The 72,089-nt window shown below is 42.7% G+C and overlaps 1 protein-coding gene and 1 long non-coding RNA gene across 2 annotated transcripts; both read right to left on the reverse strand.

Moving 5' to 3' along the window:
* Positions 1–21,689: 21,689 nt before the first annotated feature.
* Positions 21,690–23,133, reverse strand: LOC125540373. The gene is made up of 4 exons (XR_007297279.1): positions 22,607–23,133; positions 22,452–22,504; positions 22,203–22,342; positions 21,690–22,106 (listed from the first exon to the last, which is right to left on the reverse strand). It is a non-coding gene; the product is annotated as an uncharacterized LOC125540373 (long non-coding RNA).
* Positions 23,134–23,663: 530 nt separating this feature from the next.
* LOC125540372 (serine/threonine-protein kinase STY8-like) lies at positions 23,664–29,748 on the reverse strand. Its single transcript, XM_048703985.1, has 16 exons — positions 29,145–29,748; positions 28,904–29,018; positions 28,701–28,786; positions 28,419–28,514; positions 27,862–27,934; positions 27,633–27,743; positions 26,912–26,959; positions 26,642–26,775; positions 26,321–26,428; positions 26,161–26,234; positions 25,267–25,442; positions 25,069–25,164; positions 24,593–24,673; positions 24,453–24,503; positions 24,195–24,335; positions 23,664–24,061 (listed from the first exon to the last, which is right to left on the reverse strand). The coding sequence occupies exons 1-16, from the start codon at positions 29,363–29,365 to the stop codon at positions 23,993–23,995; spliced, it is 1,680 nt and encodes a 559-aa protein (XP_048559942.1). The 5' UTR covers positions 29,366–29,748; the 3' UTR covers positions 23,664–23,992.
* Positions 29,749–72,089: the final 42,341 nt, after the last annotated feature.

Consider the following 72,089-nt stretch of genomic DNA (forward strand, 5'->3'; position numbering starts at 1 on the left):
CCTATGTTGACCCTGATGTCGTCGCCGTCCCCGCCGCGGCCGCCCTGTGTAGCAATTCAGGTGGTCGCATCAAATCACAATCACCTCATTTGCTAGCTCCTGGTCGTTTTCATTTCCAAGCTAGCTACCCAACCCAACGACAAGAATATGCTTTCAACTTTGCGATCCATTGATCTAGCTAGCTCCACCACTCGAATCGGTCCAAGCGAGTGGTGGGCAGGCCATCACGCGCCCCTCCATCATAAAATTCCATATTCCACGAAACATGTGGCAGGAATATATTTTCACCACGGCCGACGGCTGTGCAGCGCAGGAGGTCCGCAACCACGAGCCACCGCCCTCTTTTGTCAATCAATCGTTTATATATAATGTAGCCAAAGGAAGTACATGATGACAAACATGCTAGTACTGCAATTACACGCGCCGGTCCACGTTCAGAATGAACGAATATAGCCACTTACAAATCACCAAGAGTCAATTGATGTTGGCGGAAATAGTCACTTTATTGCTACAGCTTCAACGAAGTAACGCAAAAACAAACTTGGGTTTGTCGTGCACATACACTACTTACCGTGTTGGATATGAAGTTGACACCGACTAGGCTCGCCAACGTGGCATGGGTCCCACTATCAGCGGCCATGCGACGGATATTTTCCAAAAACCCCGTTGGGTTATTTATTTTTTTAAAAAGCCCCTGCCGTGGCACAAAACCCCTCGATTCCAAATCGACGCCTCCAAATTCTTAAACCGCGTTCCCCAATTCCAAAGCACGGCGGCGACGGTCCCCTGCATTGAGCACGACTGCTTATGTGCAGAATGGTGGCGATCCGTTGACTTCAGGTTAGCTCACGTGATCGCTATCTCTCTCGTATAGCCATCTCTGACCCGTCTCTCTCACCCATCTCTCACCTCTGTGTTTGTAGATGGGTGGCACCAGCGTATTGAGGATGATCGATAGCATGGCAAAGTGGAGGAGGACGATGAGCCCTCTATGAAAGATTATGTCGGTCTTGTACCGAGGCAAGAATCAGGTAAATCCATCTCACCTTTCAAATATGCAGCGTGTTGGATTTTAGGATTGATGGGATTTTAATCCGGGACGATGAGCTGGCGATTGTGGCCGCTTGCATGCCGCGACACACTCTCGATGTGAGTTCTAATGGGCCAGATCAGAAGCTGGGTTTGTGCGGGCACTTCAGGGCGCCAGTTTGGCATGTATGCAGTGAAGGAGTGGACAATGGCTGGAGTTTTTTTCTCCTGCTACTATGAGGTAAAGGCTGTCTTACACTCTGTTTCCTCTGGTACATTTCCAATTCCTTCCTTTCTTCCTCCATTTATCTTGTTTCCTCATAATTGATGATTCATTTTCATGTTTAGGCCCTTTTTCCGGCAGAAAGAATAAAACAAAGGATTCCATGTTCTATCGCATTCATTAGTCATTAGTAGCAATATTAGAGTGATTTTCTCGGAAATTTCGAGATTATCCGGTCAAAATAATGGTATGATGAGCGCAAAAAATCTCACTCATCTCAGGGGCCGGGCAAGGCCTGGGACGTAGGGCGCCGCTGGCCAGAACGAGTGTTAACGTGTGTTTTAATTCCTTATACCATGAGAGTATTGTAGTCACTTCTTACCATATGGTGGACTTTGGGGTTGCTCAAACGTCATCTGTAACATGATGATTATAAGGACAACTTACAGACTCATCAGAAAGTTTGACAAGGGACTGGATAGCTCGAGAGTGGATTTGCTCCTACGACGATGGAGAGATATTCTTAGGGCCCTCTCAGTGTGACGGCATCCATCCTCGTCTGGCCAGACACAGATAACTATGTCACGGGGATGCCGGAACATTTCAACGAGAAAGAACAAAACCGATAACAAGGAGAACGGTATAATGAGCATGTGTATGACTCAAGAGTGTACTGATACATCTCACCTCGGGTTTGGTGAAGTATCGCGAAGCAAATGAAATAGCACATCATAACCAAATGTTCACTCGAATGTCATCCATGTACTCATAGCGATTGATATGGGCGTCCACGGTTCCTCTATCGGTCATTGAACAAAGGGGTTTTGTCCATGTCTATGTTTTACCGAACCTACAGGGTCACAAGCTTAAGGTAATCACGCCCTGCTGAGGGTTAGTAGGATGGGAGTGATGAGGATTTATTTGTGAAATAGTTTTGTTAATATTCGAAATAGTTTCGAGAGGAAAAGAAAGCGTTTCGGGGTCACAGGAAGGGTTTCAGAGTTTATCGGGAATACTGGGTATTTTTGGTAAATAATATATAGGTGAAAAAGGTTTCCGGTGATGTTAAATTAATAATAAAAGGCTCTAGTAGTTATTAGTAGGCTTTTATATTTAATGTAATATCAACAGACCTTAAAAGGCCAAGTGCCAAGGAGAATTGGGCCACATACGCCCAATAGGGAGGCGCCCTCTTTTTCCTTGTGGGGAGGCCGAATTGGAGATGGGGAAGGACTCCTCCTCCCCTCCAAGGGCGATGCAACGGGGAACTGCTTTCCCCCTTTGTGTGGCGCCCCTCCTCTCCCCTCCAACCTATATATACTAGAGGCTTTTACACCTTTTAGATACACAAGTTTTTGGAGCCTCTTCTAGTTCTCTAGTTCTAGTTCTAGTTAATCCTAGTTGATCAATTAGAGCTTGGCCTAGATTCTCTAATCATCATATTTTGAAGATAGTGGAGTTCTAATCTCCTCCGTCTAATTCTCCGGCGATGATTAGCTCTGGACAGCGAAGCGCTGCCAGATCGTGAAGACCGTACGCTTGCAACTCGTAGAGAGGTCGTGCTTTTGGTCTTCCGTTCGAAGGACCGTTCATGGGAGGTTTGCGGGATCATTCATCAATGGTATGAGGGGCTCCAAGTAACGATCTACACCGACTCGTCTTCTTCTGCTGCAACTCGAACCGTTAATGCATCTTCATATTGTTCATGGGTGATTGTAGGGTGATTTTTTTCTACTACGTTTCCGAACATGATCGTACATTGAATTGCGGCTGTCCGAGATAGCCAAGTGATATGTCTCCAACGTATCTATAATTTTTGATTGTTCCATGTTGTTTTATTATCAATCTTGAATGTTTTATAATTATTTTATAGTCATTTTATATCATTTTTTGGTACTAACCTATTCACATACTCTTAATTGCCAGTTGCTGTTTTTTCCATGTTTTTTACATCGCAGAAAATCAATATCAAACGGAGTCCAAATGCCACGAAACTTTACGGAGATTTTTTTTGGATCAGAAGAAAGATGTTGAGCCCTGGTTGCACCTGGGGGAGTCCCGAGGAGGTGAAAACCCACCAGGGCGCGCCCTGATGGGTTGTGCCCACCTCGGGTGCCCCCCGAACTGAAGGAAATATGCCCTAGAGGCAATAATAAAGTTATTATTTATTTCCTTATATCATGATAAATGTTTATTATTCATGCTAGAATTGTATTAACCGGAAACATAATACATGTGTGAATACATAGACAAACAGAGTGTCACTAGTATGCCTCTACTTGACTAGCTCGTTAATCAAAGATGGTTATGTTTCCTAGCCATAGACAAAGAGTTGTTATTTGATCAATGGGATCACATCATTAGTTGAATGATCTGATTGACATGACCCATTCCATTAGCTTAGCACCCGATCGTTTAGTATGTTGCTATTGCTTTCTTCATGACTTATACATGTTCCTATGACTATGAGATTATGCAACTCCCATTTGCCGGAGGAACACTTTGGGTGCTACCAAACGTCACAACGTAACTGGGTGATTATAAAGGAGCATTACAGGTGTCTCCAAAGGTAGATGTTGGGTTGGCGTATTTCGAGATTAGGATTTGTCACTCCGATTGTCGGAGAGGTATCTCTGGGCCCTCTCGGTAATGCACATCACATAAGCCTTGCAAGCATTGCAACTAATATTTAGTTGTGAGATGATTATTACGGACGAGTAAAGAGACTTGCGTGACGAGATTGAACTAGGTATTGGATTACGACGATCGAATTCTCGGGCAAGTAACATACGATTGACAAAGGGAAACAACTTATGTTGTTATGCCGGTCTGGACCGGATAAAGATCTTCCGAGAATATGTAGGAGCCAATATGGGCATCCAGGTCCCGCTATTGGTTATTGACCGGAGACATGTCTCGGTCATGTCTACATTTTTCTCGAACCCGTAGGGTCCGCACGCTTAAGGTCACGATGACAGTTTTATTATGAGTTTATGCATTTTGATGTACCGAAGTTTGTTCGGAGTCCCGGATGTGATCACGGACATGAGAGGAGTCTCGATGGTCGAGACATAAGATTGATATATTGGAAGCCTATGTTTGGATAGGAAGTGTTCGGGTGAAATCGGATTTTACCGAGTAGGGAGTTTACCGGAACCCCCCGGGAGCTTATATGGGCCTTAGTGGGCTTTAGTGGAAAAGAGAAGGGGCAGCCCAAGATGGGCTGCGTGCCTCCCCCCTCCCCTAGTCCTATTAGGACAAGGAGAGGTGGCCGGCCCCCCTCTCTCTTTTCCCCCCTCAGCGAATCCTATTCCAACTAGGATTGGGGGGGGGGGAATCCTACTTCCAGAGGGAGTAGGACTCCTCCTGCGCCCACCTCCTGGCCAGCCGCACCCCTCCCCTTGGCTCCTTTATATACGGAGGCAGGGGGCACCCTAGAACACACAATTGATCCTCGTGATCGTTCCTTAGCCGTGTGCGGTGCCCCCTGCCACCATATTCCACCTCGGTCATATCGTTGTAGTGCTTAGGCGAAGCCCTGTGTCGGTAGAATATCATCATCGTCACCACGCCGTTGTGCTGACGGAACTCATCCCCGAAGCTTTGCTGGATCGGAGCCCGGGGATCGTCATCGAGTTGTACGTGTGCTAAGAACTCGGAGGTGCCGGAGTAACGGTGCTTGGATCGGTCGGATCGGGAAGAAGACGTACGACTACTTCCTCTACGTTGTGTCAACGCTTCCGTTGCGATCTACAAGGGTACGTAGATAACACTCTCCCCTCTCGTTTCTATGCATCACCATGATCTTGCGTGTGCGTAGGAAAATTTTGAAATTACTACGTTCCCCAACAGTGGTATCAGAGCCTAGGTTTTATGGTTTGATGTTATATGCACGAGTAGAACACAAGTGAGTTGTGGGCGATATAAGTCATACTGCCTACCAGCATGTCATACTTTGGTTCGGCGGTATTGTTGGACGAGACGACCCGGACCAACATTACGCGTACGCTTACGCGAGACCGGTTCTCCCGACGTGCTTTGCACATAGGTGGCTTGCGGGCGACTGTCTCTCCAACTTTAGTTGAACCGAGTGTGGCTACGCCCGGTCCTTGCGAAGGTTAAAACGGAGTCAAATTGACAAACTATCATTGTGGTTTTGATGCGTAGGTGAGATTGGTTCTTGCTTAAGCCCGTAGCAGCCACGTAAAACTTGCAACAACAAAGTAGAGGACGTCTAACTTGTTTTTGCAGGGCATGTTGTGATGTGATATGGTCAAGACATGATGTTGAATTTATTGTATGAGATGATCATGTTTTGTAACCGAGTTATCGGCAACTGGCAGGAGCCATATGGTTGTCGCTTTATTGTATGCAATGCAATCGCGCTGTAATGCTTTACTTTATCACTAAGCGGTAGCGATAGTCGTGGAATCATAAGATGGGCGAGACGACAACGATTCTACGATGGAGATCAAGGTGTCGCGCCGGTGACGATGGTGATCATGACGGTGCTTCGGAGATAGAGATCACAGGCACAAGATGATGATGGCCATATCATATCACATATATTGATTGCATGTGATGTTTATCCTTTATGCATCTTATCTTGCTTTGATTGACGGTAGCATTATAAGATGATCTCTCACTAAATTATCAAGAAGTGTTCTCCCTGAGTATGCACCGTTGAGAAAGTTCTTCGTGCTGAGACACCACGTGATGATCGGGTGTGATAGGCTCTACGTTCAAATACAACGGGTGCAAAACAGTTGCACACGCGGAATACTCAGGTTATACTTGACGAGCCAAGCATATACAGATATGGCCTCGGAACACGGACACCGAAAGGTCGAGCGTGAATCATATAGTAGATATGATCAACATAGTGATGTTCACCAATGAAACTACTCCATCTCACGTGATGATCGGACATGGTTTAGTTGATTTGGATCACGTAATCACTTAGAAGATTAGAGGGATGTCTATCTAAGTGGGAGTTCTTTAGTAATATGATTAATTGAACCTAAAATTATCATGAACTTAGTACCTGATAGTATCTTGCTTGTTTATGTTTGATTGTAGATAGATGGCCCGTGCTGTTGTTCCGTTGAATTTTAATGCGTTCCTTGAGAAAGCAAAGTTGAAAGATGATGGTAGCAATTACATGGACTGGGTCCGTAACTTGAGGATTATCCTCATTGCTGCATAGAAAAATTACGTCCTGGAAGCACCACTGGGTGCCAGGCCTGCTGCTGGAAGCACCCGATGTTATGAACGTCTGGTAGAGCAAAGCTGATGACTACTCGATAGTTCAATGTGCCATGCTTTACGGCTTAGAATCGGGACTTCAACGACGTTTTGAACGTCATGGAGCATATGAGATGTTTCTGGAGTTGAAGTTAATATTTCAAGCAAATGCCCGGATTGAGAGATATGAAGTCTCCAATAAGTTCTATAGCTGCAAGATGGAGGAGAACAGTTCTGTCAGTGAGCATATACTCAAAATGTCTGGGTATAATAATCACTTGATTCAATTGGGAGTTAATCTTCCAGATGATTGCGTCATTGACAGAATTCTCCAATCACTACCACCAAGCTACAAGAGCTTCGTGATGAACTATAATATGCAAGGGATGAATAAGACTATTCCCGAGCTCTTCGCAATGCTGAAAGCTGCGGAGGTAGAAATCAAGAAGGAGCATCAAGTGTTGATGGTCAACAAGACCACTAGTTTCAAGAAAAAGGGCAAAGGGAAGAAGAAGGGGAACTTCAAAAAGAACAGCAAACAAGTTGCTACTCAAGAGAAGAAGCCCAAACCTGGACCTAAGCCTGAAACAGAGTGCTTCTACTGCAAGCAGACTGGTCACTGGAAGCGGAACTGCCCCAAGTATTTGGCAGATAAGAAGGATGGCAAGGTGAACAAAGGTATATGTGGTATACATGTTATTGATGTGTACCTTACTAATGCTCGCAGTAGCACCTGGGTATTTGATACTGGTTCTGTTGCTAATATTTGCAACTCGAAATAGGGACTACGGATTAAGCGAAGATTGGCTAAGGACGAGGTGACGATGCGCGTGGGAAATGGTTCCAAAGTCGATGTGATCGCAGTCGGCACGCTACCTCTACATCTACCTTTGGGATTAGTATTAGACCTAAATAATTGTTATTTGGTGCCAGCGTTAAGCATGAACATTATATCTGGATCTTGTTTGATGCGAGACGGTTATTCATTTAAATCTGAGAATAATGGTTGTTCTATTTATATGAGTAATATCTTTTATGGTCATGCACCCTTAAAGAGTGGTCTATTCTTATTAAATCTCGATAGTAAAGACACACATATTCATAGTGTTGAAGCAAAAGGATGCAGAGTTGATAATGATAGCGCAACTTATTTGTGGCACTGCCGTTTGGGTCATATCGGTGTAAAGCGCATGAAGAAACTCCATACTGATGGGCTTTTGGAACCACTTGATTATGAATCGCTTGGTACTCGCGAACCGTGCCTTATGGGTAAGATGACAAAAACACCGTTCTCCGGTACTATGGAGAGAGCAAACAGATTTGTTGGAAATCATACATACAGATGTATGTGGTCCGATGAATGTTGAGGCTCGTGGCAGATATCGTTATTTTCTCACCTTCACAGATGACTTAAGCAGATATGGGTATATCTACTTAATGAAACACAAGTCTGAAACGTTTGAAAAGTTCAAAGAATTTCAGAGTGAAGTTGAAAATCATCGTAACAAGAAAATAAAATTCCTGCAATCTGATCGTGGAGGAGAATATTTGAGTTACGAGTTTGGTGTACATTTGAAACAATGTGGAATAGTTTTGCAACTCACGCCACCCGGAACACCACAGCGTAATGGTGTGTCCGAACGTCGTAATCGTACTTTACTAGATATGGTGTGATCTATGATGTCTCTTACTGATTTACCGCTATCGTTTTGAGGATACGCACTAGAGACGGCCACATTCATGTTAAATAGGGCACCATCAAAATCCGTTGAGACGACGCCTTATGAACTGTGGTTTGGCAAGAAACCAAAGTTGTCGTTTTTGAAAGTTTGGGGCTGCGATGCTTATGTGAAAAAGCTTCAACCTGATAAGCTCGAACCCAAATCGGAGAAATGTCTCTTCATAGGATATCCAAAGGAAACTATTGGATACACCTTCTATCACAAATCCGAAGGCAAGACTTTTGTTGCTAAATTCGGAAACTTTCTGGAGAAGGAGTTTCTCTAGAAAGAAGTGAGTGGGAGGAAAGTAAAACTTGACGAGGTAACTGTACCTGCTCCCTTATTGGAAAGTAGTACATCACAGAAACCTGTTTCTGTGACACCTACACCAATTAGTGAGGAAGCTAATGATAATGATCATGAAACTTCAGAACAAGATACTACTGAACCTCATAGATCAACCAGAGTAAGATCCGCGCCAGAGTGGTACGATAATCCTGTTCTGGAAGTCATGCTACTAGATCATGATGAACCTATGAACTATGAAGAAGCGATGGTGAGCCCAGATTCCGCAAAATGGCTTGAAGCCATGAAATCTGAGATGGGATCCATGTATGAAAACAAAGTATGGACTTTGGTTGACTTGCCTAGTGATCGGCAAGCAATTGAGAATAAATGGATCTTCAAGAAGAAGACTGACGATGATGGTAATATTACTGTCTACAAAGCTCGACTTGTCGTAAAAGGTTTTCAGCAAGTTCAAGGGATTGACTACGATGAGACCTTCTCACCCGTAGCGATGCTTAAGTCTGTCCGAATCATGTTAGCAATTGCCGCATTTTATGATTATGAAATTTGGCAAATGGATGTGAAAACTGCATTCCTGAATGGATTTCTGCAAGAAGAGTTGTATATGATGCAGCCGGAAGGTTTTGTCGATCCAAAGGGAGCTAACATAGTGTGCAAGCTCCAGCGATCCATTTATGGACTGGTGCAAGCCTCTCGGTGTTGGAATAAACGCTTTGATAGTGTGATCAAAGCATTTGGTTTTATACAGACTTTTGGAGAAGCCTGTATTTACAAGAAAGTGAGTGGGAGCTCTATAGCATTTCTGATATTATATGTAGATGACATATTACTAATCGGAAATGATATAGAATTTCTGGATAGCATAAAAGGATACTTGAATAAAAGTTTTTCAATGAAAGACCTCGGTGAAGCTGCCTACATATTGGGCATCAAGATCTATAGAGACAGATCGAGACGCTTAATTGGACTTTCACAAAGCACATACCTTGACAAAGTTTTGAAAAAGTTCAAAATGGATCAAGCAAAGAAAGGATTCTTGCCTGTGTTACAAGGTGTGAAATTGAGTAAGACTCAAAGTCCGACCAATGCAGAAGATAGAGAGAAAATGAAAGATGTTCCCTATGCTTCAGCCATAGGCTTTATCATGTATGCAATGCTGTGTACCAGACCTGATGTGTGTCTTGCTATAAGTCTAGCAGGGAGGTACCAAAGTAATCCAGGAGTGGATCACTGGACAGCGGTCAAGAACATCCTGAAATACCTGAAAAGGACTAAGGATATGTTTCTCATATATGGAGGTGACAAAGAGCTCATCGTAAATGGTTAAGTTGATGCAAGCTTTGACACTGATCCGGACGATTCTAAATCGCAAACCGGATACGTGTTTACATTAAACGGCGGAGCTGTTAGTTGGTGCAACTCTAAACAAAGCGTTGTGGCGGGATCTACATGTGAAGCGGAGTACATAGCTGCTTCGGAAGCAGCAACCGAAGGATTCTGGATGAAGGAGTTCATATCCGATCTAGGTGTCATACCTAGTGCATCGGGTCCAATGAAAATCTTTTGTGACAATACTAGTGCAATTGCCTTGGCAAAGGAATCCAGATTTCACAAGAGAACCAACCACATCAAGAGACGCTTCAATTCCATCCGGGATCTAGTCCAGGTGGGAGACATAGAGATTTGCAAGATACATACAGATCTGAATGTAGCAGACCCGTTGACTAAGCCTCTTCCACGAGCAAAACATGATCAGCACCAAAGCTCCATGGGTGTTAGAATCATTACTGTGTAATCTAGATTATTGACTCTAGTGCAAGTGGGAGACTGAAGGAAATATGCCCTAGAGGCAATAATAATGTTATTATTTTATTTCCTTATATCATGATAAATGTTTATTATTCATGCTAGAATTGTATTATCCGGAAACATAATACTTGTGTGAATATATAGACAAACCAAACGTCACTAGTATGCCTCTACTTGACTAGCTCGTTAATTCGAAGATGGTTATGTTTCCTAACCATAGACATGTGTTGTCATTTGATTAATGGGATCACATCATTAGGAGAATGATGTGATTGACATGACCCATTCCATTAGCTTAGCACCCGATCGTTTAGTATGTTGCTATTGCTTTCTTCATGACTTATACATGTTCCTATGACTATGAGATTATGCAACTCCCGTTTACTGGAGGAACACTTTGTGTGCTACCAAACGTCACAACGTAACTGGGTGATTATAAAGGAGCTCTACAGGTGTCTCCAAAGGTGAATGTTGGGTTGGCGTATTTCAAGATTAGGATTTGTCACTCCGATCGTCGGAGAGGTATCTCTGGGGCCCTCTCGGTAATGCACATCACTTAAGCCTTGCAAGCATTGCAACTAATGAGTTAGTTGCGGATGATGTATTACGGAACGAGTAAAGAGACTTGCCGGTAACGAGATTGAACTAGGTATTGGATACCGACGATCGAATCTCGGGCAAGTAACATACCGATGACAAAGGGAACAACGTATGTTGTTATGCGGTCTGACCGATAAAGATCTTCGTAGAATATGTAGGAGCCAATATGGGCATCCAGGTCCCGCTATTGGTTATTGACTGGAGACGTGTCTCGGTCATGTCTACATTGTTCTCGAACCCGTAGGGTCCGCACGCTTAAGGTTTCGATGACAGTTATATTATGAGTTTATGAGTTTTGATGTACCGAAGTTAGTTCGGAGTCCCGGATGTGATCACGGACATGACGAGGAGTCTCGAAATGGTCGAGACATAAAGATTGATATATTGGACGGCTATATTCGGACACCGGAAGTGTTCCGGGTGATTTCGGAGAAAACCGGAGAGCCGGAGGGTTACCAGACCCCCCCCCCCCCGGAGAAGTAATGGGGCATATGGGCCTTAGTGGAGAGAGAGAGGGGCAGCCAAAGGTGGGCCGCGCGCCTCCTCCCCCTGGTCCAAATTGGACTAGGAGAGGGGGGCGGTGCCCCCCTTTCCTTCTCCCTCCCCACTTCTTTCCCCCTCCTAGTAGGAGTAGGCTCCTACTAGGAGGAGGACTCCTGGCGCGCCAATAGGGGCCGGCCGGCCTCCTCCCCTTGATCCTTTATATACGGGGGCCGGGGGCACCCCTAGACACAAGTTGATCCACGTGATCATATTCTTAGCCATGTGCGGTGCCCCCTTCCACCATAATCCTCGATAATATTGTAGCGGTGCTTAGGCGAAGCCCTGCGATGGTAGTACATCAAGATCGTCACCACGCCGTCGTGCTGACGGAACTCTTCCCCGACACTTTGCTGGATCGGAGTCCGGGGATCGTCATCGAGCTGAACGTGTGCTAGAACTCGGAGGTGCCGTAGTTTCGGTGCTTGATCGGTCGGGCCGTGAAGACGTACGACTACATCAACCGCGTTGTGCTAACGCTTCCATTGTCGGTCTACAAGGGTACGTAGATCACACTCTCCCCTCTCGTTGCTATGCATCACCATGATCTTGCGTGTGCGTAGGAATTTTTTTGAAATTACTACGTTCCCCAACAAATCGATCCAGAAATCGTACCAAGGTTAGAGAATGATTTGGTGCAATGTCTTGTCAGTTTCGAGTTGGTGTTCCCACCATCCTTCTTCAACATCATGACACACATCCTAGTTCACCTATGTGAAGAGATTAACGTTTTGGGTCCTGTATTTCTACACAATATGTTCCCCTTTGAGAGGTTCATGGGAGTCTTAAAGAAATATGTTCATAACCGTGCTAGGCCAGAAGGAAGCATCTCCAAGGGCCATGAAAATGAGGAGGTCATTGAGTTTTGTATTGACTTTATTCCTGACCTTAAGCCGATTGGTGTTCCTGAATCGCGGCATAAGGGCAGACTGGATAGAAAAGACACGCTAGGAGGGGAACAAATAATATGTATGGACGAACATTCTCTCACTGAAGCACACTACACAGTTCTACAGAATTCCGCCTTGGTGGCTCCGTATATGTATGAACACAAGAATTTGCTACGCTCCAAACACCCGGAGCGGTCTGATGACTCGATTACACGTGAACAAATCAGGAGTTCGCCAGCTGGTTGCAAACACGTACCATGCATGACGCCTCTATTGAAGATGACCTGTACTTGCTGTCCCAGTTACCATCTTCGAATATAATGACTTTCAAAGGGTACGAGATAAATGGTACTCCATCCGTCCTTTAAAGAGTGTACTTCCAACTTTCTTGGAAAGTCAAACTTTTTAATATTTGACCATGTTTATATAACAATACATCAATATTTATGCCATCAAATTAGTAGCATTAGATTCGTAATAAAATATACTTTCATCATATACCTATTTGATTTCACAAACATTGATATATTTTTGCACAAACTTGGTCAAACTTTGAGATAGTTTGACCCTCCAATAAAGTTGGAAGTACACTCTTTAAAGGATGAAGGGAGTAATACATTTTACACGATCGCCCAAGATAAGAAGAGCACCAACGAAAACAGTGGTGTCCTCTTTGATGCAGAAACCAAGAAGGAAAAGGAAACATATTATGGTTATATACAGGACATATGGGAACTTGACTATCGACGTGGTTTGAAGGTCCCTTTGTTTCGGTGCAAATGGGTTAATATGAAACGAGGCGGGGTAACGGAAGACCCGCAGTACGGAATGACAACAGTGGATCTCAACAATCTTGCGTATGTAGACGAACCATTCGTCCTAGCCAATGATGTGGCACAGGTTTTCTATGTGAAGGACATGTCTACCAAGCCGAGAAAAAGAAAAGATAAGGAAGCGAATGCATCGTACGATGAGCCAAAGCGGCACATAGTTCTTTCTGGGAAGAGAAACATCGTGGGAGTGGATGACAAGACAGACATGTCAGAAGATTATGAAAAGTTTGATGAAATTGCTCCATTCACAATGAATATTGACCCGAGCATCCAGTTAAATGATGAAGATTTTCCATGGCTACGGCGCAAAGGGACACACGCGAAGAAAAAGTTTCACACCCAAAGATCTGGGATGTGATTGGCTTCACTATCATCACTTTCTTATGTGTTTCACACCCAGGAGGGAATCTCTGTAATAGTTAGGGTAGCTAGTTATGTGTTTTGGCATTTGAAACGCGAAGAAATTTTATGTGCAAGCAAATTCTTTCATGCATTTACTGATTTTTTCAGCTAAATGACCCTGAAATTGAAAAGCATTTCAAATGGACTCAGAAAAGGTTAAAAGTTGGCATGGTATCATAATTTCACCCACATAGCATGTGCAAAAAAGTAGAGAGGGTTACCGCAAAAACTGGATGCACTTCGTGTACAAAATGGACAATCTTTTTCGAAGTATCAGGGTTTCGGACGAAAACTCATCCGTTACAAAGGCATTTCATTTTTTAAATAACCTAAGTATTACCAAATTGAATATAATGATAAAACACACTAATATTAAACATAAGAAAAAGAATCACTGAAAAATCTATTTTCAAAGTTAAGTTATTCACAAACTAGTGATTCACACAAATTTCAAATAATTCAAAATTTAAACTATTCAAATTTGTAAACTATTGGTACTAACAAAAAGTTTGTAATTTTTTGTACCTAAAGCAAAAATATTCACAAAGAAACTCTAAATACAGCAAAAAACAACTCAAAAATAAATAAAACAAAAATAAATAAAGCAAAAAAAATATGAAAAAAGCCCACCTACTGGGCCACAGCGGCCTGCATACGACTAGAAACCCAAATTCTAGTTGGGCCATGATGCAGACCTGCTAGCCCAGTAGGCCCAACAGGGCATCGCAGCAGACGTAGGCCCAGAAGGTCTGCTTAAGAGAGGAGCTCGAGACAGCAGCGACGGCGGGGCTTATAAGCAGGTGCGAGTGCCCCTCGGCTAGCGAGGTGGGACTAAACTTTTGCGCCCCTCGCCTGGTAGCGCACACCCTTTAGTACCGGATCGTGTCTCCAACCGGTGCTAAAGGGGGGCCTTTAGTACCGGTTGGCGCCACAACCCGGTACTAAAGGGGGTGCGATTCCCGCCGCTTCGCCTGGCCAAAACAGACCTTTAGTACCGGTTGGTGGCTCCAACCGGTACTAAAGGTGGGTTCTATATAAGAAAACACTTCAAAAAAAATGTCAGTTTCTCATCTCTCCCTGCTTCTTTCTCCTCTACCCCGTCGCCGTCCCCGTCCCCGTCCCTGTCGTCCCCGTCGCCGCGCCCCGTCCTCCCGTCGTCCCTGCCTGGCCCGTCCCCATCCCCGTCGTCCCCGCCCCGTCCCCGTCGCCGTCTCCGTCCCCGTCCCCGTCGCCACCCACCGTCGTCGCGCCTCGCCGGTGAGCTCCTGCCCCGGCCGCCAACCACACACACACACACACATTGTTATAGAATTGTTAGCAATCTTTCTATTTTTTTAGTTATAGAATTATTAGAAATGTTAGTTTTAGATATAGAAATGTTAGTTATATAGAAATATTAGAAATGTTAGTTATATAGAAATGTTTTTTAGTTATAGAAATATTAGAAATGTTAGTTTTGGTTATAAAATTTAGAATTTGCATATATGAAATCACAATCCATCATTTAAAAAATGTTACTTTACTTTTGCGGCATATAGTATTTGTTGTCGACGATGCCCGGCCCACATCCTCGTCGTCGACCCGTTCACGACGATGTCCTGCTTCAGAGGACCCATGTGCTACCTTCAGGGGCACGACGCTTGGTGAGGAACCCGACCCCGGGTCCCGTCGTCGACCCTCATCTCCTTTGGTGGCGTTCACGTGGGCCACTTTCGATGCGGAGGGAGCCAGCCCCGACGGAGGTGGTACGTCGCCATGTCAGGGAGGAGGACGAGCACGTCCATCGCTACATGGCTGCTATGGACGTCAGGTTCTCCAATACCTGGCAGGTTCTTTTGGGAGATCACCCGAGCTATGATCCAGTGATGGTTCCTTCTCTTTGGGTGTCCACCGCCCGCACCTCAGGAACCGCGAGTGGCCTAGATTACTCTGTAGTATTCGATCTTTATTAGCTTGCTAGCTAGCTAGCTAGTGATGTATTTGATATTATATCTATTATTCGAGATGATGTATTCGATATTATATCTATTATTCGAGACGATGTATTCGAGACTATATCTATTATTCGAGACGACGTATTCGAGATTATATTCGATGATGCTTATTATGTACTATGATTGATTCAGTTTTTCCTTATTAATTGATTGCATCCATGCATTGTAATTTGAATATATTTGTTTTGGATTAGTTAAACAAAACCTATGGCGGACAATACCGGCAGAGAGGGAGAAGAGGCCCTGTTCAATATCATACGCAATCCTCGTGTGCCAGATGATGATCAGAATGAAGAAGATTATGACGGCTCCGAATATCTAAACAACACCGGGGAGGGTGATATGATATTCGATCGCGACGACCGAATTGATGAAGTCATGAACTATGAACATGATGAAGAAAATGTTGATCTTGAAACAACAAAGACCGGCGAGGTACATATATTTATATAAGCAGGCATTTGGTGATCATCACATGTTTTAAATGACTTGAAGATATATTAACGAATCGATCTTTCTTCTTTCAGCCATCCGGATCGAGCAAATCTTCAGGCAACAGGAAACGAGGCCCGAACAAAAAGTTGAAGGAGGGCGTAAAGTACAATATCGAGGCCATCAAACCTAATGGCGAACCATTAGCGCCTAAGAAGATTGCGGACAAGTTCATTCGTCAGTGCGGAGTTCTTGTGAAGGACCAACTCCTGATCTCCCTTCAAGAATGGAGAGAGCCAGCAAAGCCACGTCCAGGAGTTACTTTTGTCGACGACAGACAAAAACTTTTGATTTGGGAAACGCTCATGGAACATTTCACCCTACCAGATCATTTCACAGATGCAGATGTGGAGGAAGTCAAGGATGTTGCTCTTAGGAAGATGGCGGTTGCATTCAGGAACCACAAGATTCGTGAATGGGCCAAGTACGTCAAGGGAGGAAGGAAGACTCCAATATTTGAGGGAACACTAGAGAAGCAAAGTGCTCATTGGGACGATTTCATGAAATTCAAGGATTCGAAATTATCCAAGGAACGGTCAAGAATAAACAAGGCCAATGCCGCAAAAAAGGATAAGTTTCATAAGCTGGGGCCATGTGGCTATGCGGTGGGAATGCCTAAGTGGGATAAGTCTGAGAAAGAGATGCTGGATGCAGGTGTCACTCCAGAAACATTGAGCTGGCCCCCCAGGTGCAGGACTTGGTTCTATGCGCATGGGGGGAGTTAGACCCGAAGACAGGCAAAGTTTCGAAGAAGGCATGTCTGGACGGAACCGAAGATAAGCTACTTGTTGTAATAGAAGAGGCTCGATCGGGGGTGTTCGAGCCCAACAGAGAGAACGACGAGCTTACGCGTGCCCTGGGAAATCCTGAACACCCGGGAAGAACACGAGGCATGGGCGCTATTCCGTGGTATGAGGGTTTTCGGACTAGAACACCGACTACAGAACCCGTGCGAGAAAGAAGATTGCGGAGGACAAGAAGAGGAAGATGGAGGAGGAGCAGAGGAAGCTAGACTATGAACGCCTTCAAGTCTTAGAATCAGCGCACGCGGACTTGGCAGCCAAATTCCAACGGCAGCAGGAGCAGATCGACTCACTTAGCCAGCAAAGGGGGTCTCAGCAGCTAGCGGATGATCCACCATTGGATAGCACCGTCCCATCCATGCCGAGAAGCAGCATGGGTTCCGTCCCGGGCGACGCATTGCTGGATAGCTACCCAGTGGATGACATCATGGAGAACACTAACTGCGAGCTACACTTCAAAATGAAGAACATATCCATGAAGGTGGCGGACGCCCTTGCTTTTACAAATCCCCCGAGGCAACCTTTCATTGCAACCCGATTCCAACGGGCTATGCTCGTGTCTTGGTTGATGAGGTGGTGGACCAATATTCGGGGCTAGAGCTTGACATTCCTGGAGGTGACGATGAGCACACACTGGGAGAGGCCAACGATCGTATCATCCTATGGAGAAAGGATTGCTTCATCTTTTGAAGGCCACCAACACCGGGCCATCCGACTCCTCGTCGAAGTCCGTCACCGAGTCAGCAGACTCCCGCTCCTCAAAGTCCACCAACGCGTCAGGCCACTCCTCCAAGTCCGGCACAGCTTCAGGCCACTCCTCCTCCTCCAAGTCCGGCAAAGCGTTAGGCCACTCCTCCTCCAAGTCCGGCACAGCTTCAGGCCACTCCTCCTCCAAGTCCGGCACAGCTTCAGGCCACTCCTCCTCCTCCAACTCAGCCACGTCAGCCGTCTTCGCCGCCTCAGCTATGGTGCGTAGCGGTACAAGTCGAGGTAGTACTGGAGGTACAGGCGGAGGCAAGCGATTTCAATATGGTCCAAGCCTCGCGCCTCTTCCGCAGAGGCCTTACAACAGGTCTGAGGAGGAAAACGTAGCCATATCGAAGGCCGAGGTGGAAGCCCATTTTGCATCGAAACCGCCATCGCCGCCAAGGGAGAAAGTGCCTGTGGAAAAGATTGACCACTTCATTCGTATGGCTAGAGCACCAGCTCCCAAGCCTGTTGACACAGACTATGAGCGCCACATCAAGAAGTTAAATCGAGCACGTCTACAGAAAGAGGCGAGCTCGAGCTCGAGCAAATCAGCTGGCAAAAGGAGCGGTAAAACCGTTCCCCAGCTGGGAGAACATGCGGCGCAATCAATCCCCCCGCTTGTTGTGCCAACAAGACATGAGAGTAGGCGCGCCCAATATTATTGTGGGCAAACCGTTAACGTTCCCGGGGTGGGCGATGTGGTAATAACCGAGGAGCATATTGCGCAGGCTGAAACGATCGGGATCACTGTTGGACAACTCCTCGATATGGAGCCCATGTCTCCGACTAGAGAGGAGGAAATAAAACGAAAATATGTCCGGGGCCAACCTTTGGTCGAGCCAGACGAGGTGAATAAGCTCCCAACGAGAATGTATGAATTGCATCAATGGTACATGGACATTACCAAGATTTCCAATCGAGAGTCCCTCATGGTGAATTTCAAGAAGGATCATTACTACCATGAGAAAGTTGTGACCATTGAGTATTCAGAACTATTTCAGCTATAAAATCAAGACGCACTCGACAAATCTATCGTCAGTTGCTATTGTCTGTAAGTGATTTCTTTCTGTAATTTAAGTCTCAAGCTAGCTGTAGTGATCATTTTGATCAATCATTACCTGTAATTATCCTCACTATATTCTTTTCTGTGGTATTATGCAGGATGTAGATTTATGAAATGAAAAAAGGTGGACGCTATGGCATTGGGTTCGTTGACCCAAATACCATTAATGAATACACATGGAAAATAAATTCATATTACGAAAAAAGTGTAGAGGAAAGCATGCTAGAGTTCTTCAAGCACCTCAAATACAATGAAGATAAACTACTTCCTTACAACTTTGAGTGAGTCACACTGTCTTGTACTACAAATTCTGTTTTCGCCTACTAGGTAGCTACATGTTTTTGCTTACATATGTCCGCTTAATTAAGACATGCAAACGTGTGTGCATGCAGATTTTACTAGATCTTGTTAATCATTAAAGTTGATGAAGAAACAGTTGAAGTACTAGACTCACTACTTAAGAAAGCAAGTGACTACACCATCGTGAAGGGGATAGTCAACAGGTAATTTCAATCATTGTTAACTATATCTCGGCCTATTTAATTAGTTCGTCATTTCCTGATAACAACTATTTAATAACCCATTTATTCATTTTCTTTGTCGGCGGGCAGGGCTTCGGCAAAGTTTATCAGGGTCACTCCAGGCCCATGGAAACAAAATCTGAAATGGTATCGACCCTAGGTAAGTAATTAAGTAGTACTAGCTAGCTGCCATCTCTTTAATTATCATGCTTGATTAATTATTATCTGATCAAATTCCATTCTCGTAAAGGCCCTGAAGCAGGCGCCGGGAAATAATCTGTGTGCATACTACGTTTGCGAGAACATTCGCATGATGGCGTCCGAAAGGAGCAAATCTCAAAGACAGGAGTGGGTACGTTTGTCAGAACACTATTCACAATTTTTACACCATTATCGATATCTAGTCACACAACTAATACACATGCATATTGATCTCCTTCTTAACAGTTCAAAGAGGTGCGGGAGAAGCTCCTAACAGAGGACCGCATAGAAGCAATTCAAGAGGAAATAGCGGAATTTTTGCTCGACCAGGTCATAGATCCCAAAGGAGAATATATTACCCGCTACCGCCCCCATGAACCACTTCCAATTGTTATCGTGCTCCGAAGGCACCAATTAGACTAATGCCACTGGCTCCGAAAACACCAATTAGGAGAAATTGTATATATATATATATTATGATCAGTTCTACTAGAAATTCTATTTATATATATGCATAATGTGTACAATATGTAGTATCGTAAAATACTAGCAAACGAAAAAGAATTAAATGGAAAACACAAAATTAAATGAAAAAGAAATCATAAACCCGCCCCCCCAACCTTTTAATAGCGGTTGGTGACACCAACCGGTACTAAAGGGTTCCCTGCCCCCGAAGCTGGCTCGTGCCACGTGGTTACCCTTTAGCACCGGGTCGTGCTGAACCGGTACTAAAGGGGGGGGGGGCTTTAGTGCCTACACTTTAGCGCCGCTTACCAAACCGGCACTAAAGGGCCTTACGAACCGGTGCTATTGCTCGGTTCTGCACTAGTGTACACACTAAAATATGTCTATATACATCCGTATATGCTAGTCAACTTGAAATCTCTAAAAAGACAAATATTTAGGAACAAAGAGAGTACTTGGTATTGACACTAGCTCCAACCTAAAAACCCATGAAAGTGTCCTTCAGGGCATATCATGGTTTTGCATAAAAGATATTCTTAAGAGTTCACCCTACCTTAATTTTTTTTCGTCCTCCGCCTCTGCCTGATCCAAAGAGTGAGAATACTTTGCTAACCTATCGACATATGTGCGCAGATCTACCGTCAAAAGTAAATTTACAATTGAAAGCTAGTAATGATCTAGTTTGTTTTAGGGTAAGTAATGATCTAGGTAGTGGACCCAGTTAGGTTATGTATTTTGTGGGTCGGGCCTCGTCCCCCGCTTGGGCCGAGCGAGTCGTCCTTGGTCTTCTTCTAGTGTGCTTGTTGGGTATTATTCCCGTGACACATAGCCAGTGATTTGTCGACGCGTAGTGCATCCTTGTCCTTTTTTGTAAACCGGGCTAACCATTTTTCAGTACGCACGGTACATTTTTTGCATACCTCAGAAACATTTTTTATGTATACATTTAACATTTTTCAAATGCACGATTAACCTTTTTCAAATTTGTATGTAAAGTGATTTTTTTACTACATATATATTTAGAATGTTTCGAAATATAAGCAAAAGTACAAACAATAAAGCAAAAATATGAAATAAAACGGATGGAAAACAAGTGCATAAGGCTTGTGGTCCGCACTGGGCTGGCCCATTCTGGCGGCTGCTTAAGGCGAGACATAAATAATATATATACAAAAAATAAAGATTTTGATGAAATTCCTTTTTTTTGTGGTACTTTAGTTGATTTTACTGTTTGTCCTGTAGTTTAATTCAGTTTTAATTTCGATGTATTGTGTAATGTGAATACAATAAAATTAATTGTGTAAAATGAAATATAAATAAAATGAAAAAGGAGTCTTCATGTCCTGTTATTGAGGACCTCGTTTAAAAACATATGCCGTCTAGGAGCTTTACCAGGACTCATTAGAAAAACACTTAAATCCAGAAGTAACCATTTAAAAAAATCAATTCTGGGAAAAAGGAGCAATATCGTATTTGTCATGCTACTGCTTCGTGTTAAGCGAGCAAGACATAGTCGCACCCCTTCCAATCCAAAAAAAAAAGTTGCACCCCTCCTGTTGTGGCTATTATCTGCCAAAAAAAATTAGAAATGTACAATAACCAAATATGCCAACTGGGCAAAGAGATCCATTATCAGAGATTATTAGGTACGGGCTACCAATTAGCAATGCCAACTGGGCTCAGTCTAGACCCTACAGAGGATTTTTCCTCCATTCCTACTGCTATCGAATTGTTATCAATTCCTACAAAAAATCTGATGCCAAAGAAACTGCAAAAAACATGTTAAATTATCAGATTCCAGACAAGAAAAATATATTGAATAATACCGAAAAGGAAAATGTGATGGCATTTTCATCTGTTCTTTCTTACAAGGCCAACTCATCATTGTACATGAACCAGAATGCAAAGGGTACATAACTATTAGCCAGTTGCAAACCAAAAACCATGCAACACATAAAACTATATCACCTCTAGGTTATGTTGCACGAGCATGCATGCGACAACCTAACCCAGTTCTCCCTGCGTGTATTTTAGGAGACCGAGCACAAAATTCAATATACATGACATATATACAGGGAACAGTCGACGCACACACGATTATTCAAGGCGACAATGTGAAAAATAGAGGACCAGGCCATAAAGGCCTGGGTGTTGCCGACGTGATTTAACTATCTTTGGTTTGCAATGTCGATGAACTCCTTTGGAGCTGGAGGAGGCCTGCAGGCAAAAAAAACAACAGAAGAATACTTCACTTTATTTGTCAGATTCCATCTTTTCATGAGCCTTGTGGCCTACAAATTCCAGCAAATATACCTGAATAGGCTACAATATATCTTCCAGTTCCGCGGTGATCTTGGAGAAAACAGGCACATATGTAGGTTTTCGCTCCAACACCGTTGAATCAATTTAGACAATCTCGGATGCACGCTCAAGGGGATGACCAAGCGAAGTCCCTGGTTAACAAGGAACAATGCCCACTTTTCACACGTGTACGCTCACTATTGACTGCTCACTGCGCAATACCAAAACTGTAATTTAACTTTGTTGTTGCTGAATACGTACCTGTGTCTTACTGACAGTGCAACTTGCAATGGTGTTGGATTTTCGTGCAGGACCTGTATAGCAGGACCAAGCAAGGGTATTACCTTTAACCAAAGTACTCGTGATGTTTGAAAAACTCAGTAAGACTAAAAGTTGGAGAGAGCACCAAGGTTTACCTTAATAAAGTTGCTTTGTGATCGCAAGGCTTATGGTTTATCACCTGCCAGGACAAGGAATTCTAATAAGCACATTGCATAGGCCCAATACCTCTCAGTTGCATAGAACCTGTCTTCTGAGCTTTGACGGAGGTTCAAGCAGAGATAGCACACAGAAATATGCATTTCTTCATAAACTTGCTGTGAAGATGTCGATGAGTAATAAAAAAATGAAGGAAAACAATGCCGTTGGTTACCAAGTTATAGCACATAGTTTCTGCACGAGGTTCAGGGATTTAGTCGTGTGTATATGCATGTTGCGACAATAAAAGAGTAGTCGAGCTAATATAGGGCATTTGATATTTTCTAGAAAGGGGAAAGGACACTTAAAGGATAATGGGCAAACCGACAACCCACCGTGCTCCTCCCTGCATCTAGAAAGCACTGGAATAGGAGCATGCCAGCGAGACCTTTTTTTATATATTTTTTAGATCTACCTTTTTTCTCTTGGAAAGGAAATAACCAATATGCCAATTGGGCCAAGAGATCCTTACCTGAGATGAAGTATTTTGACAACAAATGAGCCTAGCCCAACCCCATACGGGGTTTTTTTCCTTTGATTTCTGCCGCCAGTGAGAGTTGTTATTGTTTCCTGCAAAAATATAGGATATTAGATATTTTCTAGAAAGGCGAAAGGATGCTAAAGGACAGTGAACAAACTGACACAACACACCATGCTCCTCTGTGCTCCTCCCTGCCATCTAGAAAGCACTGGAATAGGAGCATAACAGCAAGATCTTTTTTCCTCTTTTTTCTTTTTTGAGATCGACCTTTTTTTATCTTGGAATGGAAATAGTAAATATGTCAATTGGGCCAAGAGATCCATTACCCGAGAGCCGAGATGGGTGATAATTACTGGGCCAAGCGCAACCACATTCAGGATCATTTTCCCCCTCGATTCCTGTGGCCACCGAATTGTTATTGTTTCCTGCAAAAATATGATGCCAAACGAAGCTGCAAAAACGTGTTAATTTATCGCGTTCCAGACAAGAACGTATGTTAAATAATAACCAAAATGGAACATGTGATAATGGCATTTTCATCTCATGTTCCTTACAAGACGAACTCATAATCGTACATGACCCAAAATTCAAACACACCGAACTATAAGCCACTCGCAAAACAAATAACCACATAAAACATAAAACTATATCACTCAGGTTATGTAGCACGGGTGTGCTAACTTAACCCAGTTCGTCCTGTGAGCATTTTAGGGGGAATCAAAACAACCGAGCACAAAAATTTATGTACATGACATATATACAGGAGACGATGTGCGCATGTCGCACTTTTTAGTGCGTGGCAATGTCAAAAGAGGGTCCAGCTTCATGAGCAGGCGCCTTCTTTCTATCGCTGTGTTTTCATCTGTATCTTTTGTTTGGTATGTCGATGGCCTCCTTTGGAGCTGGAGGCGGCCTGCAGAAACATGCTGCTTTTCATCAGTCGGAGGAACCCGTCAAATATTAACCAGAATAACTTCACTTCATTTAGTTTTAAAATTCCATCTTCTTATGAGCCTTAAGGCTAACATATCCAGCAGCAACCTAACCTGAATAGGCTGCAAGATATCTTCAAGTTCCGCGGTGATCTCAGAGAAAACAGGTCGTGTATTGGGGTTTTCGCCCCAGCACCGTTGAATCAATTTAGATATTCTTGGATGCACGCCCGAGGGAATCACCAAGCGAAGTCCCTGACAAACAAGGAGCAATGCTCACTTCTCATACTTGCACGTCCAGTCACCCGCTATTGACAGCTGATGCACAATACCGAAACTGTAATTTAACTTCGTTGGCATCAAATGTCGTACCTGCCTTACTGACAGTGCCGCTTGCAATGGTGTCAGGTTCTCATACGGGACCTGTATAGCAGGACCAAGCAAGGTTAACAAAGTACCGATGTTCGATGAACTCAATAAGACTTAAAGCTTCAGAGAACACCAAGTTTTACCTTTGAAGTGACCAACTCCCATAGAACAATAGCGAAGCTGAAGACATCTGCCTTGTGATCATAAGGCTTATGGTTTATCACCTGGCAGGACAACAACTTCTAATAAGTATACATCGGGTAGGCACATAACTCAGTTGCAAAAAACCTGTCCTCTGAGCTCTGACTAAAGCTCAAGCAGAGATATTACACAAAAATATTCATTTCCGCATAAACTTGCTGGGAAGATGTGGATGAGTAATAAATAACGAAGGTCTGGCTTTATTTACAAAGTCAGGCGCATGCCTTTTCTCTAAAAATAAATAACAAAGGAAAAACAAGGCTATTTGTTACGAAGTTATAGCACATAGTGTCTGCATTTAGTCTTGGTATACGTGTGTTGCAACAGCAAAAGAGTGGTCGAGCAAATATAGGATATTGGATATTTTCTAGAAAGGGGAAAGGATGCCAAAGGACAAATGAACAAACCGACAACACACCTCAGGTGCCATCCATCTGTAGGTGCCAGTTTCAGCAGTCATATCTCCCTCTTGCGATCGTTGACGAGAGACACCAAAATCTGCAATCTTCACGACCTGTTTCAAAAGAACAAATTATCATTTTACTAATATTTAATTGACAAGTACATGGATTTATAACAATATGCATACTTGACCCTAAAAAAACAATATGCCTACTTGACCATCACCAATTAATAAATTGGCAGACTTCAAGTCTCTATGGATGATGTTATTCTGGTGCAAATAATCCATCCCTTTTGAGATGCCGATAGCAATCCTAAGAATGAAGGAAAGCTCCAAGGTTTTATTATGCTTGTGCAGGAAGTCATACAGATTACCTCCAGCCATGTACTCTGAAAACAAACACACAATACAAGAGCAAATTATCAGTTAACAGGAAATTACAAACTGATTCATGATAAATAAATAAACTCTACACAGACTTCTTTTTAAGGGGAGACAGAGGTCTCCTATTTCCACTATGAGAAACCTGAGAAGTAGGAGTTTCTATAAACAAACAGATAAAACATAAGCAGCTGATTAGTGCAGGGATCCCCAACAGTGATCTATATGCACGCACAAGATGAAGACGTAGAAGAATGCAGAGATGAAAGTGATCTATAGGCATGATAGGCTGACTGAAGGATGGGCCGAGACCTGTCGATCTGATAGAAACAGAGCAACAAGATTCCACCAATCAGACATCTCTTGTATTCTGTCGACTTGTACTATGTTGCAGCATGATGTAGATACTCTTTACGTATGGGTGTAATAAGCAAAATATCACAACTTCCCTCTAGACATATCTGCTCTTGAAGTCCCTACCAAAATGCATAGAAGACAGGAGTTATCCCCTGTCTTTAGAGCTCAGCTTTTCTTTCTTTCGCTTTTTTCTAAATCAAGCTTATCAAATGTGTTATCAATAGCTATTTAAGCATCACCTCCAATTTTTAGTCACCAATGTTAATCATAGTGTAAATGTGCCATGGATAACAGAACTTTCATGTGAATCTGCAACAACAAGGATATTGATTGCTATTCATTCCACAACAAGCAATATTAGTATCTTACCTGTTACAATGAGATACTTTCGCTGCTTTGTGCATGCCCCATAAAAGCGAACAACATTTTCATGATTAACGCTCCTGTACATGACTATATTGTGTTAGCATCTTCTGGAATTAAATGGTTCAGTGAAGTCGATTAAGTGCCACGGAAATAAGAAACATACCTTAAAATCATTATTTCTTGCAAAAACTCCACTTTTGAATTATCGTTAACATGTTCAGCTCTAAGGTACTTTATTGCAACATCCACATCAAGGTAAGTTCCTCGATATCTGAAAAATGAAAAACACTGGTTACTGAGCTGTCCTGAAGTTTCCACAAATCATAATACAGCTGATTTCACTATGTTTGTTGGCAGTGTCCCTTGTGAACCTATTTCATCTGTAAATATGCAAGGAAAAGGCATGCAGCCCACAGTAGCAGAGTAGCAGTTAAGTGGTGGCTGTCTTTCCTCTATTTCTAAGCAAGTGTTATGTAGTTCTTACAAGTCTCCAGAAGATCCGGACGCAATCTTTTCTTCAATCTGCAACAGATCCCTGTCAAATTCAGATTCTCCAATCTTTTCTTGCAGCTCTGATATTCTCTCCGAGGCGGAGCTTGTTAGATTAGATAATGAGGGCTGTGTACCACAAGGAAGTTAACGTTGTTAGCAAAAGGTTGAATTACCAGCACCTATGTATAAGTGACCAGGCAGACACCTAAGAATGTGAAGTATTCACGTACGTAATGTAACTAAAAAAGAAGAGAAATCGTACATTACGTTTTGCTGTCTCCTTGAGCTGCTGCAGCAAACCATCTGTCTCCTGCATATAGCGCCAGGCAATATTTTACTCAAGGAAATATTTGAAAGCAACTATGTGTAATATAATCTACAGATGCTTCACTACTCACAAGAATCTACAGGGCACATTGATAACAAATTGCTAAGTGTAGCGATTGTATCTGTCTTCAAGTCTGTAAAGTCAAAATGACTTCGGTTACTTCATCTTACGAAGTCAAAATGGCTCCAAATTCATGGGTAAATGTCAAAATACAGCCCTAGGTTTTATAACTTCGTTATAAGCTAAATACCTACTGCATACTTGTATGAACTAAGATGGTGCCCATGGTATATTTCATTGACAGTAACTAGGGGAAACACATAAACTGGTTTTCCTTTTTGCCAACTGGCACTGTTATGTAAACAATTATTATGTGTCTTTCAGGATCTTCTCTTACAAGAATCGGAAGTTTCCAAGGGCAAGTTATGCAGTTCCAGAGATGTGTTCACAAACAGACTAGCAATATAAACGGAATGACTGCACATATGACTGTTATCACCAAGAATTTGTGAGGAGCTCTGTGGATCAAGATCTCCTTGGATCTGACTCCACACAAGCGACATGATGTAAAGCTGATGCGATTAATCGTAATGCTATCATAATTAATCGGTCACACGTATAGATGTGCTCCAGTATAACCATGCTCTAAGTTCACCTCTGTTTCCCAGCCATCAACAACAAAGACATCCAAACACAATCCATCTGTTGTTGAGAACACATGAGCTTCACGAATGTTCAATCCAAGATCCGACAGCAGCGTAGATAGCTACAAAATAATAATTGGATTTTTTTTATTAAAGTTGGTATAAGTAGTATGAAAGGCAGATATGGGAATCTAAATAGAAAACTCATAGCAGATGGATTGAGACTCCCAAAGCCTTTACCTGACTAAGGAGCTTTGGCTTGTCATTAGAAGAAAAAATAATTTCATGAAGAAGGGGAATTTCTGTATCCCGCCTGTGAAAAATTTCATTGGCAACTGAGGATCAAAGTTCATTGCTCATGCAGGTTTATGAAAAGGAAGCACAAAATAAGCTACTTGCCAAACTATTATGAGATATCATAGGTAAGTAGTACGCACAAAAGCATGGAGAAAAGATATGTTATGCGATTTGGAACAATTATGCCAAACTGCACGAAGATAGCTTGCCCATCACCACTCTCCTAGATAGTCTTATATATGGTTCAATATATCATTCCAGATTGAAAATGAAAACATGCTAGAACCTTTCTATCAAGTTATGAGAAGCATTGGGCCACATGGTTGCTTTTTGAATTAAAAAATTCAGCGACATCACGAGCTACCAGAAAAGTTATCAGCATCTTTTTGGAAAATCAACCAGGTTTTACAAATCAGAATGAAAGCATGATTATATTTCAGGGAGACAGTGGGTAAACAAGCATTTCAACTGAATTTCAGAAGTTGGAGGTCGAGAAAGACCTTGCAGAAATGGCCTCGAAGTCGTCCACACCTTTTCTTCGCCCCAAGCTGAGGTCTTCCATGAGCCGCTCGTCAAATCCTTTTAATCCGCCGTTGCTGTTCATCAACGTATACAGACCTTGTCTTAGCAAGCAAGATTGTTTAAATTAAGCTCAACTAACTTTGTCTGGTGCCAAAATGAAGACAAGAGATGATCGCGTATTTTCCCTGTAACTTAAAATGATGATCAAGCAAGCCAGAGAGCATTGGAGAGTGGTTGGGTTGGGTGGGGTTAACCTATACCTCAGATTGGAAGCCAGAGAGCCCCCACAATTACCGTTTTGATTCGGAGCAGACTCGGCATCGGACGGTTTGTCGTCATGAAGGTACTGCCCATGGAGACAGAGCATGTATATAGCAGAGTAAGTGAGACAGCAAACATCTTCTTTCAGAAACACACAGCGACAGTGTGTTGAATGGATGGATGGATGGATGGATGGATTTACCCGTAGGAATCGTGCGTGGAAGACGGGGCGGTTGTCGGGGTCGGCGCACTCGGCGAGGATCCGGCGGTGCAGCAGCACGTCCTCCGCCTTGTTCACGTCGAGGTCGATGTAGTAGCTGCACCGTACCCAGCGGACACAGGCAGACAGACAGACAGACAGAGAGCATGGTCAGAGAAACTGAAAACGCGGCGTAGGCAGCAAGGTTTGATCTTTGATGTGGACGGCGGGCGGGGTGACAGACCTGGCCGGGAGGCGCTCGTAGTGGTCCTCGAGCACGCGGTCGAAGAAGGGGTCGGAGAGGGCCTCCTGGTTGCCGACGGCCCGCAGGCGGTCGTAGATCTCCCTCCTGACGTCGGACAGCTGCACCCCGCCGCCGCCGCCGCCGCCGTGGGCGGACGCGGCGGCGGCGGCGGGCGGCCAGCAGCTCTCGCCCGCGCCCTCCCCGTCGCTGCCGTCGGCCATCCGCCTGCCCGCGCGCGGGGCCCTACGCGGCGGCCATCGCGGCGCCCTTTATGGGAGCGGGAGGTGGCGAGAGCGAGGGACGGACGGGGTGGATGGTGACGAACTGACGACGACGTACGGCAGTGGGTTGGGCTTGGCTGGGGTGTGGTGGCGGGCGGGGGGAATCCGAGGGGCGGCTCTCTTGGCGGTTGCGGTTGCGGCCGGCCAGAATCTTCTAGAGGGCGGCGCCGGCCGGGTATTTATACACTGAGGCGAGGGGCAGTCCCGTACTTTGGCCTGGTGTGTCTCTCCTCCGCGACGCCCACCGGCTGGCCGGCGACGAGGAGCCGGAACGAGCCCAGGAATGGCGGAAAAGGAGGCCGGACGGATCCTCTGCGGGAGGGGAGGCGGCCGACGCGTGGCGCTGGGGCCCGCGGGTCCTTATCCGGTTCGAATACATGGGCCCACCCGCTGTTCCGGGAGTAGAGGAGGCAGACGAGACTGGGCTATCCGCTCCGCTGGCCGGCAGTGAGAGAGGGGTATACTCCTACTGGTAGTCGAGATTCCGTGGCAGATTCCAAGCCCTTTGACCTCATCCACGGGTAAATTTTCTTGGTAGTCGAGATTCCGTGCACGTTGCTCCGATCCGACGTGCCAAGTGCCAACCACGTCGCTCTCGCCCCCGTACCAACTCTTGTGTTCTTGCCAAGTGCCAGAGTCTCCACGCACACACACGCCAAGTGGCAACGGATGGGAAGCAACTATTCAAGGAAACAAAAAAAAACGAAACACTAACGCCCACGCGTGTGGGCGTTACCCAACTCGTCCACACGCCTCGATCGCCGTCCATTGCCTTTTGCACGAATCTTGGCACGAAAAGGTTGATTTTGTGCGCCACGTAGGACAAGTCGCGTGTGTGGCGTGTAAGGGAGTTCGTCCACACGCCGGTTTCCCCTTCGAGGTCAGCGGTTGCGAGTCGGGCGTGCCGTGGAACTGCTGTCGCGCCCGCACGCCACGCCCGACTGCGGTTGCCGTCTCCCACATCTCGCCACTTCGCTATCTCCTCGCGGTTCATTTACTCCCCTCCCCATTCTTTACTTCCCAACCCACTATCCACACCAGTTGCATTCGATTGAGGAGAAACCGAGAGGAGAAGGCGACGGCGGCGGCGGAAGAGTCGACTGCATTCGCGGCCGTTGGTGGGGCTCGCATGACCGGAGCGTCGTCGCCGGAGAGCCGCAGATTGAAGGTAAGGCTCCCTCCCGTGCTCACATTTCTGCCCCCTCCCTCTTTGTTCGATTTCCGCTCGCTTTTCCTCGTGATTCCGGCCGATCCGCGGTGCTCCGGCGTCCCCGTCGGCGGTGGAGTCGCGTGCTTGCCATTTAGGGTGGCATTGCGCAGTTTCGTCGCCGCCGCGGTGCCAGTCATGCCGGTGTGGCTCGGCCTGTCTGCAGCCACATCCGATTTTTGCCTTGCGATTGAGCGGGCGATTTTTCTAATGTTAGTTGTGATTTGCCTCGAAATGCTATGGCCATCAGTGTAGGGAATTTTTTTTTTGTTAAATTTCAGGGTATGATAGTTGCGAATGAACCCTAGATCTAGTTAGGTGCATTTCAAAGTGTAGCATAATGGCAGCCATGGCATTTTCAACAATTATCATCAATGATGGCAACTAATTTTGTGAACACACTATGCCTGTTGCCATGACCATGCTTTCCATGTGGCAACTGATTTTGGGAACACACTATGCCTGCTGCCACACCTATCATCAATGATCAACGTGTCAGTTGCCACGACTATGCTTTCCATGTGGCAACTAATTTTGCGGACACACTATGTTGTTGCCATGCCATATGCAGGATAAAGGAAAATTCAATGCACAATAGACTCAATTTGCGTTTGCCATGCTGACTTGCGATATCTGAACATATTTGACTGTATTTACATGGCAACTCATTTTTATATGAGGCTAGGGTGTGAGTTGCCACATTACATGTTGTGCAGTGGAAGTTGTCTGCCTTTTTTTGAAATGACTTGTGTTAACATGGCAACTTGAACCTAGTACATTGTTTGTCAATACATGGCAACTCATTTCTATATGAGGCCACGGTGTGAGTTGCCACATTACATGTTGTGCAGTGGAAGATGTCTGCCAGGAGCCATTGTGCTAACATGGCAGCTTGAACATTTTTTAAAGTGTCCTATGATCTGTACATTTTTTATGAGGCCAATGTGTTAGTTGCCACATTTCATGTTGGACAATCCTAGTGGGGGAGGGGGGTGGGTGTTCCTATGATCTGCCTCATTTGCCATTTCCATTGGAGCCAATATGGCAAGTAGATTCTGCTAGCTGGCAACTACTTCCTTCAGAATCACACACATGTCTAGTTGCCATGTTTCTGTAATTGCTTTTCCATTTTGATTATTTTTTCTGCCTTTTTGTCCATGTTCATCACATGGCAATTACTTGCCATCTTCATATGCTTAAACTTTGGGGCAACCATTTGAGTTTTAATTTTTTGTTCATCGAAGATATGAAGTGAATATTTACTTTATGCATTTCTTTCTGTATCCGTCGGCTGTGCTTTCATTTCAACCTAACATGTGTTTTGTTCTTACCTTAGCACAATGGCTCGCGGCGACCATTAAGACGATGATGATGACTTCATGGAGCTACCGCAACAGAATCGCGCGACTGGTCGGACAAAAGATGGCGATGAGGTCATTTTCCACCCCATATGTTTTAATGTCACATTGAGTTTTCAATCTTCCATTACAAACTCAATTTTCACGACATTGAACATGGCAACAAATCATCCCTTTTCTGTTATGCAGAAGAAGAAACGTCATCGTAATAGGGCTTCGCAAGAACGCCTGACTATATTGACCGAGGGATTTACTGATGAGTAGAAGGGAGCTGCTGGTGAGATGGGGATGCGGGCTCTGATGGATGTTCGGTGCAAGAACCTAGTGAACCCTGTATGTGACTGGCTCGGTGAGATTTATGATCCCGCCTTCAGGGAATTCGTGATTCCGGGACGTGGAAGACTGCCTTTGGATGACGAATCCGTGTTCTGCACTTTGGGTGTGTCCCGTGGAGAAATCAAAGTCCCGTATGAGGTGAATAATAAGATTTAGGAAGCCTTGTTTGCCCGTTTGTTTCCTGGGATGGCATCCATGCCGAATACGACTGTGCTGGCAACTTCGCTGGAGGGCATGAAAACCCATGGCGAGGTTTTTAAGATGAAGCTCCTCATGTACCTGATCTCAGCTGTCTTTGCGCCTACGACATCTCTTCGCCCAAGCAACAAGTGTCCCCATCCTGGTGAATGCTCTCTCTACTTCTTTTTCCCTTCAATCTTTTGATTTTGATGTCATCTGGAAGCTAGTCGCTGCCAGTTTTTTATGTTTTTCATTTGAATGCTGATGCGGCAACTTTTTGTCCTGAAATTGTGTTGTGCAGGCGAAGCTGAAAGACGTGAAGAACATGAATTGGTGTAAATTCATCGCGGACTTCCTGCATGATGCATTCTCAAACAAGATGTACCAGAAGGGTTGTCGCTTGCACTTGATGGTACTTTTTTCCTACTCTTTTGCAAATACTCTTACCACGGTTAAATGTTTCCCCAAATCAACATGGCAGCTGTTAATAAGTGCGAACCATACAAGATCGTGCATGGCAACCCTTTGTTTCATTGTTTTTGTGAATCTTTTACATGTGAAAGTGACTTCTGTTTGATCCATGGCATCTGTAGTTGATGCCTACAAGGCAATATCATTTTTTCAACAACACAAAAAAAGTGTTCATTTCATACATCCACTCTCTTTTATACAATCTGCATGGCAACCATGATGTTGATATGGTGGCAGCTACCAGCATAACAAGATGGCAACTGCCAACACAGCATGATGGCAACTAACATAAATAGATGGAAAATCTTTTTTCTCCATTCCCTTCAACTTGATGACTCAAGGAAACTACATTAGCTTCTTTTTTCAACATAGCATGATGGCAACTGACATACTTTCTTTTTTATTGTGTATGCCAGCTCATGTAAGTCGATCGTCTTGACCTGTCCACCGTTGACTTTACTGGGATAGGAGGCCCGCCGCCTCCACATAAGTTTGTTGTCTTTGCGTGCACGTACGATGCTCTCAAGGATGTGCTTGCCGTAGACAGAATAACTGATACGAAATATGGGAAACTGCAGGTTAGTTTTGCCTCCTTTCTTGCACGACATTCTTCAATTTCGATGTTGCATAACATATGAAAAAATCTCCATACGGCAACTATCTGTGGCTAAGAAGAGATAAATACCTTGGCAGCCATGGCTGTCTGCACATGGCACCCACACGGCAACTCCGCCATCTGTGTCGAAACTTCTTCTTTTTCCCTCTTTTTTTGCAATACTTGAATTATTAGTCACTGCTCCTTATTTCTCTCTTCCATCTTAGTTGTTTTTGTTCTTTTCCAGCTGATGGCCAAGCATGCTATAGACTACAGTGTGTTTGGTGGACCTCAAAACTTTGGCAAGTGGATGGATGTGCATTCAACTCCATCTTGTCCTGCTGAGGTAATCAAGGATGTTTGTTTTGTTTTTTGAAATTGTTTTTCTCTTTCATTTTTTGATATATCTCTATGGTTGTTTTGGTTTATTTGTTCCTACGCACGTGACTCTAATATGTTTGGTTACTACTACCTTTTGTTTTGTGCTCAGGCGAGGGCACCTGTTGAGCATCTAGTTGGGCAGTTTGCTTCCGGCATGACCAGCTTGCTTTGAAAGTTGGTTGAGGGGTGGACGACACTTAATGGATCTGACAGCGACGCGGTTGTGAGGCAGTTCACACCATTTGTTGTAGAACGGACACATCGGCCAACTGGTTGTAGTGGCCGGTACGACTACAACAGCTCCCAGGAGCTCCTCGACACGCAAGATGAACTGGATGGAGATGCTGGTCTCGACAAGGACGACGACGATGACATGGAGAATGTGCAACACGAAACCGACGACGATGAACATGTTGAAGTTTGTGTAGGTGGTAAGAAGGACAAGGCTGCACCAAATGTCCCCCCACCAGAGAAAGTCATTGAACAGACAATTGCGAGAGACGCGGGGGTGTCGCCTTCAAAGAGGGGCAGGGCTCCAGAGGATGTTGGGCAGGGCTCTGTTGGCAAGAGGTCTAGGACTAATCCCGTAGCTGCTAGGAGGAGGTTCGACATCTATTTTAGTGTTTTGTTTGTCCCTCCTTTTCAACAGACCGACTCTTTTTTCATTGTTTTCCAAGCGCGGCATGATTTTTGTGTCTCACACTTGGTACCATTTTGCCATTTTTTCTACGTGCAGTGAGGCGACAGCTGGTGGACGAGCAGTTAAGAAGAAACAAGCACCAACACCAACCCGTGTTTCTGCCTGATTGAACAAGGGTGCTCCCACTGCTGGTGACACCACTTCCACTAGGTCGTCTCCTCGTACGTCGACGTCCAACACCAGGGATCCTGTCGTGTTGAAAGACTTTAGGAAGACAATCAAGAAGTAGGTTCTCCCTGTTTTTTCATTGTCATAGTGCTATTTTTTTTGCTTGATGCATTCTAGATCATACACAACTTTTTAGTTGATACATTTATGCGGCAACTACCGTCTGCTTTTCAATGTAGCTGTCCAGCTTGCCACATGGGCTACTGCCATCAGTCCCACATGGCAACTCTTGTTTTCTCGTGATCTTACTTTTTGCTACATGGCAACTCCTGCTTGTTCTGCATGGCAACTGCTAACTATGCCACATGGCAATTCTTATTCCACTTGAATGGCAACTAGTAGCTTTCCACTGGCTTCGACCACCTACATTGTCATGTGTGCTCATCCATACCTTGTTCTCAAATGGCAGCTCTGGCACATCACACATTTTTTCACTTTTAAGATGACTACCACCGCAACTATTTTTTTTTCATATTTTATACTCTTCCATGTGCTTTCTTGAAGGGTGAAGAGGACTACTACACACGTGACCAAACAAATTCCTAGAGACCCACTCGAACACATTCATTCCAAGCTGTCGACAAGTGGCAACTCAGATGTTCATGAGGCTCCAGTCGACAAAACTGTTGTTGCACCGTCAACTGTTCCCACTAGCTCTGATGCAAGCGGCCGACCATCTCCGCCGGTTGCAGATGTGTAGACTACAACAACAGGTATCCGTACATCTGGGAGTGATGAGTCAGTATCTGCCAGGACTGCTGAGATATTGCCCACTCTGCTGGCAAAGAGGGATGCTGCTGCGACCAATGCCACCCGATCAGCAAGTGTTGAAGTGGACGCTCCCGAGATCAACCTAAGCAAGGAAGATTCCCGCTCATCTAATACGGATTCCAAGCATGTGGCTGCTGGTACTTCTGCGCCCACAAAAGAAGGGCTGCGGCCACAATTCAGAATGAGATGCCATCCACAGGCGAGACTCATGGCACAACAACTCCAGCTTCTGGTGGTCCAGAGGTTTCTACGGCGACTGTTGCGTGAGCTGGTCTTCCACCTAGGCGTCGTAGCCCCTGCAAGCATCCTAGAACCATACCCAATGCACCAGATGTAGCTAGGAGCAGCAGAGATGACTCTGCTTATGTGCCTTCTTCCACACTGTTCTCACCTCCTGTCAAAAGCAATGTTATGGAGAAAACAGAAGTCCAAAGTACAACTGACGCAGGTGGCAAGCCGGGCACGACTGACGGAGGTGAACGTTCAGAGTAGAGTGCGCCTTCCAGTGCCGTGGAGAACCCCAGCTTAAATCTGCGCACTTCTAAGCTCCCAATGCACCAGATGTAGCTAGGAGGAGGTTCCTACTCCTACTAGGAGGAGGACTCCTCCTCCTGGCATGCCCTACAGGGGCCGGCCGGCCTCCCCCCTTGCTCCTTGATATACGGGGGCAGGGGAGCACCCTAGAACACACAAGTTGATTGTTCCAAGCCGTGTGCGGTGCCCCCTCCACCATAATCCACCTCGATCATATCGTAGCGGTGCTTAGGCGAAGCCCTGCGTCAGTAGAAACATCATCACCGTCATAACGCCATCGTGCTGACGAAACTCTCCCATGAAGCTCTGCTGGATCGGAGTTCGTGGGACGTCATCGAGCTAAACATGTGCTGAACTCGGAGGTGTCGTGCGTTCGGTACTTGGATCGGTCGGGTCGTGAAGACGTTCAACTACATCAACCGCATTATCATAACTCTTCCACTTACTTCTACGAGGGTACATGGATGATACTCTTCCCTCTCGTTGCTATGCATCACCATGATCTTGTGTGTGCGTAGGAAAATTTTGAAATTACTACGTTCCCCTACAGTGGCATCCGAGCCAAGTTTATGCGTAGATGTTATATGCACGAGTAGAACACAAGTGAGTTGTGGGCGATACAAGTCATATAGCTTACCAGCATGTCATACTTTGGTTCAGCGGTATTGTTGATGAAGCGGCCAGGACCGGCATTACGCGTACGCTTACGCGAGACTGGTTCTACCGACGTGCTTTGCACATAGGTGGCTGGCGGGTGTCAGTTTCTCCAACTTTAGTTGAACCGAGTGTGACTATGCCCAGTCCTCGTTAAAGGTTAAAACAGCACTAACTTGACGAAATATTGTTGTGGTTTTGATGCATAGGTAAGAACGGTTCTTGCTCAGCCTGTAGCAGCCACGTAAAACTTGCAACAACAAAGTAGAGGACCTCTAACTTGTTTTTGCAGGGCATGTTGTGATGTGATATGGTCAAAGCATGATGCTATATTTTATTGTATGAGATGATCATGTTTTGTAACGGAGTTATCGGCAACTGGCAGGAGCCATATGGTTGTCGCCTTATTGTATGCAATGCAATCGCCCTGTGATGTCTACTACACAACCTTCTTCTTGTAGACGTTGTTGGGCCTCCAAGTGCAGAGGTTTGTAGGATAGTAGCAAATTTCCCTCAAGTGGATGACCTAAGATTTATCAATCTGTAGGAGGCGTAGGATGAATATGGTCTCTCTCAAGCAACCCTGCAACCAAATAACAAAGAGTCTCTTGTGTCCCCAACACACCCAATACAATGGTAAATTGTATGGGTGCACCAGTTCGGCGAAGAGATGGTGATACAAATGGTATATGGATAGTAGATAATAGTTTTTGTAATCTGAAAATATAAAAACAGCAAGGTAACTAATGATAAAAGTGAGCGTAAACGGTATTGCAATGTGTTGAAACAAGGCCTAGGGTTCATAATTTCGCTAGTGCAAGTTCCCTCAACAATAATAACATAATTGGATCACATAACTATCCCTCAACATGCAACAAAGAGGTACTCCAAAGTCACTAATAGCGGAGAACAAACGAAGAGATTATGGTAGGGTACGAAACCACCTCAAAGTTATTCTTTCCAATCAATCTGTTGGGAAATTCCTATAGGTGTCACAAACAGCCCTAGAATTCGTACTAGAATAACACCTTAAGACACAAATCAACCAAAACCCTAATGTCACCTAGATACTCCAATGTCACTTCAAGTATCTGTGGGTATGATTATACGATATGCATCACACAATCTCAGATTCATCTATTCAACCAACACATAGAACCTCAAAGAGTGCCCCAAAGTTTCTACCGGAGAATCACGACAAAAACGTGTGCCAACCCCTATGCATAGGTTCATGGGCGGAACCCGCAAGTTGATCACCAAAACATACATCAAGTGAATCACATGATATCCCATTGTCACCACAGATACGCACGGCAAGACATACATCAAGTGTTCTCAAATCTTTAAAGACTCAATCTGATAAGATAACTTCAAAGGGGAAACTCAATCCATTACAAGAGAGTAGAGGGGGGAGAAAACATCATAGGGTCCAAATATAATAGCAAAGCTTGTGATACATCAAGATCGTATCACCTCAAGAACACGAGAGAGAGAGAGAGAGATCAAACACATAGCTACTGGTACATACCCTCAGCCCCGAGGGAGAACTACTCCCTCCTCGACATGGAGAGCACCAGGACAATGAATATGGCCACCGGAGAGGGATTGCCTCCTCCGGCAGGGTGCCGGAACAGGTCTAGATTGGTTTTCGGTGGCTACGGAGACTTCTGGCGACGGAACTCCCGATCTATTGTGCTCCCGGATGTTTTTAGGGTATATGGAGATATATAGGCGGAAGAAGTACGTCAGGGGAGCCACGAGGGGCCCACGAGGGTGGAGGGCGCGCCCCCCTACCTCGTGGCTCCCTCGTTTCTTTCCTGACATGCACTCCAAGTCTTCTGGGTTTCTTCTCGTCCAAAAATAATATCCGTGAAGTTTCAGGTCAATTAGACTCCGTTTGATTTTCCTTTTATTCAAAACCCTAAAATAGGCAAAAAAAAACTGAAACTGGCACTGGGCTCTAGGTTAATAGGTTAGTCCCAAAAATCATATAAAATAGCATATAAATGCATATAAGACATCCAAGGTTGATAATATAATAGCATGGAACAATCAAAAATTATTGATACGTTGGAGACGTATCAGCATCCCCAAGCTTAATTCCTGTTCGTCCTCGAGTAGGTAAATGATAAAAACAGAATTTTTGATGTGGAATGCTACCTAACATATTTCTCTAAGTAATTCTCTTTATTGTGGCAAGAATATTCAGATCCATAAGATTCAAGACAAAAGTTTAATATTGACATAAAAACAATAATACTTCAAGCATACTAACAAAGCAATCATGTCTTCTCAAAATAACATGGCCAAAGAAAGCTATCCCTACAAAATCATATAGTCTTGCTATGCTCCATCTTCACCACACAAAATATTTAAATCATGCACAACCCCGATGACAAGCCAAGCAATTGTTTCATACTTTTGATGTTCTCAAACTTTTTCAATCTTCACGCAATACATGAGCGTGAGCCATGGACATAGCACTATAGGTGGAATAGAATGGTGGTTGTGGAGAAGACAAAAAGGAGAACATAGTCTCACATCAACTAGGCGTATCAACGGGCTATGGAGATGCCCATCAATAGATATCAATGTGAGTGAGTAGGGATTTCCATGCAACGGATGCACTAGAGCTATAAGTGTATGAAAGCTCAACAAAAGAAACTAGTGGGTGTGCATCCAACTTGCTTGCTCACGAAGACCTAAGGCATTTTGAGGAAGCCCATCATTGGAATATACAAGTCAAGTTCTATAATGTAAAATTCCCACTAGTATATGAAAGTGACAACATAGGAGACTCTCTATCATGAAGATCATTGTGCTACTTTGAAGCACAAGTGTGGTAAAAGGATAGTGGCATTGTCCCTTCTCTCTTTTTCTCTCATTTTTTTATTTTTTTATTTCGGCCTTTTCTCTTTTTATGGCCTCTTTTCTTTTTCTTTTTTTATTTGGGCTTATTTGGCCTCTTTTATTTATTTATTTTCATCCGGAGTCTCATCCCGACTTGTGGGGGAATCATAGTATCCATCATCCTTTCCTCACTGGGACAATGCTCTAATAATGATGATCATCACACTTTTATTTACTTACAACTCAAGAATTAGAACTCGATTCTTAGAACAAAATATGACTCTATATGAATGCCTCCGGCGGTGTACCGGGATGTGCAATGACTCATGAGTGACATGTATGGAAGAATTATGAACGGTGGCTTTGCCACAAATACGATGTCAACTACATGATCATGCAAAGCAATATGACAATGATGAAGCGTGTCATAATAAACGGAACGGTGGAAAGTTGCATGGCAATATATCTCGGAATGGCTATGGAAATGCCATAATAGGTAGGTATGGTGGCAATTTTGAGGAAGATATATGGTGGGTTTATGGTACCGGCGAAAGGTGTGCGGTACCAGAGAGGCTAGCAATGGTGGAAGGGTGAGAGTGCGTATAATCCATGGACTCAACATTAGTCATAAAGAACTCACATACTTATTGCAAAAATCTTATTAGTTATCGAAACAAATTAATGCGCGCATGCTCCTAGGGGGATAGATTGGTAGGAAAAGACCATCGCTCGTCCCCGACCGCCACTCATAAGGAAGACAATCAATAAATAAATCATGCTTCGACTTCATCACATAACGGTTCACCATACGTGCATGCTACGAGAATCACAAACTTCAACACAAGTATTTTTCAAATTCACAACTACTCAACTAGCATGACTCTAATATCACCATCTCCATATCTCAAAACAATTATCAAGTATCAAACTTCTCATAGTATTCAATGCACTTAATATGAAAGTTTTTATTATATCCCTCTTGGATGCCCATCATATTAGGACTAGTTTCATAACCAAAGCAAACTACCATGCTGTTCTAAAGACTCTCAAAATAATATAAGTGAAGCATGAGAGATCAATTATTTATATAAAATAAATACACCACCGTGCTCTAAAAGGATATAAGTGAAGCACTAGAGCAAAAGACAAACTACTCCAAAAGATATAAGTGAAGATCAATGAGTAGTTGAATAATTATGCAACTATGTGAAGACTCTCTAACATTTAAGAATTTCAGATCTTGGTATTTTATTCAAACAGCAAGCAAAGCAAAAGAAAATGACATTCTAAGAATAGAAAACATCATGTGAAGAAGCAAAAACTTAGGATCAACCGAAACTAATCGATAGTTGTTGAAGAAGAAAGGTGGGATGCCAACCGGGGCATCCCCAAGCTTAGAAGCTTGAGACTTCTTGTAATATTATCTTGGGATGCCTTGGGTGATCCCCAAGCTTGAGATTTTGTGTCTCCTTAATTCCTCTCATATCACGGTCTCCCTAAATCTCAAAAGCTTCATCCACACAAAACTCAACAAGGACTCATGAGATAAGTTAGTATAAACCATTGCCAAAACCTTATCATACTCTACTGTAGAAAATCAAAATTATTATTCAACATTTCATACTAAATGCCTCTGCATATTTAATAGTCCTATCCTCAAATAGAATCATTAAAGAAGCAAACATATGCAAACAATGCAAACATAACAGCAATCTGCCTAAACAGGATTGTCAGTAAAGAGTGCAGCAAGATCCATACTTCCCTAACTCCAAAAATTATGAAAGAAAATTCCCACTGTAGTAAATTTATCAGATCTTAATATGCAAAAGGTATCAACATTTTATCACACTCTGATTTTCTAGGGAATTATTGCAACAGCGGTAAACTTTCTGTTTTCAAACAGCAACATGAAGACTTGTAACATAGGCATAGTAAAGACTATCAATGCCACTTTTATTGAAATCAAAGATGCAAAACATTGTTATAAATAACAGAAAGCAAATGCTAACAAAATAAATTGACGCTCCAAGCAAAACACATATCATGTGGTGAATAAAAATATAGCTCCAAGTAAAGTTACCGATGAACGAAGACGAAAGAGGGGATGCCTTCCGGGGCATCCCCAAGCTTAGGCTCTTGACTATCCTTGAATATTACCTTGGGGTGCCTTGGGAATCCCCAAGATTAGGCTCTTTCCACTCCTTATTCCATAGTCCATCGACTTTACCCAAAACTTGAAAACTTCACAACACAAAACTTAACAGAAAACTCGTAAGCTCCGTTAGTATAAGAAAGCAAATCACCATCATAAGGTACTGTAATGAACTCATTATAAATTCGTATTGGTGTAATATCTACTGTATTCCAACTTCTCTATGGTCATACCCTATGATACTACTCATAGATTCATCAAAATAAGCAAACAACACATAGAAAACAGAATCTGTCAAAAACAGAACAGTCTGTAGTAATATGAATAAAACATATACTTATGGAACTCATAAAATTGTAAAATAAATTTCTGGAAGTGATTAATTTATCTATTAATCATCTTCAAAACGAATTAACTAAATATCACTCTCCAAATAAAAATGGCAGCAATTCTCGTGAGCGCTAAAGTTTCTGTTTTTTTACAGCAAGATCAACAAGACTTTCCCCAAGTCTTCCCAACGGTTCTACTTGGCACAAACACTAATTAAAAGCATAAAACCACATCTAAACAGAGGCTAGATGAATTATTTATTACTAAACAGGAACAAAAAGAAAGGAATTAAAATAAAATTGGGTTGCCTCCCAACAAGCGCTATCGTTTAACGCCCCTAGCTAGCCATGATGATTTCAATGATGCTCACATAAAAGATAGGAATTGAAACATAAAGAGAGCATAATGAAGAATATGACTAGCACATTTAAGTCTAACCCACTTCCTATGCATAGGGATTTTGAGATCAAACAACTTGTGGGAACAATAATTAACTAGCATAGGAAGGCAAAACAAGCATAACTTCAAGATTTTCAACACATGGAGAGGAAACTTGATATTATTGCAATTCCTACAAGCATATATTCCTCCCTCATAATAATTTTCAGTAGCATCATGAATGAATTCAACAATATAACCATCACATAAAGCATTCTTTTCATGATCTACAAGCATATAATTTTTATTACTCTCCACATAAGCAAACTTCTTCTCATGAATAGTAGTGGGAGCAAACTCAACAAAATACCTAGCATGTGAGGCATAATCCAATTGAAAACTAAAATCATGATGACAAGTTTCATGGATATCATTATTCTTTATAGCATACAAGTCATCACCATAATCATCATAGATAGCAACTTTGTTCTCATAATCAATTGGAACCTCTTCCAAAATAGTGGATTCATCGCTAAATAAAGTCATGACCTCTCCAAATCCACTTTCGTCAATATAATCATCATAAATTGGAGGCATGCTTTCATCATAATAAATTTGCTCATCAAAACTTGGGGGACAAAAAATATCGTCTTCATCAAACATAGCTTCCCCAAGCTTGTGGCTTTGCATATCATTACCATCATGGATATTTAGGGAGTTCATACTAACAACATTGCAATCATGCTCATCAGTCAAAGATTTAGTGCCAAACATTTTAATGCATTCTTCTTCTAACACTTTGGCACAATTTTCCTTTCCATCATACTCACGAAAGATATTAAAAAGATGAAGCGTATGAGGCAAACTCAAATTCCATTTTTTGTAGTTTTATTTTATAGACTAACTAGTGATAAAAACAAGAAACTAAAAGACTCGATTGCAAGATCTAAAGATATACCTTCAAGCACTCACCTCCCCGGCAACGGCGCCAGAAAAGAGCTTGATGTCTACTACACAACCTTCTTCTTGTAGACGTTGTTGGGCCTCCAAGTGCAGAGGTTTGTAGGACAATAGCAAATTTCCCTCAAGTGGATGACCTAAGGTTTATCAATCCGTAGGAGGCGTAGGATGAAGATGGTATCTCTCAAGCAACCCTGCAACCAAATAACAAAGAGTGTCTTGTGTCCCCAACACACCCAATACAATGGTAAATTGTATAGGTGCACTAGTTCGGTGAAGTGATGGTGATACAAGTGGTATATGGATAGTAGATAATAGTTTTTGTAATCTGAAAATATAAAAACAGCATGGTAACTAATGATAAAAGTGAGCGTAAACGGTATTGCAATGTGTTGAAACAAGGCCTAGGGTTCATACTTTCGCTAGTGCAAGTTCCCTCAACAATGATAACATAATTGGATCACATAACTATCCCTCAACATGCAACCAAGAGTCACTCCAAAGTCACTAAGAGCGGAGAACAAACCAAGAGATTATGGTAGGGTACGAAACCACCTCAAAGTTATTCTTTCCAATCAATCCGTTGGGCTATTCCTATAGGTTTCACAAACAGCCCTAGAGTTCGTACTAGAATAACACCTTAAGACACAAATCAACCAAAACCCTAATGTCACCTAGATACTCCAATGTCACCTCAAGTATCCGTGGGTATGATTATACGATATGCATCACACAATCTCAGATTCATCTATTCAACCAACACATAGAACCTCAAAGAGTGCCCCAAAGTTTCTACTGGAGAATCACGACAAAAATGTGTGCCAACCCCTATGCATTGGTTCATGGGCGGAACCCGCAAGTTGATCATCAAAACATACATCAAGTGAACCACGTGATATCCCATTGTCACCACAGATACAAATGGCAAGACATACATCAAGTGTTCTCAACTCTTTAAAGACTCAATCCGATAAGATAACTTCAAAGGGGAAACTCAATCCATTACTAGAGAGTAGAGGGGGAGAAAACATCATAGGATCCAAATATAATAGCAAAGCTCGCGATACATCAAGATCGTATCACCTCAAGAACACGAGAGAGAGAGAGATCAAACACATAGCTACTGGTACATACCCTCAGCCCCGAGGGAGAACTACTCCCTCCTCGTCATGGAGAGCACCGGGATGATGAAGATGGCCACCGGAGAGGGATTGCCCCCTCCGACAGGGTGCTGGAACGGGTCTAGATTGGTTTTCTGTGGCTACGGAGGCTTCTGGCGGCGGAACTCCCGATCTATTGTGCTCCCAGATGTTTTTAGGGTATATGGAGATATATAGGCGGAAGAAGTACGTTGGGGGAGCCACGAGGGTGGAGGGCGCGTCCTAGGGGGGTGAGCGCGCCCCCTACCTCGTGGCTCCCTTTTCTTTCCTAACGTGCACTCCAACTCTTCTGGGTTTCTTCTGGTCCAAAAATAACTTCCGTGAAGTTTCAGGTCAATTGGACTCCGTTTGATTTTCCTTTTCTTCGAAACCCTAAAATAGGAAAAAAAAAACAGAAACTGGCACTGGGCTCTGGGTTAATAGGTTAGTCCAAAAAATCATATAAAATAGCATATAAATGCATATAAAACATCCAAGGTTGATAATATAATAGCATGGATCAATCAAAAATTATAGATACGTTGGAGACGTATCACCCTGTAATCGCTTTACTTTATCACTAAATGGTAGCGATAGTCGTGAAAGCAATATTTGGCGAGACGACAACGATGCTACGATGGAGATCAAGGTGTCATGCCGGTGACGATGGTGATCATGACGGTGCTTTGGAGATGGAGATCAAAGGCACAAGATGATGATGGCCATATCATATCACTTATATTGATTGCATGTGATGTTTATCCTTTATGCATCTTATTCTGCTTGATTGACAGTAGCATTATAAGATGATCTCTCACTAAATTTCAAGGTACAAGTGTTCTCCCTGAGTATGCACCGTTGCCAAAGTTCGTCGTGCCGAGACACCACGTGATGATCGGGTGTGATAAGCTCTACGTTCATATACAACGGGTGCAAGCCAGTTTTTCCACACTTAGAAATACTTGGGTTAAACTTGACGAGCCTAGCATATGCAGATATGGCCTCGGAACACTGGAGACCGAAAGGTTGAGCGTGAATCATATAGTAGATATGATCATAGTGATGTTCACCATTGAAAACTACTCCATCTCACGTGATGATCGGACATGGTTTAGTTGATTTGGATCACGTGATCATTTAGATGACTTGAGGGATGTCTATCTAAATGGGAGTTCTTAAGTAATATGATTTAATTGAACTTTAAATTTGTCATGAACTTAGTCCTGGTAGTATAAGCATATCTAGGTTGTAGATCAATAGCTCGCATTTAGCTCCCCTGTTTTATTTTTGATATGTTCCTAGAGAAAACTAAGTTGAAAGATGTTAGTAGAAATGATGCGGATTGGATCCGTGATCTGAGGATTATCCTCATTGCTGCACAGAAGAATTATGTCCTTGATGCACCGCTAGGTGACAGACCGATTGCAGGAGCAGATGCAGACGTTATGAACGTTTGGCAAGCTTGATATGATGACTACTTCATAGTTTAGTGCACCATGATTTACGGCTTAGAATCGGGGCTTCAAAGACGTTTTGAACGCCATGGAGCATATGAGATGTTCCAAGAGTTGAAAATAGTATCTCAGACTCATGCCCATGTCGAAAGGTATGAGACCTTTGACAAGCACTTTGCCTACAAGATGGAGGAGAATTGCTCAGCTAGTGAGCATGTGCTCAGAATGTCTGAATACTACAATCACTTGAATCAAGTGGGAGTTAATCTTCCAGATAAGATAGTGATTGACAGAGTTCTCTAGTCACTATCACCAAGTTACTAGAACTTCATGATGAACTATAATATGCAAGGGATAATAGAAACGATTCCCAAGCTCTTCGTGATGCTAAAATCGACGAAGGTAGAAATCAAGAAAAACATCAAGTGTTGATGGTTGACAAGGCCACTAGTTTCAAGAAAAGGGTAAAGGGAAGAAGGGGTACTTCAATAAGAATGGCAAGCAAGTTGATGCTCAAGTGAAGAAGCCCAAGTCTGGACCTAAGCCTGAGACTAAGTGCTTCTACTACAAAGGGACTGGTCACTGGAAGCAGAACTACCCCAAGTATTTGACGGATAAGAAGGATGGCAAAGTGAACAAAGGTATATTTGATATACATGTTATTGATGTGTACTTTACTAGTGTTTATAGAAACCCCTCAGTATTTGATACTAGTTCAGTTGCTAAGATTAGTAACTCGAAATGGGAGTTGCAGAATGAACAGAGACTAGTTAAGGGTGAAGTGACGATGTGTGTTGGAAGTGGTTCCAAGATTGATATGATCATCATCGCACACTCCCTATACTTTCGGGATTAGTGTTGAACCTAAATAAATGTTATTTGGTGTTTGCGTTAAGCATGAATATGATTTGATCATTTTTATTGCAATATGGTTATTCATTTAAAGTCAGAGAATAATTGTTGTTCTGTTTACATGAATAAAACCTTCAATGGTCATACACCCAAGGTGAATGGTTTATTGAATCTCGACCATAGTGATACACATATTCATAATATTGAAGCCAAAAGATGCAAAGTTAATAATGATAGTACAACTTATTTGTGGCACTGCCATTTAGGTCATATTGGTGTAAAGTGCATGAAGAAAATCCATGCTGATGGGATTTTGGAATCACTTGATGCTTGCGAACCATGCCTCATGGGCAAGATGACTAAGACTCTGTTCTCCGGAACAATGGAGCGAGCAACAGACTTGTTGGAAATAATACATACTGATGTGTGCAGTCCGACGAGTGTTGAGGCTCGCGGCGGGTATCGTTATTTTCTGACCTTCACAGATGATTTGAGCAGATATGGGTATATCTACTTGATGAAACATAATTCTAAAACATTTGAAAAGTTAAAAGAATTTTAGAGTGAAGTGGAAAATCATCATAACAAGAAAATAAAGTTTCTACGATCTGATAGTTGAGGAGAATATTTGAGTTACGAGTTTGGTCTTCATTTGAAACAATGCAGAATAGTTTCGCAACTCACGCGACCTGGAACACCATAGCATAATGGTGTGTCCGAACGTCATAACTGTACTTTATTGGATATAGTGCAATCTATGATGTCTCTTACCGATTTACCACTATCGTTTTGGGATTATGCATTAGAGACAGCTACATTCACGTTAAATAGGGCACCGTCTAAATCCATTGAAATGACACTGTATGAATTATGGTTTGGCAAAAAACCTAAGCTGTCGTTTCTTAAAGTTTCAGGTTGCAATGCTTATGTGAAAAAGTTTCAACCTGATAAGCTCAAACCCAAATCGGAGAAGTGTGTCTTCATAGGATACCCAAAAGAAAATGTTGGGTACACCTTCTATCACAGATCTGAAGGCAAGATCTTTGTTGCTAAGAATGGATCCTTTCTAGAGAAGGAGTTTCTCTCGAAAGAAGTGAGTGGGAGGAAAGTAGAACTTGATGAGGTAACTGTACCTGCTCCCTTATTGGAAAGTAGTTCATCACAGAAATCTGTTCCTGTGACTCCTACACCAATTAGTGAGGAAGCTAATGATGATGATCATGTAACTTCAGATCAAGTTACTACTGAACCTCATAGGTCAACCAGAGTGAGATCCGCACCAGAGTGGTACGGTGATCCTATTCTGGAGGTCATGTTACTTGACCATGACGAACCTACGAACTATTATACAGGGATTCAAGGAGATATTACGCTGCAATCGTGAGATATCCTTTTTATTGTACAGGGATTCAAGGAGATATTAAGCTGCAATCATGAGATCTCCTCTTTCTGTACGTATGTAATTAAGTTATTATATATAGCTGGGCCTCATTCTATCTGTGGTTAGGCTACTCTACAATTAGAACCGTTATAACTTGTCCCCTTCAGATGAACGGCTTATGTTTTCCCTATTTTTTCTGGTTGAGGTAATTTCTATTATTGATCTACACCGTAATAATCCGGGATTCAAGGAGATATTAAGCTGCAATCGTGAGATCTCCTTTTTTGACAGTTGAGATCTCCTCTTTCTGTATGTACGTAATTAAGTTATTATATATAGATGGCCTCATTCTATCTGTGGTTAGGCTACTCTACAATCAGAACCGTTATAACTTGTCCCCTTCAGATGAATGGCTTATGTTTTTCCTATTTTTTCTGGTTGAGGTAATTTCTAGTATTTATCTACACCGTAATAATTCGGCCCCACCAGATTAACGGCTCATAATTTCTAATTAACGCAAGAATTTCTTGGGAGTCTGTAATTAGTATAGGTATAGATAGATAGATAGATAGATAGATGATTTTTGTAGACATGTCATAAATTTTTATCAGTATGAACAACACAACTCATGGTTATACGGCAATCAGCTGAATGGACCAGTATATCACGATAATTTGTAATGATACAGATCAACAGCTGAGTGGACGTGCATCATGATATTCTGGAATGACACAGGAGATGCCGTAGATCAACTGATAATTGTGGCAACAAGTGGCGTTCAAATAACTCTGCCAGCGAAAATAGGAAAACTAAAAAAGTCTTGTGAAAACTCCAGTACATTGACACAAAGAAATAAAACTACTAGCAAACAAAGTTGGTATTTCAATATCCTCAAGTGATCCATAAAGGACAAAATCAACATTTCGGAGAGTATCATCTCCAATACATGGATAACAAAGGTTGTTGACTACCCAACACATTGACACACAGAAATGACAAGTTAACTTCTCTGCATAAAGTTAGTATTTCATTATCCTCAGGCTACCCAGAAAGGATAAAGTGAGCATTTAAGTAAGTATCAACAACATTACACTGAGCATAGAGGTAGCAGGAACGACGAAATGCTACTTCATCAGTAAACTAGTGGCCCAAGGCAGTATCAGCCAGCAACTCCGTAGTACATAATGGACAAGCTCACAGACAGCAAAGCCACTGTCCGAGAGAGGACAAAATGAACAGATAACAAGGCCAGTGTCATCTACAACAGCCAAAATCACATGGGCCACCATCGGGAAAAGGCAGGGACATCATAGAACAGAAAGGGGCCATCAGGTAGCAGGTCATCATCAGAAAGATCCATCACCAAACAGATCGAATCATCATAAGGAACCATCAGAAAGCAGTTGATATGAAAGAGAAATCAGCATCAAATATTAAACTTCAAAAGCCATCAGAAAGCAGTTGATATGAAATACAAATCAGCATCAAATATTAAACTTCAAGAGCCATCAGCACCAGTCAGTAGGAAACATCTGTCAATGTACACATAGATTGCATATTAGAACAACAAACGGAAACTACAAAGCTAGAGTAGGACATACAACAGTGAGGGACTTACTTGCGGAAGAGACACAACATCGTGGCAGCGGGTTGGGCTCCGTGTGCACACCACATGTTATTTATACCAAACATTTTTACTTCATCCCAAATTATCTTGTCCATAAGTGTATAAAAGTAACTTATATTTCCATGTGTTATTTTTTATTGATGTGCATCTTCTAATTTATAGATCTTCTAATTCTATTAAGTTACATTATTGTTGAGCTATTAGTTAAAATTTATTTTATTACAATGCATTTCACTTTAAACCAAAAGAAACAAACACACCACATTATTTGGTTATAAATATATTTTCCCCATATTATTGTTATATACCTACAAATATTAATATATTGAATTGAAAAATTAAAATAGAACTTGAAAATGATTCTATAATACAAGACTATAATATCTAGGTGTAACTTAATCAACTAGTTGGTCACCCTCAAATACTTTTTCATGCTCTATTATTGGTGATCCTTCCGTTGTAGAGATTTCTAGACTGTATGAAGTGTAAACCAATAGTTTTTCCTCGAACCTTATTTCCGATCTCACCTGTTAGTGATTTTTGTTGTTCCTTTACATTGTTCTAACGTCATCTAGCCTAAAAAAGGCTGACATGCCTAAACATTATTTCCAACAAGGGTTTCTCCCCGTTTTTAGTAACACAAGTGCCATCTGCATGAGGAAGTACATTATACAATTGTATTTACTTGTGAAATCATCTGTTGGTATGTCATATGCTAAAGCAATAGAAAACACACAAAATATACATAGTCAGAAGTTATCACCTAGTAGTCATGTATCAGCACAATTATCAGATAACCCATGAGAAGGCAACTAGGTATGTTCGGAAGAATTATAAAACAATGAAAAGGCGCATGTAGCCACAACAAGAATGCAAGGTAAGAATACACGCATAAAAATGATTAATGAAGTTGTGTGGTGATGATTAACTACACATTGTTGGAGCATATACGTTCATTTTTTCTCAGCACTTGAGTTGCATGTAAAGAGAAGGACGATCAATTTTCTTAAAGGGACGAGAATAAGAACAAGGGGGTGCTGAAGGAAATATGCCATAGAGGCAATAATTAAGTTGTTATTTATATTTCTTATATCATGATAAATGTTTATTATTCATGCTAGAATTGTATTAACTAGAAACTTAGTACATGTGTGAATACATAGACAAAACAGAGTGTCCCTAGTATGCCTCTACTTGACTAGCTCGTTAATCAAAGATGGTTAAGTTTCCTGACCATAGACATGTGTTGTCATTTGATGAACGGGATCACATCATTAGAGAATGATGTGATGGACAAGACCCATCCGTTAGCTTAGCATTATGATCGTTTAGTTTTATTGCTATTGCTTTCTTCATGACTTATACATATTCCTCTGACTAAGAGATTATGCAACTCCTGAATACCAGAGGAACACCTTGTGTGCTATCAAACGTCACAACATAACTGGGTGATTATAAAGATGCTCTACAGGTGTCTCCGAAGGTGGTTATTGGGTTGGCATAGATCAAGATTATGATTTGTCACTCCGTGTATCAGAGAGGTATCTTTGGGCCCTCTCGGTAATGCACATCACTATAAGCCTTGGAAGCAATGTGACTAGTGAGTTAGTTGCAGTATGATGCATTACGAAATGAGTAATGAGACTTGTCGGTAACGAGATTGAACTAGGTATAATGATACCGACGGTCGAATCTCGGGCAAGTAACGACATACCAATGACAAAGGGAATGACGTATGTTGTTATGCGGTTTGACCGATAAAGATCTTCATAGAATATGTAGGAACCAATATAAGCATCCAGGTTCCGCTATTGGTTATTGACCGGAGATGTGTCTCGGTCATGTCTACATAGTTCTCGAACCCGTAGGGTCCGCATGCTTAACGTTCGATGACTATTTGTATTATGAGTTGTGTGTTTTGGTGACCGAAGTTTGTTCGGAGTCCCGGATGAGATCACGGACATGACGAGGAGTCTCAATGGTCGAGGGGTAAAGACTGATATATTGGAAGGTTATATACGGACACTAGAATGGTTCCGAATAGGTTCGGGGATTTATCGGAGTACGGGGAGGGTATCGGAACCCCCCTTCCCCGGGAAAGTTAATGGGCCTCATGGGCCATAGTGGAGAGGAGGAGGCAGCCGCAGGAGGTGCCCCCCCCCAAGCCCAATCCGAATTGGACAAGGGGTGGGGGCGCGGCCCCCCTTTCCTTCTCCCTCTCCACCTCTTTCCCCTTTCCCCTCTCCGTTGGAAGGAAGGGGGAGCCGACTAGGACTAGGAGTCCTAGTGGGACTCCCCCACTACTAGGAAAAGGGCTATAACTAATATGGACATTAATGGCGCACCACCTATGTGGTGCGCCATTGCTATATAGCAGTGGCGCACCATGTGTAGGTACGCCATTAGTGTCCATATCACTAATGGCGCACCACACCCACGGTGCGCCACTACTAACAATTTATTATTATTTTTTTCCAAAACTAGTAATGGCGCACCAGGGCATAGTGCACCACTACTAGTTTTAACTAGTAATGGCGCACCACACACTCTGTGCGCCACTACCAACAATTTTTTTTACTTTTTTTTTAAACTAGTAATGGCGCACCAGGGTATAGCGCGCCATTACTATGTCAAACTTAGTAATGGCGCACCTACACAAAGTGCGCCATTACTAAGTTTGACCAAGGTTTGACCAAGTCATACACATAGTAATGGCACACTTTGTGAAGGTGCGCCATTACTACGTCGTGGCTCCCTCGTTTCTTTACTAACATGCACTCCAAGTCTTCTGGGTTTCTTCTGGTCCAAAAATAACTTCCGTGAAGTTTCAGGTCAATTGGACTCTGTTTGATTTTCCTTTTCTTCGAAACCCTAAAATAGGCAAAAAAAACAGAAACTGGCACTGGGCTCTGGATTAATAGGTTAGTCCCCAAAATCATATAAAATAGCATATAAATGCATATAAAACATCCAAGGTTGATAATATAATAGCATGGAACAATCGAAAATTATAGATACGTTGGAGACGTATCAGCATCCCCAAGCTTAATTCCTGCTCGTCCTCAAGTAGGTAAATGATAAAACAGAATTTTTGATGTGGAATGCTACCTAACATATTTCTCTAAGTAATTCTCTTTATTGTGGCAAGAATATTCAGATCCATATGATTCAAGACAAAAGTTTAATATTGACATAAAACAATAATACTTCAAGCATACTAACAAAGCAATCATGTCTTCTCAAAATAACATGGCCAAAGAAAGCTATCCCTACAAAATCATATAGTCTGGCTATGCTGCATCTTCACCACACAAAATATTTAAATCATGCACAACCCCGATGACAAGCCAAGCAATTGTTTCATACTTTTGATGTTCTCAAACTTTTTCAATCTTCATGCAATACATGAGCGTGAGCCGTGGACATAGCACTATAGGTGGAATAGAATGGTGGTTGTGGAGAAGACAAAAAGGAGAACATAGTCTCACATCAACTAGGCTTATCAACGGGCTATGGAGATGCCCATCAATAGATATCAATGTGAGTGAGTAGGGATTGCCATGCAACGGATGCACTAGAGCTATAAGTGTATGAAAGCTCAACAAAAGAAACTAGTGGGTGTGCATCCAACTTGCTTGCTCACGAAGACCTAAGGCATTTTGAGGAAGCCCATCATTGGAATATACAAGTCAAGTTCTATAATGTAAAATTCCCACTAGTATATGAAAGTGACAACATAGGAGACTCTCTATCATGAAGATCACCGTGCTACTTTGAAGCACAAGTGTGGTAAAAGGATAGTAGCATTATCCCTTCTCTCTTTTTCTCTCATTTTTTATTTTTTTATTTGGGCCTTTCCTCTTTTTTATGGCCTCTTTTCTTTTTCTTTTTTCATTTGGGCTTCTTTGGCCTCTTTTATTTATTTATTTATTTATTTTCATCCGGAGTCTCATCCCGACTTGTGGGGGAATCATAGTCTCCATCATCCTTTCCTCACTGGGACAATGCTCTAATAATGATGATATAATAGCATGGAACAATCAAAAATTATAGATACGTTGGAGACATATCAGCATACCCAAGCTTAATTCCTGCTCGTCCTCGAGTAGGTAAATGATAAAACAGAATTTTTGATGTGGAATGCTACCTAACATATGTATCCATGTAATTCTCTTTATTGTGGCAAGAATATTAAGATCCATAAGATTCAAGACAAAAGTTTAATACTGACATAAAAACAATAATACTTCAAGCATACTAACTAAGCAATCATGTCTTCTCAAAATAACATGGCCAAAGAAAGTTCATCCCTACAAAATCATATAGTTTGGTCATGCTCCATTTTCGTCAGACAAGAATGCTCTCATCATGCACAACCCTGATGACAAGCCAAACAATTGTTTCATACTTTAGTAATCTCAAACTTTTTTCAACTTTCACGCAATACATAGCGTGAGCCATGGATATAGCACTATGGGTGGAATAGAATATAATGAGGGGGTTATGTGGAGAAGACAAAAAGGAGAAAGTCTCACATCGACGCGGCTAATCAATGGGCTAGGGAGATGCCCATCAATTCATGTCAATGCAAGGAGTAGGGATTGCCATGCAACGGATGCACTAGAGCTATAAATGTATGAAAGCTCAACAAAAGAAACTAAGTGGGTGTGCATCCAACTTGCTTGCTCACGAAGACCTAGGGCACTTGAGGAGGCCCATTGTTGGAATATACAAGCCAAGTTCTATAATGAAAAATTCCCACTAGTAAATGAAAGTGACAAAACAAGAGACTCTCTATCATAAAGATCATGGTGCTACTTTGAAGCACAAGTGTGGAAAAAGGATAGTAGCATTGCCCCTTTTTATTTTTATTTTATTTTTTTATTTGGCCTTTCTTTTTTTATTCGGCCTTTCTCTTTTTTTATTTGGCCTTTCCCTTTTTTATTTGGCCTTTTTTTGCCTTTCTTTTCCTTTTTTTGGGACAATGTTCTATTAATGATGATCATCACAGTTCTATTTATTTACAACTCAAAGATTACAACTCGATACTAGAACAAAGTATGACTCTATATGAATGCCTCCGGCGGTGTGCCAGGATTGCGATGAATCAAGAGCGACATGTATGAAAAATTATGAACGGTGGCTTTGCCACAAATATGATGTCAACTACATGATCATGCAAAGCAATATGACAATGATGATGCATGTCATAATAAACGAAACGGTGGAAAGTTGCATGGCAATATATCTTGGAATGGCTATGGAAATGCCATAATAGGTAGGTATGGTGGCTGTTTTGAGGAAGATATAAGGAGGTTTATGTGTGACAGAGCGTATCATATCATGGGGTTTGGATGCACCGGCGAAGTTTGCACCAACTCTCAATGTGAGAAAGGGCAATGCACGGTACCGAAGAGGCTAGCAATGATGGAAGGGTAAGAGTGCGTATAATCCATGGACTCAACATTAGTCATAAAGAACTCACATACTTATTGCAAAAAACTAAGTCATCAAAAACCAAGCATTACGCACATGCTCCTAGGGGGATAGATTGGTACGAAAAGACCATCGCTCATCCCTGACCGCCACTCATAAGGAAGACAATCAAATAACACCTCATGATTCAAATTTGTTACACAATGTTTATCATACGTGCATGCTACGGGACATGCAAACTTCAACACATGTATTCCTCAAATTCACAACTACCCAACTAGCACAACTTTGATATCACTATCTCCATATCTCAAAACAATCATCAAGTATCAAACTTCTCTTAGTATTCAATGCACTTATATGAAAGTTTTTATTATACCCCTCTTGGATGCCCATCATATTAGGACTAAATTCATAACAAAAGAAAATTACCATGTTGTTTAGGACTCTCATAATAATATAAGTGAAGCATGAGAGTTCATCTATTTCTACAAAATAAAACCACCACCACCGTGCTCTAAAAAGATATAAGTGAAGCACTAGAGCAGATGACAAACTACTCTGAAAGATATAAGTGAAGATCAATGAGTAGTCGAATAATTCTGCAACTATGTGAAGACTCTATAACATTTAATAATTTCAGATCTTGGTACTTTATTCAAACAGCAAGCAAAACAAAAGAAAATAAAATAACGCTCCAAGCAAAACACATATAATGTGGTAAATAAAAATATAGCTCCAAGTAAAGTTACCGATGAACGAAGATGAAAGAGGGGATGCCCTCCGGGGCATCCCCAAGCTTAGGCTTTTGGTTGTCCTTGAATATTACGTTGGGGTGCCTTGGGCATCCCCAAGCTTAGGCTCTTGCCACTCTTTATTCCATAGTCCATCGAATCTTTACCCAAAACATGAAAACTTCACAACACAAAACTTAACAGAAAACTCGTAAGCTCCGTTAGTATAAGAAAATAAATCACCACTTAGGTACTGTAATGAACTCATTCTAAATTCATATTGGTGCAATATCTACTTTATTCCAACTTATCTATGGTTCATACCCTCCAATACTACTCATAGATTCATCAAAATAAGCAAACAACACATAGAAAACAGAATCTGTCAAAAACAGAACAGTCTGTAGTAATCTATATCAAACGTATACTTCTGGAACCCCACAAATTCTCAAATAAATTGGTGGACCTGAGTAATTTGTCTATTAATCATCTGCAAAAATAATTAACTAAATATCACTCTCCAATAAAAATGGCATCAATTCTCGTGAGCGCTAAAGTTTCTGTTTTTTACAGCATGATCGCAAAGACTTTCCCCAAGTCTTCCCAAAGGTTCTACTTGGCACAAACACTAATTAAAAGCATAAAACCACATCTAAACAGAGGATAGATAAATTATTTATTTCTAAACAGGAGCAAAAAGCAAGGAACAAAAATAAAATTGGGTTGCCTCCCAACAAGCGCTATCGTTTAACGCCCCTGGCTAGGCATGATGATTTCAATGATGCTCACATAAAATATACGAACTGAAACATAAAGAGAGCATCATAAAGAATATGACTAGCACATTTAAGTCTAACCCTCTTCCTATGCATAGGGATTTTGTGAGCAAACAACTTGTGGGGACAAGAATCAACTTGCATAGGAAGGTAAAACAAGCATAACTTCAAAACTTTAAGCACATAGAGAGGAAACTTGATATTATTGCAATTCCTACAAGCATATATTCCTCCCTCATAATAATTTTCAGTAGCATCATGAATGAATTCAGCAATATAACCAGAACCTAAAGCATTCTTTTCATGATCTACAAGCATAGAAAATTTACTACTCTCCACACAAGCAAAATTCTTCTCATGAATAATAGTGGGAGCAAACTCAACAAAATAATTATCATGTGAGGCATAATCCAATTGAAAACTAAAATCATGATGACAAGTTTCATGGATATCATTATTGTTTATAGCATACAAGTCATCACAATAATCATCATAGATAGCAACTCCGTTCTCATAATCAATTGGAACCTCTTCCGGAATAGTGGATTCATCGCAAAATAAAGTCATGACCTCTCCAAATCCACTTTCATCAATATAATCATCATAAATAGGAGGCATGCTTTCATCATAATAAATTTGCTCATCAAAACTTGGGGGACAAAAAATATCATCTTCATGAAACATAGCTTCCCCAAGCTTGTGGCTTTGCATATCATTAGTATCATGGATATTCAAGGAATTCATACTAACAACATTGCAATCATGCTCATCATTCAAATATTCAGTTCCAAACATTTTAATGCATTCTTCTTCTAACACTTTGGTACAATTTTCCTTTCCATCATACTCACGAAAGATATTAAAAAGATGAAGCGTATGAGGCAAACTTAATTCCATTTTTTTGTAATTTTCTTTTATAAACTAAACTAGTGATAAAACAAGAAACTAAAAGACTCGATTGCAAGATCTAAAGATATACCTTCAAGCACTCACCTCCCCATAAACGGCGCCAAAAAAGAGCTTAGTTGACGGGGTGTTAGTGCCGCTTTCCTTGCCTCCCCGGCAACGGCGCCAGAAATGAGCTTGATGTCTACTACACAACCTTCTTCTTGTAGACGTTGTTGGGCCTCCAAGTGCAGAGGTTTGTAGGACAGTAGCAAATTTCCCTCAAGTGGATGACCTAAGGTTTATCAATCCGTAGGAGGCGTAGGATGAAGATGGTCTCTCTCAAGCAACCCTGCAACCAAATAACAAAGAGTCTCTTGTGTCCCCAACACACCCAATACAATGGTAAATTGTATAGGTGCACTAGTTCGGCGAAGAGATGATGATACAAGTGGTATATGGATAATAGATAAAGGTATTTGTAATCTGAAAATATAAAAACAGCAAGGTAACTAATGATAAAAGTGAGCGTAAAAGGTATTGCAATGCTAGGAAATAAGGCCTAGGGTTCATACTTTCGCTAGTGAAAGTTCCCTCAACAATAATAACATAATTGGGTCACATAACTATCCCTCAACATGCAACAAAGAGTCACTCCAAAGTCACTAATAGCGGAGAATGAACGAAGAGATTATGGTAGGGTACGAGACCACCTCAAAGTTATTCTTTCCAATCAATCCGTTGGGCTATTCTTATAAGTGTCACAAACAACCCTAGAGTTCGACTAGAATAACACCTTAAGACACAAATCAACCAAAACCCTAATGTCACCTAGATACTCCAATGTCACCTCAAGTATCCGTGGGTATGATTATACAATAAGCATCACACAATCTCAGATTCATCTATTCAACCAACACATAGAACCACAAAGAGTGCCCCAAAGTTTCTACCGGAGAGTCAAGACGAAAACGTGTGCCAACCCCTATACATAGGTTCATGGGCGGAACCCGTAAGTTGATCACAAAAACATACATCAAGTGAATCACATGATATCCCATTGTCACCACAGATACACAAATGCAAGACATACATCAAGTGTTCTCAAATCCTTAAAGACTCAATCCGATAAGATAACTTCAAAGGGAAAACTCAATCCATTACAAGAGAGTAGAGGGGGGAAGAAACATCATTGGATCCAAATATAATAGCAAAGCTCGCGATACATCAAGATCGTATCACCTCAAGAACACGAGAGAGAGAGAGAGAGAGATCAAACACATAGCTACTGGTACATACCCTCAGCCCCGAGGGAGAACTACTCCCTCCTCATCATGGAGAGCAGCGGGATGATGAAGATAGCCACCGGAGAGGGGTTCCCCCTCCGGCAGGGTGCCGGAACGGGTCTAGATTGGCTTTCGGTGGCTACGGAGGCTTCTGGAGGCGGAACTCCCGATCTATTGTGCTCCTCGATCGTTTTAGGGTATATGGATATATATAGGCGGAAGAAATACATCAGGGGAGCCACGAGGGGCCCACGAGGGTGGAGGGTGCGCCCAGGGGGGTGGGCGCGCCCGCTGCCTCGTGGCTTCCTCGTTGCTTTCTTGACGTGGACTCCAAGTCTCCCGGGTTGCTTTCGTTCCAAAAATAAGTTCCGTGAAGTTTCACGTCAATTGGACTCCGTTTGATTTTCCTTTTCTGCGATACTCTAAAACAAGGAAAAAAACAGAAACTGGCACTAGGCTCTGGGTTAATAGGTTAGTCGCAAAAATAATATAAAAGTGCATAATAAAGCCCATAAACATCCAAAACAGATAATATAATAGCATGGAACAATCAAAAATTATAGATACGTTGGAGACGTCTCACTTATAGATGTTCCTATGACTATGAGATTATGCAACTCCCGAATACCAGAGGAACACTCTGTGTGCTACCAAACGTCACAACGTAACTGGGTGATTATAAAGGTGCTCTACAGGTGTCATCGATGGTACTTGTTGAGTTGGCATAGATCGAGATTAGGATTTGTCACTCCGATTGTCGGAGAGGTATCTCTAGGTCCTCTAGGTAATGCACATCACTATGAGCCTTGCAAGCAATGCAACTAATGAGTTAGTTGCGGGATAGTGCATTATGAAACGAGTAAAGAGACTTGCCGGTGACGAGATTGAACTAGGTACGAGATACCGACGATCGAATCTCGGGCAAGTAACATACCGATGACAAAGGGAACAACGTATGTTGTTGTGCGGTTTGACCGATAAAGATCTTCGTAGAATATGTAGGAGCCAATATGAACATCTAGGTTCCGCAATTGGTTATTGATCGGAGACATGTCTCGGTCATGTCTACATAGTTCTCGAACCCGTAGGGTCCGCACGCTTAACGTTCGGGGACGATCGGTATTATGAGTTTTTGTGGTTTGATGTACCGAAGGTAGTTCGGAGTCCCGAATGAGATCGGGGACATGACGAGGAGTCTCGAAATGGTCGAGACGTAAAGATCGATATATTGGATGACTATATTCGGACATCAGAAAGGTTCTGAGTGATTCGGGTATTTTTCGAAGTACCGGGGACTTACGGGAATACGAGGAAGAAGTGTTGGGCCTCATGGGCCAAGTGGTGGAAGAGAGGAGGCAGGGCGCGCGGCCCCCCTAGCCCAAGCCGAATTGTACTAGGGGGCCGGCCCCCCTTTCCTCCCTTTCCTTCCTTCTCCCTCTCCTCCTTCCTTTCCTCCTCCTAGTAGGAGTAGGAAAGGGGAGTCCTACTCCTACTAGGAGGAGGACTCCTCCTGGCGCGCCCTACAGGGGCCGGCCGGCCTCCCCCCTTGCTCCTTTATATATGGGGGTAGGGGGCACCCTAGAACACACAAGTTGATTGTTCCAAGCCATGTGCGGTGCCCCCCTCCATCATAATCCACCTTGATCATATCGTAGCGGTGCTTAGGCGAAGCCCTGCGTCGGTAGCAACATCATCACCTCATCACGCCGTCATGCTGACGGAACTCTCCCGTGAAGCTCTGCTGGATCGGAGTTCGTGGGACGTCATCGAGCTGAACTTGTGCTGAACTCGGAGGTGACGTGTGTTTGGTACTTGGATCGGTCGGATCGTGAAGACGTTCGACTACATCAACCGCGTTCTCATAATGCTTCCGCTTATGGTCTACGAGGGTACATGGACGATACTCTTCCCTCTCGTTGCTATGCATCACCATGATCTTGCGTGTGCGTAGGAAATTTTTGAAATTACTACGTTCCCCTACAGTATATACTTTCGGTGTCAGCTAAATAGTGCATGCATGCATGGTATCCCTTATTTTTATGTCCTGAAAGGTTACTGAGAGCGGGCCAATCGTTGATGGTTACAAACAGCAATGCGTAAAGGTTAAATTCGTCCTGTTTGTGCTCATCCCACACACGTACACCATTTCCATTCCACAGCTGTAAAAGTTATTCAAATAATGGCCTTAGGTACACATAAATGTCGTTGAAGGGTTGCTTAGGGCCTTGGATGAGAACTGGCATCATAATGAACTTTCGCTTCATGCACATCCAAGGAGGAAGGTTATACATACATAGAGTCACGAGCCAGGTGCTGTGATTGTTGCTCTGCTCCACGAAAGGATTAATGCCATCCGTGCTTAAACCAAACCATACGTTCCTTGGGTCACCTGCAAACTCAACCCAGTACTTTCTCTCAATTTTTCTCCACTGCGACCCGTCAATGGGTGGTCTCAACTTCTCGTCTTTCTTACGGTCCTCTCTCTGCCATCGCATCAACTTGGCATGCTCTTCATTTCTGAACAGACGTTTCAACCATGGTATTATAGGAGCATACCACATCACCTTCACAGGAACCATCTTCCTGGGGGGCTCGCCGTCAACATCACCAGGGTCATCTCGTCTGACTTATACCGCAATGCACCTCATACCGGGCATGCGTTCAAATCCTCGTACGCACCGCGGTAGAGGATGCAGTCATTAGGGCATGCATGTATCTTCAGCACCTCCAATCCTAGAGGGCATACGACCTTCTTTGTTTTGTATGTACTGTCGGGCAATTCGTTATCCTTTGGAAGCTTCTTCTTCAATATTTTCAGAAGCTTCTCAAATCCTTTGTCAGGCACAGCATTCTCTGCCTTCCACTGTAGCAATTTCAGTACGGTACCGAGCTTTGTGTTGCCATCTTCGCAATTGGGGTACAACCCTTTTTTATGATCCTCTAACATGCGATCGAACTTCAACTTCTCCTTTTGACTTTCGCACTGTGTCCTTGCATCAACAATGACCCAGCGGAGATCATCATCATAGGGCACATCGTCTGGTTCCTCTTGATCTTCAGCAGCTTACCCCGTTGCAGCATCACCGTATTCAGGGGGCACATAGTTGTCATCGCCCTCTTCTTCTTCGTTGTCTTCCATCATAACCCCTAATTCTCTGTGCTTGGTCCAAACATTATAGTGTGGCATGAAACCCTTATAAAGCAGGTGGTTGTGAAGGATTTTCTGGTCAGAGTAAGACTTTGTATTCCCACATATAGGGCATGGACAACACATAAAACCATTCTGCTTGTTTGCCTCATCCACTTCGAGAAAATTATGCAGGCCCTTAATGTACTCGGAGGTGTGTCTGTCACTATACATCCATTGCCGGTTCATCTGCGTGCATTATATATAATTATGTGTGTCAAAAACCATTACAGATTCACATGGATAGATAAGTGACAAAATTAATAGAAGTTCATCATCACATTAAAACCAAAGTACATACATAGTTCTCATTGAACAACATATAGCTCTCTAGAGCATCTAGTTAAACCATACATTGAAACTATGTAAAACCTTTCAATGCAACAAAAAATGCGATCATAATCACAACTAAGGTAACAATTGATCCAACGGCATAATGATACCAAGTGTCGGTATGAATGGCATATTTTCTAATCTTTCTAATCTTCAACCGCATTGCATCCATCTTGATCTTGTGATCATCGACGACATCCGCAACATGCAACTCCAATATCATCTTCTCCTCCTCAAATCTTTTATTTTTTCCTTCAAGTAATTGTTTTCTTCTTCAACTAAATTTAACCTCTCGACAATAGGGTCGGTTGGAATTTCCAGTTCAACTACCTCCTAGATAAAAAAAATCTATGTCACGTTGGTCGGCATAATTGTCATAAACAATAAATGAACCAAATAGTTATAAAAGATAATATATACCACATCTGAATCATAGCCAGGACGAGGGCCGACGGGGGCGGATACCAAAACCATCGCACTATATAATAACAAGCAATAATAAAACTAAGAAAATTAGACAAGTATCTATCTAAATTCTAAAGTAAGAATTTTTTCCTTTCAGAAAGAAGATAAGAACAAGAGGATCACCACGATGGTGCCGGCGACAAGATCGGTGCGGGCAGTCGACGGCAGTGAAGACGAAGACGGGACGTGACGGACCGCTAAACCTAGATAAATCATAGGGAAAATGGAGCTTGGAGGCCGAGCTTCGAGAGGAGAAAGCTTAACTAGTGTGGCTCGGGCATTTCATCGAACACCTCATGTGCATAGGAGGTGAGCTAGAGCACCACAAAGATATCCCCTCGCCGGCCAAAAAAACAGAGCATTGTGGAGTGCTCTGCCGCGGTGATGGGGTATATATAGCCACCTCATTGGTCCCGGTTCGTGGCTGGAACCGGGACTAAAGGCCCCCTTTCTGTCCCGGTTCTAGGCATGAACCAGTACCAATGGTTGTGGGCCAGGAGCGAGGACCATTGGTCCCGGTTCGTTCCTAGAACCAGGACAAATGGGTCCACACGAACCAGGACAAATGCCTCCCGAGGCCCGGCCGGGCCCCTGGGCACACGAACCGTGGCGTATGCCCCCCATGGGTCCCGGTTCGTGACTGAACTGGGACTAATGGGCTGGCCAGGCCCCAACCAAAGCCCTGTTTCGTACTAGTGATGGCAGATTTAGTACCACACATGGGGCAATTGTAGCCACTGATTCATGTCATTTTCTTTCAAGTTCTGATGCCGATCAACAGTCATTCTCCCATTTTTTAAAATCTAGACCATCTACCTTACAAAAAATGTCACCAACACCCAAGTTACAATCCTCCAAAGTTGCACACGGATTGCCCATCCCTTTCTTTGTTTTCTTGTATTTTGCTTGAATCTCCAACCCCGATTTGTATCTCACCTCTTTTGGACGCCCTTTTGTGATGGAATGGGGCGGGTTCCTGGCCTGGGTTTGCGTGCTTGTTGTTCCAGACCCTGCCTTCAAGTTTTTAGATGATGGACCCGTGGACGAAGGCACAATTGAGGTGCGGGAGAACCTGTGTAAGGCTTCTTCAGCCTTCCTCTTTTTTATCTCATCAAGCTCTCTTTTCAGGGCCTTCCTGTGTTTTTCTGCCACCCTCGCTGTCTCATCACTCTTGCATGCTTCATCTATTAGTTCAACATAGTTCTTGGTCAACATAACATGCCTCATGGCTTCCATGGTTGCCTCTGGTCTCTCATCATGCACAGCCAAAACTGCATTTGATGTTTGTGGCCCCAACGCATCCTCAGTGTCCCAGGTCCATCACCGTCGTATGAAATGACGGGGCAATCGCGTTACCGCGACCATGTCCATTACTTTCAGTATGTGACAGCACACAATCCCAGCCCGTCCCGTTCGAATTTGCAGCATTGGTAGTAGTATTCGCCTTCGTTTATCGAGGCCTTCACGAAGTAGTTCCTTCCCTTGTTCGGGTCTTCAGGTTCTGAATCCGACATGCCCAAGAGAGAACACACCTTGAACGTATGTTCGTCCATCTGATAAGCCGTGTACATGCTGACAAGCTTTATTTCCTCCTGGAATCTGCGTGTTTTTGTGTTTTTGTTAAACTCTTATATGATGTTTTGTAGCACCTTATGTTGATGTAGGTCGTAACATAGCAAATGTATCTAACATCAATGATGGCATGGAAATCCTGATTTTTTTCCCACATCTGTTCTTGTGTTATTTGTTTCCACACGGCAACTGCATGATATTGCACATGGCAACTGCATGATATTTCACATGGCAACTGCATAAAATTCAACATGGCAAATGCAGTTCATTTAACATGGCAAATGCAGTTTATTTAACATGGCAAATGTGAACGAAATATGTCCTAGAGGCAATAATTAAGTTGTTATTTACATTTCCTTATATCATGATAAATGTTTATTATTCATGCTAGAATTGTATTAACCGGAAACTTAGTACATGTGTGAATACCTAGACAAACAGAGTGTCACTAGTTTGCCTCTACTTGACTAGCTCATTGAATCAATGATGGTTATGTTTCCTAACCATAGACATAAGTTGTCATTTGATTAACGGGATCACATCATTAGAGAATGATGTGATTGACTTGACGCATCCATTGGCTTAGCACGATGATCCTTTAGTTTGTTGCTATTGCTTTCTCCATAACTTATACATTTTTCTATGACTATGAGATCATGCAACTCCAAATACCGGAGGAACACTTTGTGTGCTACCAAACGTCACAACGTAATTGGGTGATTATAAAGGTGCTCTATAGGTGTCTCCGATGGTGTTTGTTGAGTTGGCATAGATCGAGATTAGGATTTTTCACTCCGATTGTCGGAGAGGTATCTCTGGGCCCTCTCGGTAATGTACATCACTATAAGCCTTGCAAGCAATGTAGCTAATGAGTTAGTTACGGGATGTAGCATTATGAAACATGTAAAGAGACTAGCCGGTAATGAGATTGAACTAGGTATTGAGATACTGATGATCAAATCTCGGGCAAGTAACATACCGATGACAAAGGAAACAACATATATTGTTATGCGGTTTGACCAATAAAGATCTTCATAGAACATGTAGGAACCAATATGAGCATCCTGGTTCCGTTGTTGGTTATTGACCGGAGACGTGTCTCGGTCATGTCTACATAGTTCTCGAACCCGTAGGGTCCGCACGCTTAACGTTCTGTGACGATCGTATTATGAGTTTATGTGTTTTGATGTACCAAAGGTAGTTCGGAGTCCCGGATATGATCACGAACATGACGAGGAGTCCCGAAATAGTTGAGACATAAAGATCGATATATTGGACGACTATATTTGGACATCGGAATGGTTCCGGGTGAGATCGGGCATATACCGATGAACCGGGAGGTTACTGGAACCCCCCGGGAGATATATGGGCCTTATTGGTCCATAGTGGGAAAGAGGAGAAGGGAGCAAAGGAGGGGGCACCCCCCCAAGCCCATTCCGAATTGGGAGGGGGCCGGCCCCCCCTTTCCTTCCTCCTTCCTCCCCCTTCCTTCTCTCCTAATCCAACTAGGGAAGGGGGGAATCCTACTCCCTGTGGGAGTAGGACTCCCCTTGGGGCGCGCCTAGGAGGCCGGCCCCCTCCCCCTCCTCCACTCCTTTATATATGGGGGAGGGGGGCACCCCATAGACATACAAGTTGATCATTGATCTTTTAGCCGTGTGCGGTGCCCCCCTCCACCATAATCATATCCACCTTGGTCATATCGTAGCGGTGCTTAGGCGAAGCCCTGTTCCAGTAGCATCATCATCACCGTCATCACGCCGTTGTGCTGACGAAGCTCTTCCCCGACACTCTACTGGATCGTGAGTTCGTGGGACGTCACCGAGCCGAACGTGTGCAGATCGCGGAGGTGTCGTACCTTCGGTGCTAGGACCGGTCGATCGTGAAGACATACGACTACATCAACCGCGTTGTCATAATGCTTCCGCTTAGGGTCTATGAGGGTATGTAGACAACACTCTTCCCTCTCATTGCTATGCATCACCATGATCTTGCGTGTGCGTAGGATTTTTTTTGAAATTACTACGTTCCCAACAGTGGCATCCGAGCCAGGTTTATGCGTAGATGTTATATGCACGAGTAGAACACAAATGAGTTGTGGGCGTGGGTATATACATATTGCTTGTTGTCACTAGTTGATTCTTGATTCGGCGGTATTGTTGGATGAAGCGGCCCAGGCCGAAATTACGCGTACGCTTACGCGAGACTGGTTCTACCGACGTGCTTCGCACACAGGTGGCTGGTGGGTGTTAGTTTCTCCAACTTTAGTTGAATTGGATTCAATGAACAGGGTTCTTTCTGAAGATCAAAAAGCAATCACTATACCGTGTTGTGGTTTTTAATGCGTAGGTAAGAACGGTTCTTGCTCAACCCGTAGCAGCCACGTAAAACTTGCAACAACAAAGTAGAGGACGTCTAACTTGTTTTTGCAGGGCATGTTGTGGTGTGATATGGTCAAGACATGATGCTAAATTTTATTGTATGAGATGATCATGTTTTGTAACACAGTTATCGGCAACTGGCAGGAGCCATTTATTGTATGAAATGCAATCGCCATATAATTGCTTTACTTTATCACTAAGTGGTAGCGATAGTCATAGAAGCAATAGTTGGTGAGACGACAACGATGCTTCGATGGAAATCAAGGTGTCAAGTCGGTGACAATGGTGATCATGATGGTGCTTTGGAGATGGAGATCAAAGGCACAAGATGATGATGGCCATATCACATCACTTCTATTGATTGCATGTGATGTTTATCCTTTATGCATCTTATTTTGCTTAGTTCGATGGTAGCATTATAAGATGATCTCTCACTAAATTTCAAGGTATAAGTGTTCTCCCTGAGTATGCACCGTTGCTAAAGTTCGTCGTGCCGAGACACCACGTGATGATCGGGTGTGATAAGCTCTACGTTCACATACAATGGGTGCGAGCCAGTTTTGCACACGCAGAATACTCGGGTTAAACTTGACGAGCCTAGCATATGAAGATATGGCCTTGGAACACTAAGACCGAAAGGTCGAGCATGAATCATATAGTAGATATGATCAACATAGTGATGTTCACCATTCAAAACTACTCCATCTCACGTGATGATCGGACATGGTTTAGTTGATATGGATCACGTGATCACTTAGATTATTAGAGAGATGTCTATCTAAGTGGGAGTTCTTAAGTAATTTGATTAATTGAACTTTAATTTATCATGAACATAGTACCTGATGGTATTTTGCATGTCTATGTTGTTGTAGATAGATGGCCCGTGCTGTTGTTCCGTTGAATTTTAATGCGTTCCTAGAGAAAGCTAAGTCGAAAGATGATGGTAGCAACTACATGGACTGGTCCATAACTTGACTATTATCCTCATTGCTGCATAGAAGAATTACATCCTGGAAGCACCGCTAGGTGACAAACCCGCTGCATGAGCAACGCCAGATGTTGTGAACACTTGGCAGAGCAAAGCTGATGACTACTCGATAGTTCAATGTGCCATGCTTTATGGCTTAGAACCGGGACTTCAACGACGTTTCGAACGTCATGGAGCATATGAGATGTTCCAAGAGTTGAAGTTGATATTTCAAGCAAATGCCCGGATTGAGAGATATGAAGTCTCCAATAAGTTCTACAGCTGTAAGATGGAGGAGAATAGTTCTGTCAGTGAACATATACTCAGAATGTCTGGGTACCACAACCACTTGACTCAACTGGGAGTTAATCTTCCTGATGATAGTGTCATTGACAGAGTTCTTCAATCACTGCCACAAAGCTACAAGAGCTTTGTGATGAACTATAATATGCAAGGGATGGATAAGACGATTCCTGAGCTCTTCGCAATGCTAAAGGCTGTGGAGGTAGATATCAAGAAGGAGCATCAAGTGTTGATGGTCAACAAAACCACCAGTTTCGAGAAAAAGGGTAAAGGGAAGAAGGGGAACTTCAAGAAGAACAGCAAGCCAATTGCTTCTCAAGTGAAGAAACCCAAGTCTGGACCTAAGCCTGAGACTGAGTGCTTCTACTACAAAGGAACTGGTCACTGGAAGCGGAACTGCCCCAAGTATTTGGCGGAGAAGAAGGATGGCAAAGTGAAAGGTATATTTGATATACACGTTATTGATGTGTACCTTACTAATGCTCACAATAGTGCCTGGGTATTTGATACTGGTTTAGTTGCTAACATTTGCAACTCGAAACAGGGGCTACAAATTAAGCGAAGGTTGGCTAAGGACGAGGTGAAGATGCACATGGGAAATGGTTCCAAAGTCGATGTGATTGCCGTCGGCATGCTACCTCTACATCTACCTTCGGGATTAGTTTTAGACCTAAATAATTGTTATTTGGTGACAGCGTTGAGCATGAACATTATATCTGGATCTTGTTTGATGCGAGATGGTTATTCATTTAAATCAGAGAATAATGGTTGTTCTATTTATATGAGTAATATCTTTTATGTTCATGCACCCTTGATGAGTGGTCTATTACTAAATCTTGATAGTAGTGATACACATGTCCATAGTATTGAAGCCAAAAGATGCAGAGTTGATAATGATAGTGTAACTTATTTGTGGCACTGACGTTTAGGTCATATTGGTGTAAAGCGCATGAAGAAACTCCATTCTGATGGGCTTTTGGAATCACTTGATGCTTGCGAACCATGCCTCATGGGCAAGATGAAGAAACTCCATTCTGATGGACTTCTGGAATCACTTGGTACTTGCGAACCATGCCTCATGGGCAATATGACTAAAACTCCGTTCTTCGGAACAATGGAGCGAGCAACAGAGTTATTGGAAATCATACATACTGATGTATGTGGTCCAATGAACATTGAATCTCGCGGCGGATATCATTATTTTCTAACCTTCAGAGAAGATTTGAGCAGATATGGGTATGTCTACTTAATGAAACATATGTTTGAAACATTTGAAAAGTTCAAAGAATTTCATAGTGAAGTGGAAAATCAACGTAACAAGAAAATAAAGTTTCTACAATCTGATCGTGGAGGAGAATATTTGAGTTACGAGTTTGGTCTTCATTTGAAACAATGCGGAATAGTTTCGCAACTCACGCCACCTGGAACACCACAACGTAATGGTGTGTCTGAACGTCGTAACCGCACTTTATTAGATATGGTGCGATCTATGATGTCTCTCACTGATTTACCGCTATTGTTTTGGGGTTATGCTTTAGAGACGGCTGCATTCACATTAAATAGAGCACCATCTAAATCCGTTGAGACGACACCTTATGAACTGTGGTTTGGCAAGAAACCCAAGTTGTCGTTTCTGAAAGTTTGGGGCTGCGATACTTATGTGAGAAAGCTTCAACCTGATAAGCTCGAACCCAAATCGGAGAAATGTGTCTTCATGGGATACCCAAAGGAGACTGTTGGGTACACCTTCTATCACAGACCCGAAGCCAAGATATTCGTTGCTAAGAATGGATCCTTTCTAGAGAAGGAGTTTCTTTTAAAAGAAGTGAGTGGGAGGAAAGTAAAACTTGACAAGGTAATTGTACCTTCTCCCTTATTGGAAAGTAGTTCATCACTGAAATCAGTTCCAGTGATTCCTACACCAGTAAGTGAGGAAGCTAATGATGATGATCATGAAACTTCTGATCAAGTTACTACCAAACCTCGTAGGTCAACCAGAGTAAGATCGGCACCAGAGTGGTACGGTAATCCTGTTCTAAAAGTCATGTTACTTGACCATGACGAACCTACGAACTATGAGGAAGAAATGATGAGCCCAGATTCCGCAAAATGGTTCAAGGCCATGAAATCTGAGATGGGATCCATGTATGAGAACAAAGTATGGACTTTGGTTGACTTGCCCGATGATCGGCAGGCCATAGAGAATAAATGGATCTTCAAGAAGAAGACTGACACTGATGATAGTATTACTGCCCACAAAGCTCGACTTGTTGCAAAAGGTTTTTGACAAGTTCAAGGAGTTGACTACGATGAGACCTTCTCACCCGTAGCGATGTTTAAGTCCGTCCGAATAATGTTAGCAATTGCCGCATTTTATGATTATGAAATTTGGCAAATGGATGTCAAAACTCATTCCTTAATGGATATCTTAAAGAAGAATTGTATATGATGCAACCAGAAGGTTTTGTCGATCCAAAAGGTGCTAACAAAGTGTGCAAGCTCCAGCGATCCATTTATGGACTGGTGCAAGTCATCTCGGAGTTGGAATATATGCTTTGATAGTGTGATCAAAGCATATGGTTTTATACAGACTTTTGGAGAAGCCTGTATTTACAAGAAAGTGAGTGGGAGCTCCGTAGCATTTCTGATATTATATGTAGATGACATATTATTGATCGGAAATGATACTGAATTTCTGAATAGCATAAAAGGATACTTGAATAAGAATTGTTCAATGAAAGACCTCGGTGAAGCTGCTTATATATTGGGCATCAAGATCTATAGAGATAGATCAAGACACTTAATTGGACTTTCACAAAGCACATACCTTGATAAAGTTTTGAAGAAGTTCAAAATGGATCAAGCAAAGAAAGGGTTATTGCCTATATTACAAGGTGTGAAGTTGAGTCAGATTCAATGCCCGACCACTGCAGAAGATAGAGAGAAAATGAAAGGTGTTCCCTATGCTTCAGCCATAGGCTCTATCATGTATGCAATGTTGTGTACCATACCTGATGTGTGCCTTGCTATCAGTTTAGCTAGGAGGTACTAAAGTAATCCAGGAGTGGATCACTGGACAGCGGTCAAGAATATCCTGAAATACCTGAAAAGGACTAAGGATATGTTTCTCGTATATGGAGGTGACAAAGAGCTCGTCGTAAACGGTTACGTCGATGCAATCTTTGACACTGATCCGGATGACTCTAAGTCACAAACCGGATACGTATTTTTATTAAATGGTGGAGCTGTCAGTTGGTGCAGTTCCAAGCAGAGCATCGTGGCGGGATCTACGTGTGAAGCAGGATACATAGCTGCTTCGGAAGCAGCAAATGAAGGAGTCTGGATTAAGGAGTTCATAGCTGATGTAGGTGTCATACCTAGTGCATCGGGTCCAATGAAACTCTTTTGTGACAATACTGGTGCAATTGCCTTGGCAAAGGAATCCAGATTTCACAAGAGAACCAAGCACATCAAGAGACGCTTCAATTCCATCTGCGATCAACTAAAGGAGGGACACATAGAGATTTGCAAGATACATACGGATCTGAATGTTGCAGACCCGTTGATTAAGCTTCTCTCACGAGCAAAACATGATCAACACCAAGACTCCATGGGTGTTAGAATCATTACATTGTAATCTAGATTATTGACTCTAGTGCAAGTGGGAGACTGAAGGAAATATGCCCTAGAGGCAATAATAAAGTTGTTATTTATATTTCCTTATATCATGATAAATGTTTATTATTCATGCTAGAATTGTATTAACCGGGAACTTAGTACGTGTGTGAATACATAGACAAACAGAGTATCACTAGTGTGCCTCTACTTGACTAGCTCGTTGAATCAATGATGGTTATGTTT

The sequence above is a fragment of the Triticum urartu genome, chromosome 2 (assembly GCF_003073215.2).
Source record: "Triticum urartu cultivar G1812 chromosome 2, Tu2.1, whole genome shotgun sequence".
In the NCBI taxonomy this organism is placed as follows: domain Eukaryota; kingdom Viridiplantae; phylum Streptophyta; class Magnoliopsida; order Poales; family Poaceae; genus Triticum; species Triticum urartu.

Bases quoted from the DNA above. Each gene is read 5' to 3' on its own strand.
- LOC125540372 (XM_048703985.1), bottom strand. From the start codon at position 29,365: ATGGCCGACGGCAGCGACGGGGAGGGCGCGGGCGAGAGCTGCTGGCCG. The intron at 28,515-28,700 runs GTATAGGTTAAC...GTTGATGAACAG, and splicing joins TCTCTGGCTTCCAATCTGAG to CAACGGCGGATTAAAAGGAT. The intron at 27,744-27,861 runs GTAAAGGCTTTG...ATTATTTTGTAG, and splicing joins AGCCAAAGCTCCTTAGTCAG to CTATCTACGCTGCTGTCGGA.